This window comes from Lithobates pipiens, unplaced genomic scaffold (genome assembly GCF_037356315.1).
Source record: "Lithobates pipiens isolate NorthernLeopardFrog02 unplaced genomic scaffold, aLitPip1_a1.2 Scaffold_25, whole genome shotgun sequence".
Lineage (NCBI taxonomy): Eukaryota > Metazoa > Chordata > Amphibia > Anura > Ranidae > Lithobates > Lithobates pipiens.
In genome coordinates, this window is record NW_027507787.1 from 112,636,863 (window position 1) to 112,703,942 (window position 67,080).

The window sequence follows — 67,080 nt, forward strand, 5'->3', positions numbered from 1 at the left end:
CTTTACTCGCTCACTCTTCATTCGCTCACTCTTCTCTGGTTCTCGCTGACTCTTCTCTCGCTCGCTCTTTGCTCGCTCTTCTGTTTCTCGCTCACTCTTCACGCGCTCGCTCTTCTCGGTTTCTCGCTCGCTCTTCACTTGCTCACTCTTCTCGGTTTCTCGCTCACTCTTCTCGGTTTCTCGCTCACTCTTCACTCGCTCGCTCTTCACTCGCTCGCTCTTCTCTGTTTCTCGCTGACTCTTCTCTCGCTCGCTATTCACTCGCTCGCTCTTCTCTGTTTCTCGCTCTTCCCTGTTGCTCGCTCGTCTCTGTTTCTCGCTCTTCTCTGTTTCTCGCTCCCTCTTCTCTGTTTCTCGCTCACTCTTCGCTCTCTCTTCTGTTGCTCGCTCGCTCTTCTCTTTTTCTCACTCGTTTGCTCTTTTTTGCTCGCTCTTCAGTTTCTTGCTCACTCTTCTCTGTTTCTCGCTCACTCTTCGCTCGCTCTTCTCTGTGGCTCACTCTTCTGTTTCTCGCTCGCTCTTCAATCGCTCGCTCTTCTCTGTTGCTCGCTCTTCACTCGCTCTTCTCTGTTTCTCGCTCACTCTTCACTCTCTCGCTTTTTTCTGTTTCTCGCTGACTCTTCTCTCACTCACTCTTCGCTCACTCTTCACTGTTTCTCTCTCACTCTTCACTTGCTCACTCTTCTCTGTTTCTCGCTGACTCTTCTCTGTTTCTCGCTCGCTATTCACTCACTCGCTCTTCACTCGCTCGCTCTTCTCTGTTCCTCGCTCGCTCTTCTCTGTTTCTCGCTCACTCTTCTCTGTTTCTCGCTCACTCTTCTCTGTTTCTCGCTCACTCTTCACTCGCTCGCTCTTCACTCGCTCTCTCTTCTCTGTTTCTCGCTCACTCTTCTCTGTTTCTCGCTCACTCTTCACTCACTCACTCGCTCTTCTGTTTCTCACTCGCTCGCTCTTCTCTGTTTCTCGCTCACTCTTCACTCACTGACTCTTCACTTGCTGACTCTTCGCTCGCTGACTCTTTACTCGCTCACTCTTCATTCGCTCACTCTTCTCTGGTTCTCGCTGACTCTTCTCTCGCTCGCTCTTTGCTCGCTCTTCTGTTTCTCGCTCACTCTTCACGCGCTCGCTCTTCTCGGTTTCTCGCTCGCTCTTCACTTGCTCACTCTTCTCGGTTTCTCGCTCACTCTTCTCGGTTTCTCGCTCACTCTTCACTCGCTCGCTCTTCACTCGCTCGCTCTTCTCTGTTTCTCGCTCACTCTTCTCTTTTTCTCGCTCACTCTTCACTCGCTCGCTCTTCTGTTTCTCAGTGGCTCGCTCTTCTCTGTTTCTCACTCGCTCTTCACTTGCTCGCTCTTCTTTGTTTCTCGCTCACTCTTCACTCACTGACTCTTCACTCACTCGCCCTTCTCTGTTTCTCACTGACTCTTCTCTTGCTCGCTCGCTATTCACTCTCTCGCTCTTGTCTGTTTCTCTCTCCCTCTTCTCTGTTTCTCCCTCTTCTCTGTTGCTCGCTCTTCTCTGTTTCTCGCTCTTCTCTGTTTCTCGCTCTTCTCTGTTTTCTCGCTCTTCTCTGTTTTCTCGCTCACTCTTCACTTTATCGCTCACCCTTTGCTCTCTCTTCTGTTGCTCGCTCGCTCTTCTCTGTTTCTCACTCACTCTTCACTCGCTCGCTCTTTGTAGCTCGCTCTTCTGTTTCTCGCTCACTCTTCTCTGTTTCTCGCTCACTCTTCTCTGTTTCTCGCTCACTCTTCTCTGTTTCTCGCTCACTCTTCACTCGCTCACTCTTCTGTTTCTCAGTCGCTCGCTCTTCTCTTTTTCTCACTCGCTCTTCACTTGCTCGCCCTTCTCTGTTTCTCGCTGACTCTTCTCTTGCTCGCTCGCTATTCACTCTCTCTCTCTTCTCTGTTTCTCTCTCCCTCTTCTCTGTTTCTCCCTCTTCTCTGTTTCTCGCTCACTCTTCACTCGCTTACTCTTCTCTGTTTCTCGCTGACTCTTCACTCGCTGACTCTTCACTCGCTCACTCTTCACTCGCTCACTCTTCGCTCACTCTTCTCTGTTTCTCGCTGACTCTTCACTCGCTGACTCTTCACTCGCTGACTCTTCACTCGCTCACTCTTCACTCGCTCACTCTTCTCTGTTTCTCGCGGACTCTTCTCTCACTCGCTCTTTGCTCGCTCTTCTGTTTCTCGCTCACTCGCTCGCCTTTCTCTCTTTCTCGCTCGCTCTTCTCTGTTTCTCGCTCACTCTTCACTCGCTCGCTCTTCTGTTTCTCACTCGCTCGCTCTTCTCTGTTTCTCGCTTGCCCTTCACTCGCTCGCTCTTCTCTGTTTCTCGCTCACTCTTCACTTACTGACTCTCCACTCGCTCGCCCTTCTCTGTTTCTCGCTGACTCTTCTCTCGATCGCTATTCACTCGCTCGCTCTTCTCTGTTTCTCTCTCCCTCTTCTCTGTTTCTCGCTCTTCCCTGTTGCTCGCTCGTCTCTGTTTCTCGCTCCCTCTTCTCTGTTTCTCACTCACTCTTCGCTCTCTCTTCTGTTGCTCGCTCGCTCTTCTCTTTTTCTCACTCGCTTGCTCTTTGTTGCTCGCTCTTCAGTTTCTAGCTCACTCTTCTCTGTTTCTCGCTCACTCTTCTCTGTTTCTCGCTCGCTCTTCTCTGTGGCTCACTCTTCTGTTTCTCCCTCGCTCTTCAATTGCTCGCTCTTCAATTGCTCGCTCTTCAATCGCTCGCTCTTCACTCGCTCGCTCTTCACTCGCTCTTCTCTGTTTCTCGCTCGCTGTTCACTCGCTCTTCTCTGTTTCTCGCTCACTCTTTACTCTCTCGCTCTTCTCTGTTTCTCGCTGACTCTTCTCTCGCTCACTCTTCGCTCACTCTTCACTGTTTCTCTCTCACTCTTCACTTGCTCACTCTTCTCTGTTTCTCGCTGACTCTTCTCTGTTTCTCGCTCGCTCTTCACTCACTCGCTCTTCACTCGCTCTCTCTTCTCTGTTTCTCGCTCACTCTTCACTCGCTCGCTCTTCACTCGCTCTCTCTTCTCTGTTTCTCGCTCACTCTTCTCTGTTTCTCGCTCACTCTTCACTCACTCGCTCTTCTGTTTCTCACTCGCTCGCTCTTCTCTGTTTCTCACTCACTGACTCTTCACTCGCCCTTCTCTGTTTATCGACTCTTCTCTCGCTCGCTTTTCACTCGCTCGCTCTTCTCTGTTTCTCTCTCCCTCTTCTCTGTTTCTCGCTCACTCTTCTCTGTTTCTCGCTCACTCTTCACTCGCTCGCTCTTCACTCGCTCTCTCTTCTCTGTTTCTCGCTCACTCTTCTCTGTTTCTCGCTCACTCTTCACTCGCTCGCTCTTCACTCGCTCTCTCTTCTCTGTTTCTCGCTCACTCTTCTCTGTTTCTCGCTCACTCTTCACTCACTCGCTCTTCTGTTTCTCACTCGCTCGCTCTTCTCTGTTTCTCACTCACTGACTCTTCACTCGCCCTTCTCTGTTTATCGACTCTTCTCTCGCTATTCACTCGCTCGCTCTTCTCTGTTTCTCTCTCCCTCTTCTCTGTTTCTCGCTCTTCCCTGTTGCTCGCTCCTCTCTGTTTCTCGCTCTTCTCTGTTTCTCGCTCACTCTTCTCTGTTTCTCGCTCACTCTTCGCTCTCTCTTCTGTTGCTCGCTCGCTCTTCTCTTTTTCTCACTCACTCTTCACTCGCTCGCTCTTCTGTTTCTCACTCGCTCTTCATTCGCTCGCTATTTTGTTTCTCGCTCGCTCTTCACTGGCTTGCTCTTCTCTGTTGCTCGCTCTTCACTCGCTCTTCTCTGTTTCTCGCTCACTCTTCACTCTCTCGCTCTTCTCTGTTTCTCGCTGACTCTTCTCTCGCTCACTCTTCGCTCACTCTTCTCTTTTTCTCGCTGACTCTTCACTCGCTTACTCTTCTCTGTTTCTCGCTGACTTTTCTCTCACTCGCTCTTTGCTCACTCTTCTGTTTCTCGCTCACTCTTCACTCGCTCGCTCTTCTGTTTCTCACTCGCTCGCTCTTCTCTGTTGCTCACACTTCACTCACTCCTCTCTGTTTCTCGCTCACTCTTCACTCACTGACTCTTCACTCGCTCGCCCTTCTCTGTTTCTCGCTGACTCTTCTCTCGCTCGCTCTTCACTCGCTCGCTCTTCTCTGTTTCTCTCTCCCTCTTCTCTGTTTCTCGCTCACTCTTCAGTCGCTTGCTCTTCTCTTTTGCTCGCTCTTCACTCACTTGCTCTTTTCTGTTTCTCGCTGGCTCTTCTGTTTCTCGCTGAGTCTTCTCTGTTTCTCACTGAGTCTTCTCTGTTTCTGGCTGACTCTTCTCTTTTTCTCGCTGACTCTTCACTCGCTGACTCTTCACTCGCCGTGAGGCATGTGATGCGGGAACCCGCAGTAGATTTGCAGCGTTCTCGCATCGCAGCAGTGTGAACCCAGCACAATCACATTCTCTATCTTTCTTTTTCTTCCTCCAACTTCATCCACTATCTTTTTCCTCCTCTACTTGATTTTCCTCCACCTTCAAACTTGCTGAGTCCTCCTCCTCCATATCCTCTTTCATCCTCATCCACTATACTACTCAATCTTATTATCTATCCACCACGATTGTCATACTCCTGGTCCTTCCTCTATCCCATCTATCATTTATCCTCCACATCAATAATCCAGCACTGCCACCTTTTCTGATCTTTCATATCATCTGTCCTATTTATTATTATTATTATTCGCTCTTCCCTCTTTCTCGCTCGCTCTTCTCTCTTTCTTGCTCGCTCTTCTCTCTTTCTTGCTCGCTCTTTACCCTTTTTCGCTCGCTCTTCACTCGCTCTTCTCTGTTTCTCACTCACTCTTCTCTGTTCCTCGCTCGCTCTTCTCTGTTGCTCGCTCTCTCTTCTGTTGCTCGCTCGCTCTTCTCTGTTTCTCGCTCACTCTTCACTCGCTCCCTATTCTCTGTTTCTCGCTCACTCTTCACTCGCTTGCTCTTCTCTGTTTCTCGCTGACTCTTCACTCGCTGACTCTTCACTCGCTCACTCTTCGCTCACTCTTCTCTGTTTCTCACTGACTCTTCACTCGCTGACTCTTCACTCGCTCACTCTTCACTCGCTCACTCTTCTCTGTTTCTTGCTGAATCTTCTCTCGCTCGCTCTTTGCTCGCTCTTCTGTTTCTCTCTCACGCTTCACTCGCTCGCTCTTCTCTGTTTCTCGCTCGCTCTTCACTCGCTCACTCTTTTCTGTTTCTCACTCGCTCTTCACTCACTCGCTCTTCACTCGCTCGCTCTTCTCTGTTTCTCGCTCGCTCTTCTCTGTTTCTCGCTCACTCTTCACTTGCTCGCTCTTCACTCGCTCTCTCTTCTCTGTTTCTCGCTCACTCTTCTCTGTTTCTCGCTCAGTCTTCACTCACTGACTCTTCGCTCTCTCGCCCTTCTCTGTTTCTCGCTGACTCTTCTCTCGCTCGCTATTCACTCGCTCGCTCTTCTCTGTTTCTCTCTCCCTCTTCTCTGTTTCTCGCTCTTCCCTGTTGCTCGCTCGTCTCTGTTTCTCGCTCTTCTCTGTTTCTCGCTCCCTCTTCTCTGTTTCTCGCTCACTCTTCGCTCTCTCTTCTGTTGCTCGCTCGCTCTTCTCTTTTTCTCACTCGCTTGCTCTTTGTTGCTCGCTCTTCTGTTTCTCGCTCACTCTTCTCTGTTTCTCGCTCACTCTTCGCTCGCTCTTCTCTGTGGCTCGCTCTTCTGTTTCTCACTCGCTCGCTCTTCTCTGTTTCTCGCTCACTCTTCACTCACTGACTCTTCACTCGCTCGCCCTTCTCTGTTTCTCGCTGACTCTTCTCTCGCTCGCTATTCACTCGCTCGCTCTTCTCTGTTTCTCTCTCCCTCTTCTCTGTTTCTCGCTCACTCTTCTCTGTTTCTCGCTCACTCTTCACTCGCTCGCTCTTCACTCGCTCTCTCTTCTCTGTTTCTCGCTCACTCTTCTCTGTTTCTCGCTCACTCTTCACTCGCTCGCTCTTCACTCGCTCTCTCTTCTCTGTTTCTCGCTCACTCTTCTCTGTTTCTCGCTCACTCTTCACTCACTCGCTCTTCTGTTTCTCACTCGCTCGCTCTTCTCTGTTTCTCACTCACTGACTCTTCACTCGCCCTTCTCTGTTTATCGACTCTTCTCTCGCTCGCTATTCACTCGCTCGCTCTTCTCTGTTTCTCTCTCCCTCTTCTCTGTTTCTCGCTCTTCCCTGTTGCTCGCTCCTCTCTGTTTCTCGCTCTTCTCTGTTTCTCGCTCACTCTTCTCTGTTTCTCGCTCACTCTTCGCTCTCTCTTCTGTTGCTCGCTCGCTCTTCTCTTTTTCTCACTCACTCTTCACTCGCTCGCTCTTCTGTTTCTCACTCGCTCTTCATTCGCTCGCTATTTTGTTTCTCGCTCGCTCTTCACTGGCTTGCTCTTCTCTGTTGCTCGCTCTTCACTCGCTCTTCTCTGTTTCTCGCTCTTCTCTGTTTCTCGCTCACTCTTCACTCTCTCGCTCTTCTCTGTTTCTCGCTGACTCTTCTCTCGCTCACTCTTCGCTCACTCTTCTCTTTTTCTCGCTGACTCTTCACTCGCTTACTCTTCTCTGTTTCTCGCTGACTTTTCTCTCACTCGCTCTTTGCTCACTCTTCTGTTTCTTGCTCACTCTTCACTCGCTCGCTCTTCTGTTTCTCACTCGCTCGCTCTTCTCTGTTGCTCACACTTCACTCACTCCTCTCTGTTTCTCGCTCACTCTTCACTCACTGACTCTTCACTCGCTCGCCCTTCTCTGTTTCTCGCTGACTCTTCTCTCGCTCGCTCTTCACTCGCTCGCTCTTCTCTGTTTCTCTCTCCCTCTTCTCTGTTTCTCGCTCACTCTTCACTCGCTTGCTCTTCTCTTTTGCTCGCTCTTCACTCACTTGCTCTTTTCTGTTTCTCGCTGGCTCTTCTGTTTCTCGCTGAGTCTTCTCTGTTTCTCACTGAGTCTTCTCTGTTTCTGGCTGACTCTTCTCTGTTTCTCGCTGACTCTTCACTCGCTGACTCTTCACTCGCCGTGAGGCATGTGATGCGGGAACCCGCAGTAGATTTGCAGCGTTCTCGCATCGCAGCAGTGTGAACCCAGCACAATCACATTCTCTATCTTTCTTTTTCTTCCTCCAACTTCATCCACTATCTTTTTCCTCCTCTACTTGATTTTCCTCCACCTTCAAACTTGCTGAGTCCTCCTCCTCCATATCCTCTTTCATCCTCATCCACTATACTACTCAATCTTATTATCTATCCACCACGATTGTCATACTCCTGGTCCTTCCTCTATCCCATCTATCATTTATCCTCCACATCAATAATCCAGCACTGCCACCTTTTCTGATCTTTCATATCATCTGTCCTATTTATTATTATTATTATTCGCTCTTCCCTCTTTCTCGCTCGCTCTTCTCTCTTTCTTGCTCGCTCTTCTCTCTTTCTTGCTCGCTCTTTACCCTTTTTCGCTCGCTCTTCACTCGCTCTTCTCTGTTTCTCACTCACTCTTCTCTGTTCCTCGCTCGCTCTTCTCTGTTGTTCGCTCTCTCTTCTGTTGCTCGCTCGCTCTTCTCTGTTTCTCGCTCACTCTTCACTCGCTCCCTATTCTCTGTTTCTCGCTCACTCTTCACTCGCTTGCTCTTCTCTGTTTCTCGCTGACTCTTCACTCGCTGACTCTTCACTCGCTCACTCTTCGCTCACTCTTCTCTGTTTCTCACTGACTCTTCACTCGCTGACTCTTCACTCGCTCACTCTTCACTCGCTCACTCTTCACTCGCTCACTCTTCTCTGTTTCTTGCTGAATCTTCTCTCGCTCGCTCTTTGCTCGCTCTTCTGTTTCTCTCTCACGCTTCACTCGCTCGCTCTTCTCTGTTTCTCGCTCGCTCTTCACTCGCTCACTCTTTTCTGTTTCTCACTCGCTCTTCACTCACTCGCTCTTCACTCGCTCGCTCTTCTCTGTTTCTCGCTCGCTCTTCTCTGTTTCTCGCTCACTCTTCACTTGCTCGCTCTTCACTCGCTCTCTCTTCTCTGTTTCTCGCTCACTCTTCTCTGTTTCTCGCTCAGTCTTCACTCACTGACTCTTCGCTCTCTCGCCCTTCTCTGTTTCTCGCTGACTCTTCTCTCGCTCGCTATTCACTCGCTCGCTCTTCTCTGTTTCTCTCTCCCTCTTCTCTGTTTCTCGCTCTTCCCTGTTGCTCGCTCGTCTCTGTTTCTCGCTCTTCTCTGTTTCTCGCTCCCTCTTCTCTGTTTCTCGCTCACTCTTCGCTCTCTCTTCTGTTGCTCGCTCGCTCTTCTCTTTTTCTCACTCGCTTGCTCTTTGTTGCTCGCTCTTCTGTTTCTCGCTCACTCTTCTCTGTTTCTCGCTCACTCTTCGCTCGCTCTTCTCTGTGGCTCGCTCTTCTGTTTCTCACTCGCTCGCTCTTCTCTGTTTCTCGCTCACTCTTCACTCACTGACTCTTCACTCGCTCGCCCTTCTCTGTTTCTCGCTGACTCTTCTCTCGCTCGCTATTCACTCGCTCGCTCTTCTCTGTTTCTCTCTCCCTCTTCTCTGTTTCTCGCTCACTCTTCTCTGTTTCTCGCTGACTCTTCTCTCACTCGCTATTCACTCGCTCGCTCTTCTCTGTTTCTCGCTCTTCCCTGTTGCTCGCTCGTCTCTGTTTCTCGCTCTTCTCTGTTTCTCGCTCCCTCTTCTCTGTTTCTCGCTCACTCTTCGCTCTCTCTTCTGTTGCTCGCTCGCTCTTCTCTTTTTCTCACTCGTTTGCTCTTTGTTGCTCGCTCTTCAGTTTCTCGCTCACTCTTCTCTGTTTCTCGCTCACTCTTCGCTCGCTCTTCTCTGTGGCTCACTCTTCTGTTTCTCGCTCGCTCTTCAATCGCTCGCTCTTCTCTGTTGCTCGCTCTTCACTCGCTCTTCTCTGTTTCTCGCTCACTCTTCACTCTCTCGCTTTTTTCTGTTTCTCGCTGACTCTTCTCTCACTCACTCTTCGCTCACTCTTCACTGTTTCTCTCTCACTCTTCACTTGCTCACTCTTCTCTGTTTCTCGCTGACTCTTCTCTGTTTCTCGCTCGCTATTCACTCACTCGCTCTTCACTCGCTCGCTCTTCTCTGTTCCTCGCTCGCTCTTCTCTGTTTCTCGCTCACTCTTCTCTGTTTCTCGCTCACTCTTCACTCGCTCGCTCTTCACTCGCTCTCTCTTCTCTGTTTCTCGCTCACTCTTCTCTGTTTCTCGCTCACTCTTCACTCACTCACTCGCTCTTCTGTTTCTCACTCGCTCGCTCTTCTCTGTTTCTCGCTCACTCTTCACTCACTGACTCTTCACTTGCTGACTCTTCGCTCGCTGACTCTTTACTCGCTCACTCTTCTCTGGTTCTCGCTGACTCTTCTCTCGGTCGCTCTTTGCTCGCTCTTCTGTTTCTCGCTCACTCTTCACGCGCTCGCTCTTCTCGGTTTCTCGCTCGCTGTTCACTTGCTCACTCTTCTCTGTTTCTCGCTCTCTCTTCTCGGTTTCTCGCTCACTCTTCTCGGTTTCTCGCTCACTCTTCACTCGCTCGCTCTTCACTCGCTCGCTCTTCTCTGTTTCTCGCTCACTCTTCTCTTTTTCTCGCTCACTCTTCACTCGCTCGCTCTTCTGTTTCTCAGTGGCTCGCTCTTCTCTGTTTCTCACTCGCTCTTCACTTGCTCGCTCTTCTCTGTTTCTCGCTCACTCTTCACTCACTGACTCTTCACTCACTCGCCCTTCTCTGTTTCTCACTGACTCTTCTCTTGCTCGCTCGCTATTCACTCTCTCGCTCTTGTCTATTTCTCTCTCCCTCTTCTCTGTTTCTCCCTCTTCTCTGTTTCTCCCTCTTCTCTGTTGCTCGCTCTTCTCTGTTTCTCGCTCTTCTCTGTTTCTCGCTCTTCTCTGTTTTCTCGCTCTTCTCTGTTTTCTCGCTCACTCTTCACTTTATCGCTCACCCTTTGCTCTCTCTTCTGTTGCTCGCTCGCTCTTCTCTGTTTCTCACTCACTCTTCACTCGCTCGCTCTTTGTAGCTCGCTCTTCTGTTTCTCGCTCACTCTTCTCTGTTTCTCGCTCACTCTTCTCTGTTTCTCGCTCACTCTTCTCTGTTTCTCGCTCACTCTTCACTCGCTCACTCTTCTGTTTCTCAGTCGCTCGCTCTTCTCTTTTTCTCACTCGCTCTTCACTTGCTCGCCCTTCTCTGTTTCTCGCTGACTCTTCTCTTGCTCGCTCGCTATTCACTCTCTCTCTCTTCTCTGTTTCTCTCTCCCTCTTCTCTGTTTCTCCCTCTTCTCTGTTTCTCGCTCACTCTTCACTCGCTTGCTCTTCTCTGTTTCTCGCTGACGCTTCACTCGCTGACTCTTCACTCGCTGACTCTTCACTCGCTCACTCTTCACTCGCTCACTCTTCGCTCACTCTTCTCTGTTTCTCGCTGACTCTTCACTCGCTGACTCTTCACTCGCTGACTCTTCACTCGCTGACTCTTCACTCGCTCACTCTTCACTCGCTCACTCTTCTCTGTTTCTCGCGGACTCTTCTCTCACTCGCTCTTTGCTCGCTCTTCTGTTTCTCGCTCACTCGCTCGCCTTTCTCTCTTTCTCGCTCGCTCTTCTCTGTTTCTCGCTCACTCTTCACTCGCTCGCTCTTCTGTTTCTCACTCGCTCGCTCTTCTCTGTTTCTCGCTTGCCCTTCACTCGCTCGCTCTTCTCTGTTTCTCGCTCACTCTTCACTCACTGACTCTCCACTCGCTCGCCCTTCTCTGTTTCTCGCTGACTCTTCTCTCGCTCGCTATTCACTCGCTCGCTCTTCTCTGTTTCTCTCTCCCTCTTCTCTGTTTCTCGCTCTTCCCTGTTGCTCGCTCGTCTCTGTTTCTCGCTCCCTCTTCTCTGTTTCTCACTCACTCTTCGCTCTCTCTTCTGTTGCTCGCTCGCTCTTCTCTTTTTCTCACTCGCTTGCTCTTTGTTGCTCGCTCTTCAGTTTCTCGCTCACTCTTCTCTGTTTCTCGCTCACTCTTCTCTGTTTCTCGCTCACTCTTCGCTCGCTCTTCTCTGTGGCTCACTCTTCTGTTTCTCCCTCGCTCTTCAATTGCTCGCTCTTCAATTGCTCGCTCTTCAATCGCTCGCTCTTCACTCGCTCGCTCTTCACTCGCTCTTCTCTGTTTCTCGCTCGCTGTTCACTCGCTCTTCTCTGTTTCTCGCTCACTCTTCACTCTCTCGCTCTTCTCTGTTTCTCGCTGACTCTTCTCTCGCTCACTCTTCGCTCACTCTTCACTGTTTCTCTCTCACTCTTCACTTGCTCACTCTTCTCTGTTTCTCGCTGACTCTTCTCTGTTTCTCACTCGCTCTTCACTCACTCGCTCTTCACTCACTCGCTCTTCACTCGCTCTCTCTTCTCTGTTTCTCGCTCACTCTTCTCTGTTTCTCGCTCACTCTTCACTCGCTCGCTCTTCACTCGCTCTCTCTTCTCTGTTTCTCGCTCACTCTTCTCTGTTTCTCGCTCACTCTTCACTCACTCGCTCTTCTGTTTCTCACTCGCTCGCTCTTCTCTGTTTCTCACTCACTGACTCTTCACTCGCCCTTCTCTGTTTATCGACTCTTCTCTCGCTCGCTATTCACTCGCTCGCTCTTCTCTGTTTCTCTCTCCCTCTTCTCTGTTTCTCGCTCACTCTTCTCTGTTTCTCGCTCACTCTTCACTCGCTCGCTCTTCACTCGCTCTCTCTTCTCTGTTTCTCGCTCACTCTTCTCTGTTTCTCGCTCACTCTTCACTCGCTCGCTCTTCACTCGCTCTCTCTTCTCTGTTTCTCGCTCACTCTTCTCTGTTTCTCGCTCACTCTTCACTCACTCGCTCTTCTGTTTCTCACTCGCTCGCTCTTCTCTGTTTCTCACTCACTGACTCTTCACTCGCCCTTCTCTGTTTATCGACTCTTCTCTCGCTCGCTATTCACTCGCTCGCTCTTCTCTGTTTCTCTCTCCCTCTTCTCTGTTTCTCGCTCTTCCCTGTTGCTCGCTCCTCTCTGTTTCTCGCTCTTCTCTGTTTCTCGCTCACTCTTCTGTTTCTCGCTCACTCTTCGCTCTCTCTTCTGTTGCTCGCTCGCTCTTCTCTTTTTCTCACTCACTCTTCACTCGCTCGCTCTTTGTTGCTCGCTCTTCTGTTTCTCGCTCGCTCTTCACTCGCTCGCGCTTTTGTTTCTCGCTCGCTCTTCTCTGTTGCTCGCTATTCACTCGCTCTTCTCTGTTTCTCGCTCACTCTTCACTTGCTCGCTCTTCTCTGTTTCTCGCTCACTCTTCACTCGCTTGCTCTTCTCTGTTTCTCGCTGACTCTTCACTCGCTGACTCTTCACTCGCTGACTCTTCACTCGCTCACTGTTCACTCGCTCACTCTTCTCTGTTTCTTGCTGAATCTTCTCTCGCTCGCTCTTTGCTCGCTCTTCTGTTTCTCTCTCACGCTTCACTCGCTCGCTCTTCTCTGTTTCTCGCTCACTCTTCACTCGCTCACTCTTTTCTGTTTCTCGCTCGCTCTTCACTCACTCGCTCTTCACTCGCTCGCTCTTCTCTGTTTCTCGCTCGCTCTTCTCTGTTTCTCGCTCGCTCTTCTCTGTTTCTCGCTCACTCTTCTCTGTTTCTCGCTCAATCTTCACTTGCTCACTCTTCACTCGCTCTCTTCTCTGTTTCTCGCTCACTCTTCTCTGTTTCTCGCTCACTCTTCACTCGCTCGCTCTTCTGTTTCTCACTCGCTCGCTCTTCTCTGTTTCTCGCTCACTCTTCACTCACTGACTCTTCACTCGCTCGCCCTTCTCTGTTTCTCGCTGACTCTTCTCTCGCTCGCTATTCACTCGCTTGCTCTTCTTTTTTTCTCTCTCCCTCTTCTCTGTTTCTCGCTCTCCCCTGTTGCTCGCTCGTCTCTGTTTCTTGCTCTTCTCTGTTTCTCGCTCTTCTCTGTTTCTCGCTCGCTCTTCTCTGTTTCTCGCTCGCTCTTCTCTGTTTCTCGCTCACTCTTCTCTGTTTCTCGCTCACTCTTCACTTGCTCGCTCTTCACTCGCTCTCTTCTCTGTTTCTCGCTCGCTCTTCTCTGTTTCTCGCTCACTCTTCACTCACTGACTCTTCACTTGCTGACTCTTCGCTCGCTGACTCTTTACTCGCTCACTCTTCATTCGCTCACTCTTCTCTGGTTCTCGCTGACTCTTCTCTCGCTCGCTCTTTGCTCGCTCTTCTGTTTCTCGCTCACTCTTCACGCGCTCGCTCTTCTCGGTTTCTCGCTCGCTGTTCACTTGCTCACTCTTCTCTGTTTCTCGCTCTCTCTTCTCGGTTTCTCGCTCACTCTTCTCGGTTTCTCGCTCACTCTTCACTCGCTCGCTCTTCACTCGCTCGCTCTTCTCTGTTTCTCGCTCACTCTTCTCTTTTTCTCGCTCACTCTTCACTCGCTCGCTCTTCTGTTTCTCAGTGGCTCGCTCTTCTCTGTTTCTCACTCGCTCTTCACTTGCTCGCTCTTCTCTGTTTCTCGCTCACTCTTCACTCACTGACTCTTCACTCACTCGCCCTTCTCTGTTTCTCACTGACTCTTCTCTTGCTCGCTCGCTATTCACTCTCTCGCTCTTGTCTATTTCTCTCTCCCTCTTCTCTGTTTCTCCCTCTTCTCTGTTTCTCCCTCTTCTCTGTTGCTCGCTCTTCTCTGTTTCTCGCTCTTCTCTGTTTCTCGCTCTTCTCTGTTTTCTCGCTCTTCTCTGTTTTCTCGCTCACTCTTCACTTTATCGCTCACCCTTTGCTCTCTCTTCTGTTGCTCGCTCGCTCTTCTCTGTTTCTCACTCACTCTTCACTCGCTCGCTCTTTGTAGCTCGCTCTTCTGTTTCTCGCTCACTCTTCTCTGTTTCTCGCTCACTCTTCTCTGTTTCTCGCTCACTCTTCTCTGTTTCTCGCTCACTCTTCACTCGCTCACTCTTCTGTTTCTCAGTCGCTCGCTCTTCTCTTTTTCTCACTCGCTCTTCACTTGCTCGCCCTTCTCTGTTTCTCGCTGACTCTTCTCTTGCTCGCTCGCTATTCACTCTCTCTCTCTTCTCTGTTTCTCTCTCCCTCTTCTCTGTTTCTCCCTCTTCTCTGTTTCTCGCTCACTCTTCACTCGCTTGCTCTTCTCTGTTTCTCGCTGACGCTTCACTCGCTGACTCTTCACTCGCTCACTCTTCACTCGCTCACTCTTCGCTCACTCTTCTCTGTTTCTTGCTGACTCTTCACTCGCTGACTCTTCACTCGCTGACTCTTCACTCGCTCACTCTTCACTCGCTCACTCTTCTCTGTTTCTCGCGGACTCTTCTCTCACTCGCTCTTTGCTCGCTCTTCTGTTTCTCGCTCACTCGCTCGCCTTTCTCTCTTTCTTGCTCGCTCTTCTCTGTTTCTCGCTCACTCTTCACTCGCTCGCTCTTCTGTTTCTCACTCGCTCGCTCTTCTCTGTTTCTCGCTTGCCCTTCACTCGCTCGCTCTTCTCTGTTTCTCGCTCACTCTTCACTCACTGACTCTCCACTCGCTCGCCCTTCTCTGTTTCTCGCTGACTCTTCTCTCGCTCGCTATTCACTCGCTCGCTCTTCTCTGTTTCTCTCTCCCTCTTCTCTGTTTCTCGCTCTTCCCTGTTGCTCGCTCGTCTCTGTTTCTCGCTCCCTCTTCTCTGTTTCTCACTCACTCTTCGCTCTCTCTTCTGTTGCTCGCTCGCTCTTCTCTTTTTCTCACTCGCTTGCTCTTTGTTGCTCGCTCTTCAGTTTCTCGCTCACTCTTCTCTGTTTCTCGCTCACTCTTCTCTGTTTCTCGCTCACTCTTCGCTCGCTCTTCTCTGTGGCTCACTCTTCTGTTTCTCCCTCGCTCTTCAATTGCTCGCTCTTCAATTGCTCGCTCTTCAATCGCTCGCTCTTCACTCGCTCGCTCTTCACTCGCTCTTCTCTGTTTCTCGCTCGCTGTTCACTCGCTCTTCTCTGTTTCTCGCTCACTCTTCACTCTCTCGCTCTTCTCTGTTTCTCGCTGACTCTTCTCTCGCTCACTCTTCGCTCACTCTTCACTGTTTCTCTCTCACTCTTCACTTGCTCACTCTTCTCTGTTTCTCGCTGACTCTTCTCTGTTTCTCACTCGCTCTTCACTCACTCGCTCTTCACTCGCTCTCTCTTCTCTGTTTCTCGCTCACTCTTCTCTGTTTCTCGCTCACTCTTCACTCGCTCGCTCTTCACTCGCTCTCTCTTCTCTGTTTCTCGCTCACTCTTCTCTGTTTCTCGCTCACTCTTCACTCACTCGCTCTTCTGTTTCTCACTCGCTCGCTCTTCTCTGTTTCTCACTCACTGACTCTTCACTCGCCCTTCTCTGTTTATCGACTCTTCTCTCGCTCGCTATTCACTCGCTCGCTCTTCTCTGTTTCTCTCTCCCTCTTCTCTGTTTCTCGCTCACTCTTCTCTGTTTCTCGCTCACTCTTCACTCGCTCGCTCTTCACTCGCTCTCTCTTCTCTGTTTCTCGCTCACTCTTCTCTGTTTCTCGCTCACTCTTCACTCGCTCGCTCTTCACTCGCTCTCTCTTCTCTGTTTCTCGCTCACTCTTCTCTGTTTCTCGCTCACTCTTCACTCACTCGCTCTTCTGTTTCTCACTCGCTCGCTCTTCTCTGTTTCTCACTCACTGACTCTTCACTCGCCCTTCTCTGTTTATCGACTCTTCTCTCGCTCGCTATTCACTCGCTCGCTCTTCTCTGTTTCTCTCTCCCTCTTCTCTGTTTCTCGCTCTTCCCTGTTGCTCGCTCCTCTCTGTTTCTCGCTCTTCTCTGTTTCTCGCTCACTCTTCTGTTTCTCGCTCACTCTTCGCTCTCTCTTCTGTTGCTCGCTCGCTCTTCTCTTTTTCTCACTCACTCTTCACTCGCTCGCTCTTTGTTGCTCGCTCTTCTGTTTCTCGCTCGCTCTTCACTCGCTCGCGCTTTTGTTTCTCGCTCGCTCTTCTCTGTTGCTCGCTATTCACTCGCTCTTCTCTGTTTCTCGCTCACTCTTCACTTGCTCGCTCTTCTCTGTTTCTCGCTCACTCTTCACTCGCTTGCTCTTCTCTGTTTCTCGCTGACTCTTCACTCGCTGACTCTTCACTCGCTGACTCTTCACTCGCTCACTGTTCACTCGCTCACTCTTCTCTGTTTCTTGCTGAATCTTCTCTCGCTCGCTCTTTGCTCGCTCTTCTGTTTCTCTCTCACGCTTCACTCGCTCGCTCTTCTCTGTTTCTCGCTCACTCTTCACTCGCTCACTCTTTTCTGTTTCTCGCTCGCTCTTCACTCACTCGCTCTTCACTCGCTCGCTCTTCTCTGTTTCTCGCTCGCTCTTCTCTGTTTCTCGCTCACTCTTCTCTGTTTCTCGCTCAATCTTCACTTGCTCACTCTTCACTCGCTCTCTTCTCTGTTTCTCGCTCACTCTTCTCTGTTTCTCGCTCAGTCTTCACTCGCTCGCTCTTCTGTTTCTCACTCGCTCGCTCTTCTCTGTTTCTCGCTCACTCTTCACTCACTGACTCTTCACTCGCTCGCCCTTCTCTGTTTCTCGCTGACTCTTCTCTCGCTCGCTATTCACTCGCTTGCTCTTCTTTTTTTCTCTCTCCCTCTTCTCTGTTTCTCGCTCTCCCCTGTTGCTCGCTCGTCTCTGTTTCTTGCTCTTCTCTGTTTCTCGCTCTTCTCTGTTTCTCGCTCGCTCTTCTCTGTTTCTCGCTCGCTCTTCTCTGTTTCTCGCTCACTCTTCTCTGTTTCTCGCTCACTCTTCACTTGCTCGCTCTTCACTCGCTCTCTTCTCTGTTTCTCGCTCACTCTTCTCTGTTTCTCGCTCAGTCTTCACTCGCTCGCTCTTCTGTTTCTCACTCGCTCGCTCTTCTCTGTTTCTCGCTCACTCTTCACTCACTGACTCTTCACTCGCTCGCCCTTCTCTGTTTCTCGCTGACTCTTCTCTCGCTCGCTATTCACTCGCTTGCTCTTCTTTTTTTCTCTCTCCCTCTTCTCTGTTTCTCGCTCTTCCCTGTTGCTCGCTCGTCTCTGTTTCTTGCTCTTCTCTGTTTCTCGCTCATTCTTCTCTGTTTCTCGCTCCCTCTTCGCTCTCTCTTCTGTTGCTTGCTCGCTCTTCTCTTTTTCTCACTCACTCTTCACTCGCTCGCTCTTTGTTGCTCGCTCTTCTGTTTCTCGCTCACTCTTCTCTGTTTCTCGCTCACTCTTCTCTGTTTCTCGCTCACTCTTCTCTGTTGCTCGCTCTTCTGTTTCTCGCTCGCTCTTCACTCGCTCGCTCTTCTCTGTTGCTCGCTCTTCTCTGTTTCTCGCTGACTCTTCACTCTCTCGCTCTTCTCTGTTTCTCGCTGACTCTTCTCTCGCTCACTCTTCACTGTTTCTCGCTCACTCTTCACTTGCTCCCTCTTCTCTGTTTCTCGCTGACTCTTCTCTGTTTCTCGCTCGCTCTTCACTCGCTCACTCTTCTGTTTCTCGCTCGCTCTTCTCTCGCTCTTTCCGCTCTCACTCTTTCCTCTCTCTCTCTCTTTCCTCTCTATCGCTCTTTCCTCTTCCGCTCTCGCTCTTTCCTCTTCCGCTCTTGCTCTTTCCTCTTCCACTCTCGCTCTTTCCTCTTCCGCTCTCGCTCTTTCCTCTTCCTCTCTCGCTCTTTTCTCTCTCACTCTTTCCTCTTCCTCTCTCGCTCTTTCCTCTCTCGCTCTTTCCTCTCTCGCTCTTTCCTCTTCCGCTCTCGCTCTTTCCTCTTTCTCTCTTTCCTCTTCGGCTCTCGCTCTTTCCTCTTCCGCTCTCGCTCTTTCCTCTTTCGCTCTCGCTCTTTCCTCTTCTGCTCTCTTTTCTCTCTCTCTCGCCCTTTCACTCTTTCCTCTTCCGCTCTCTTTTCTCTCGCTCTCGCCCTCTCTCTCTTTTCTCTCGCTCTCGCCCTCTCTCTCTTTCCTCTCTCGCTCTTTCCTCACTCTCGCTCTCTCTCTCTCTCTCTCGCTCTTTCTCTCTTTCCTCTTTCTCTCTCGCTCTTTCTCTCTCTCGCTCTTTCACGCTCACACTCTCTCACGCTCTCTCGATTTCCTCTCTCTCTCTCACGCTCTTTTCTCTCTCGCTCTTACTCTCTCTTTCCTCTTTCTCTCTCGCTTTCCTCTTTCTCTCTCGCTCTCTCTCTCTCTCTTTCCTCTTTCTCTCTCTCTCTCTCTCTCTCTTTCCTCTCTCTCTCTCTCTCTCTCTCTCTCTCTCTTTCCTCTCTCGCTCTTTCCTCTCTCGCTCTTTCCTCTCTCGCTCTTTCCTCTTCCGCTCTCTTTTCTCTCTCACTCTCGCCCCCTCTCCTCTCCTCTCTCTCTTTCCACTCTCGCTCTTTCCTCTTTCTCTCTCTCTCTTTCCTTTCTTTCTCTCTCTCGCTCTATCTCACTCTTTTTGCTCCCTCTCTCTCTCTAGCTCTTTCCCTCTCTCTCTCATGCTCTTTCCCTCTCTCTCTCACGCTCTTTCCTCTCTCTCGCTCTCACGCTCTTTTCTCTTTCTCGTTCTTTCCTCTTTCTCTCTCTCGCTCTCTCGCTCTTTCCTCTTTCTCTCTCGCTCTCTCTCTCATGCTCATTCCTCTTTCTCTCGCTCTCTCTCACGCTCATTCCTCTCTCTCTCTCACACTCTTTCCTCTTTCTCTCTCTCACACTCTTTCATCTTTCTCTCTCACGCTCTTTCCTCTTTCTCTCTCTCTTTCCCGCTCTTTCCTCTTTCTCTCTCTCTCACACTCTTTCCTCATTCTCTTTCTCTCTCTCTCTCTCTCACACTCTCCTCTTTCTCTCTCTCTCGCGCTCTTTCCTCTCTCTCTCACACACGCTTGTTCCTCTTTCTCTCTCTCACACACACCCTCGTTCCTCTCTCTCACTCTTTCCTCTTTCTCTCTCGCTCTTTCCTCTTTCTCTCTCTCTTTCCTCTCTCTCTCACACACGCTCATTCCTCTTTCTCTCTCTCTCACACACACCCTCGTTCCTCTCTCTCACTCTTTCCTCTTTCTCTCACGCTCTTTCCTCTTTCTCTCTCTCGCTCACGCTCTTTCCCTCTTTCTCGCTGATGCTCTTTCCCTCTCTCTCGCTCTTTCTCTCTCTCTCACGCTCTTTCCTCTTTCTCCCTCTCTCTCGCGGTCTTTCCTCTTTCTTTCTCTCTCACGCTCTTTCCTCTTTTTCTCTCTCACGCTCTTTCCTCTTTTTCTCTCTCGCTCTTTCCTCTTTCTCTCTCGCTCTCTCTCTCATGCTCATTCCTCTCTTTCTCGCTCTCTTACGCTCATTCCTCTCTCTCTCTCACGCTCTTTCCTCTTTCTCTCTCTTTCCCGCTCTTTCCTCTTTCACTCTCTTTCCCGCTCTTTCTCTCTCTCTCACACTCTTTCCTCATTCTCTTTCTCTCTCTCTCTCACACTCTCCTCTTTCTCTCTCTCTCGCGCTCTTTCCTCTCTCTCTCACACACGCTCGTTCCTCTTTCTCTCTCTCACACACACCCTCGTTCCTCTCTCTCACTCTTTCCTCTTTCTCTCTCGCTCTTTCCTCTTTCTCTCTCTCTTTCCTCTCTCTCTCACGCTCTTTCCTCTTTCTCTCTCTCTCTCGCTCACGCTCTTTCCTCTTTCTCCCTCTCTCTCGCGGTCTTTCCTCTTTCTTTCTCTCTCACGCTCTTTCCTCTTTTTCTCTCTCACGCTCTTTCCTCTTTTTCTCTCTCGCTCTTTCCTCTTTCTCTCTCGCTCTCTCTCTCATGCTCATTCCTCTCTTTCTCGCTCTCTTACGCTCATTCCTCTCTCTCTCTCACGCTCTTTCCTCTTTCTCTCTCTTTCCCGCTCTTTCCTCTTTCACTCTCTTTCCCGCTCTTTCTCTCTCTCTCACACTCTTTCCTCATTCTCTTTCTCTCTCTCTCTCACACTCTCCTCTTTCTCTCTCTCTCGCGCTCTTTCCTCTCTCTCTCACACACGCTCGTTCCTCTTTCTCTCTCTCACACACACCCTCGTTCCTCTCTCTCACTCTTTCCTCTTTCTCTCTCGCTCTTTCCTCTTTCTCTCTCTCTTTCCTCTCTCTCTCACGCTCTTTCCTCTTTCTCTCTCTCTCTCGCTCACGCTCTTTCCCTCTTTCTCGCTGATGCTCTTTCCCTCTCTCTCGCTCTTTCTCTCTCTCTCTCACGCTCTTTCTCTCTCTCTCTCACGCTCTTTCCTCTTTCTCCCTCTCTCTCGCGGTCTTTCCTCTTTCTATCTCACGCTCTTTCCTCTTTTTCTCTCTCACGCTCTTTCCTCTTTTTCTCTCTCACGCTCTTTCCTCTTTTTCTCTCTCACGCTCTTTCCTCTTTCTCTCACGCTCTTTCCTCTTTTTCTCTCTCTCCCTCTTTCCTCTTTCTCTCTCGCTCTCTCTCTCAAGCTCTTTCCTCTTTCTCTCTCGCTCTCTCTCTCACGCTCTTTCCTCTTTCTCTCTCGATCTCTCTCACGCTCTTTCCTCTCTCTCTGTCACGCTCTTTCCTCTCTCTCTCTCATGCTCTTTCCTCTCTCTCTCTCTCACACGCTCTTTCCTCTCTCTCTCTCTTGCTCTTTCCTCTCTCTCTCGTGCTCACGCTCTTTCCTCTTTCTCTCTCTCACACGCTCTCTCTCTCTCACTCTCTCTCTCAAGCTCTTTCCTCTTTCTCTCTCTCTCTCTCAAGCTCTTTCCTCTTTCTCTCTCGCTCTCTCTCACGCTCTTTCCTTTCTCTCTCTCTCTCTCACGCTCTTTCCTCTCTCTCTCACGCTCTTTCATCTCTCTCTCTCGCTCATTCCTCTCTCGCGCGCGCTCACGCTCTTTCCTCTTTCTCTCTCTCACACGCTCTTTCTCTCTCTAACATGCTATTTCCTCTCTCTCTCTCTCTCTCTCATGCTCTTTCCTCTTTCTCTCTCTCTTTCTCTCTCACTCATTCCTCTTTCTCTCTCACGCTCTTTCCTCTCTCTCTCACACTCTTTCCTATTTCTCTCTCTCTCTCATGCGCTTTCCTCTTTCTCACACGCTCTTTCCTCTTTCTCTCTCTCCTTCTCGCTCTCTCTCACTCTTTCTTATTTCTCTCTCGCTCTCTCTCACGCTCTTTCCTCTTTCTCTCTCACTCTCTCTCACGCTCTTTCCTCGTTCTCTCTCTCTCATGCTCTTTCCTCTCTCTCTCTCACGCTCTTTCCTCTCTCTCTCTCACGCTCTTTCCTCTCTCTCTCTCACGCTCTTTCCTCTCTCTCTCTCACGCTCTTTCCTCTCTCTTGCTCTTTCCTCTCTCTCTCTCGTGCTCACGCTCTTTCCTCTTTCTCTCTCTCTCACACGCTCTCTCAAGCTCTTTCCTCTTTCTCTCTCGCTCTCTCTCTCAAGCTCTTTCCTCTTTCTCTCTCGCTCTCTCTCACGCTCTTTCCTCTTTCTCTCTCTCACGCTCTTTCCTTTCTCTCTCACGCTCTTTCCTCTCTCTCTCGCTCTTTCTCTCTCACGCTCTTTCCTCTTTCTCTCTCTCACGCTCTTTCCTCTTTCTCTCTCTCACGCTCTTTCCTCGCTCTCTCTCTCTCTCATGCTCTTTCCTCGCTCTCTCTCTCTCTCATGCTCTTTCCTCTCTCTCTCACGCTCTTTCCTCTCTCTCTCTCTCACGCTCTTTCCTCTCTCTCTCTCTCACGCTCTTTCCTCTTTCTCTCTCACGCTCTTTCCTCTCTCTCTCTCTCTCTCTCACGCTCTTTCCTCTCTCTCTCACACTCTTTCCTCTTTCTCTCTCTCTCTCTCACGCTCTTTCCTCTCTCTCTCTCTCTCACGCTCTTTCCTCTTTTTCTCTCGCGCTCTCTCTCTCACGCTCTTTCCTCTTTCTCTCATGCTCTTTATTCTCTCTCTCACACTCTTTCCTCTTTCTCTCTCTCTCTATCATGCTCTTTACTCTATCTCTCTCTCTCTCTCACACTCTTTCCTCTTTCTCTCTCTCTCACGCTCTTTCCTCTTTCTCTCTCTCACACGCTCTTTCCTCTTTCTCTCTCCCTCTTGCTCTCTCTCTCTATCACTCTTTCCTATTTCTCTCTCGCTCTCTCTCTCACGCTCTTTCCTCTTTCTCTCTTGCTCTCTCTCACGCTCTTTCCTCTCTCGCTCTCTCTCACGCTCTTTCCTCTTTCTCTCTCTCTCTCTCACGCTCTTTCCTCTCTCTCTCTCGCTCTTTCCTCTCTCTCTCTCACGCTCACACTATTTCCTCTTTCTCTCTCTCTTTCACACGCTCTTTCTCTCTCTCACACGCTATTTCCTCTTTCTCTCTCTCACGCTCTTTCCTCTTTCTCTCTCTCTCGATCTCATGCTCTTTCCTCTCTCTCACGCTCTTTCCTCTTTCTCTCTCACGCTCTTTCCTCTCTCTCTCTCACACACTTTTTCCTCTTTCTCTCTCTCTGTCCCTCTCTCACGCTCTTTCCTCTTTCTCTCTCTCTCTCTCTCACACACTCTTTCCTCTTTCTCTCTCTCTGTCCCTCTCTCACGCTCTTTCCTCTTTCTCTCTCTCTCTCACGCTCTTTCCTCTTTCTCTCTCTCACGCTCTTTCCTCTCTCTCTCACGCTCTTTCCTCTCTCTCTCACGCTCTTTGCTTATTCTCTCTCTCTCTCACACACTCTTTCCTCTTTCTCTCTCACGCTCTCTCTTTCACACGCTTTCCTCTTTCTCTCTCACGCTCTTTCCTCTTTCTCTCTCTCTCACGCTCTTTCCTCTTTCTCTCTCTCTCTCTCACGCTCTTTGCTCTTTCTCTCTCTCTCGCTCACGCTCTTTCCTCTTTCTCTCTCTCTCACGCTCCTTCTCTCTCTCTGTCATGCTTTTCCTCTTTCTCTCTCTCTCACACGCTCTTTCCTCTTTCGCTCTCTCTCTCACACGCTCTTTCCTCTTTCTCTCTCTCTCTCACATGCTCGTTCCTCTCTCTTTTTCCTCTTTCTCTCTCGCTCTCTCTCTCACTCTTTCCTATTTCTCTCTCGCTCTCTCTCTCTCACGCTCTTTCCTCTTTCTCTCTCGCTCTCTCTCTCACGCTCTTTCCTCTTTCTCTTTCTCTCTCTCTCACGCTCTTTCCTCTTTCTCTCTCTCTCACACGCTCTCTCTCTCAAGCTCTCAAGCTCTTTCCTCTTTCTCTCTCACTCTCTCTCACGCTCTTTCCTCGTTCTCTCTCTCTCACGCTCTTTCCTTTCTCTTTCTCTCTCTCTCTCACACTCTTTCCTCTTTCTCTCTCTCTCTCTCTCACACTCTTTCCTCTTTCTCTCTCTCTGTCCCTCTCTCACGCTCATTCCTCTTTCTCTCTCTCTCACGCTCTTTCCTCTCTCTCTCTCTCACGCTCTTTCCTCTCTCTCTCACGCTCTTTGCTCTTTCTTTCTCTCTCACACACTCTTTCCTCTTTCTCTCTCACGCTCTCTCTTTCACACGCTTTCCTCTTTCTCTCTCACTCTCTTTCCTCTTTTTCTTTCTCTCTCTCACGCTCTTTCCTCTTTCTCTCTCTCTCACGCTCTTTCCTCTTTCTCTCTCTCTCTCTCACGCTCTTTCCTCTTTCTCTCTCTCGCTCACGCTCTTTCCTCTTTCTCTCTCTCTCTCACGCTCCTTCTCTCTCTCTCTCACGCTCTTTCCTCTTTCTCTCTCTCGATCTCACGCTCTTTTCTCTCTCTCTCTCGCTCTTTCCTCTCTCTCTCTCACGCTCACACTATTTCCTCTTTCTCTCTCTCTTTCACACGCTCTTTCTCTCTCTCACACGCTATTTCCTCTTTCTCTCTCTCACGCTCTTTCCTCTTTCTCTCTCTCTCGATCTCATGCTCTTTCCTCTCTCTCACGCTCTTTCCTCTTTCTCTCTCACACTCTTTCCTCTCTCTCTCTCACACTCTTTCCTCTTTCTCTCTCTCTGTCCCTCTCTCACGCTCATTCCTCTTTCTCTCTCTCTCTCACGCTCTTTCCTCTTTCTCTCTCACACACTCTTTCCTCTTTCTCTCTCACTCTTTCCTCTTTCTCTCTCTCTCTCTCACGCTCTTTCCTCTTTCTCTCTCTCTCACGCTCTTTCCTCTTTCTCTCTCTCTCTCTCTCTCTCTTTCCTCTTTCTCTCTCTCGCTCACGCTCTTTCCTCTTTCTCTCTCTCTCTCTCTCTCACACACTCTTTCCTCTTTCTCTCTCTCTGTCCCTCTCTCACGCTCTTTCCTCTTTCTCTCTCTCTCTCATGCTCTTTCCTCTTTCTCTCTCTCTCTCACGCTCTTTCCTCTTTCTCTCTCTCACGCTCTTTCCTCTTTCTCTCTCTCACGCTCTTTCCTCTCTCTCTCTCACGCTCTTTCCTCTCTCTCTCTCTCTCACATTCTTAACTCTTTCTCTCTCTCTTTCCCTCTCTCACGCTCTTTCCTCTTTCTCTCTCTCTCACACACTCTTTCCTCTTTCTCTCTCTCTCACACACTCTTTCCTCTTTCTCTCTCACGCTCTTTCCTCTTTCTCTCTCACGCTCTTTCCTCTCTCTCTCTCTCTCTCACATTCTTAACTCTTTCTCTCTCTCTTTCCCTCTCTCACGCTCTTTCCTCTTTCTCTCTCTCTCACACACTCTTTCCTCTTTCTCTCTCTCTGTCCCTCTCTCACGCTCTTTCCTCTTTCTCTCTCTCTCTCACGCTCTTTCCTCTTTCTCTCTCTCACGCTCTTTCCTCTTTCTCTCTCTCACGCTCTTTCCTCTCTCTCTCACGCTCTTTGCTTATTCTCTCTCTCTCTCACACACTCTTTCCTCTTTCTCTCTTACGCTCTCTCTTTCACACGCTTTCCTCTTTCTCTCTCACGCTCTTTCCTCTTTCTCTCTCTCTCTCTCTCACGCTCTTTCCTCTTTCTCTCTCTCTCTCTCACGCTCTTTCCTCTTTCTCTCTCTCCCGCTCACGCTCTTTCCTCTTTCTCTCTCTCTCGCTCACGCTCCTTCTCTCTCTCTGTCACGCTTTTCCTCTTTCTCTCTCTCTCACACGCTCTTTCCTCTTTTGCTCTCTCTCTCACACGCTCTTTCCTCTTTCTCTCTCTCTCACATGCTCGTTCCTCTCTCTTTTTCCTCTTTCTCTCTCGCTCTCTCTCTCTCTCTCACTCTTTCCTATTTCTCTCTCGCTATCTCTCTCTCACGCTCTTTCCTCTTTCTCTCTCGCTCTCTCTCTCTCACGCTCTTTCCTCTTTCTCTTTCTCTCTCTCTCACACTCTTTCCTCTTTCTCCCTCTCTCACACGCTCTCTCTCTCAAGCTCTTTCCTTTCTCTCTCACTCTCTCTCACGCTCTTTCCTCGTTCTCTCTCTCTCACGCTCTTTCCTTTCTCTCTCTCTCTCACGCTCTTTCCTCTTTCTCTCTCTCTCTCTCTCTCTCACACTCTTTCCTCTTTCTCTCTCTCTGTCCCTCTCTCACGCTCATTCCTCTTTCTCTCTCTCTCTCACGCTCTTTCCTCTTTCTCTCTCTCACGCTCTTTCCTCTCTCTCTTACGCTCTTTGCTCTTTCTCTCTCTCTCACACACTCTTTCCTCTTTCTCTCTCACGCTCTCTCTTTCACACGCTTTCCTCTTTCTCTCTCACTCTCTTTCCTCTTTCTCTCTCTCTCTCTCTCACGCTCTTTCCTCTTTCTCTCTCTCTCACGCTCTTTCCTCTTTCTCTCTCTCTCACGCTCTTTCCTCTTTCTCTCTCTCTCACGCTCTTTCCTCTTTCTCTCTCTCGCTCACGCTCTTTCCTCTTTCTCTCTCTCTCTCTCTCTCACGCTCCTTCTCTCTCTCTGTCACGCTTTTCCTCTTTCTCTCTCTCTCACACGCTCTTTCCTCTTTCGCTCTCTTTCTCACATGCTCTTTCCTCTTTCTCTCTCTCTCTCTCACATGCTCGTTCCTTTCTCTTTTTCCTCTTTCTCTCTCGCTCTCTCTCTCACTCTTTCCTATTTCTCTCTCGCTCGCTCTCTCTCACGCTCTTTCCTCTTTCTCTCTCGCTCTCTCTCACGCTCTTTCCTCTTTCTCTTTCTCTCTCTCTCTCTCACGCTCTTTCCTCTTTCTCTCTCACACGCTCTCTCTCTCAAGCTCTCAAGCTCTTTTCTCTTTCTCTCTCACGCTCTTTCCTCGTTCTCTCTCTCTCACGCACTTTCCTTTCTCTCTCTCTCACGCTCTTTCCTCTCTCTCTCTCACGCTCTTTCCTCTCTCTCTCTCTCACGCTCTTTCCTCTCTCTCTCTCACGCTCTTTCCTCTCTCTTGCTCTTTCCTCTCTCTCTCGCGCTCACGCTCTTTCCTCTTTCTCTCTCTCTCTCACACGCTCTCTCTCTCACGCTCTTTCCTCTTTCTCTCTCTCTCTCATGCTCTTTCCTCTCACTCACGCTCTTCCTCTCTCTCTCTCTCTCACGCTCTTTCCTCTTCCTCTCTCTCTTACGCTCTTTCCTCTTTCTCTCTCGCTCTCTCTCTCACACTCTTTCCTCTCTCTCGCTCTCTCTCTTTCTCTCTCGCTCATTCCTCTTTCTCTCTCACGCTCTTTCCTCTTTCTCTCACGCTCTTTCCTCTTTCTCTCTCTCTCACGCTCTTTCCTTTCTCTTTCACGCTCTTTCCTCTTTCTCTCACACTCTTTCCTCTTTCTCTCTCTCTCTCTCTCTCTCTCACACACTCTTTCCTCTTTCTCTCTCTCTCTCTCACGCTCTTTCCTCTTTCTCTCTCTCTCTCACGCTCTTTCCTCTTTCTCTCTCTCACACGCTCTTTCCTCTTTCTCTCTCTCTCCCTCTTGCTCTCTCTCTCTATCACTCTTTCCTATTTCTCTCTCGCTCTCTCTCTCTCACGCTCTTTCCTCTTTCTCTCTCTCTCTCTCATGCTCTTTCCTCTCACTCACGCTCTTTCCCCTCTCTCTCACGCTCTTTCCTCTTCCTCTCTCTCTCTCACGCTCTTTCCTCTTCCTCTCTCTCTCACGCTCTTTCCTCTCTATCTCACGCTCTTTCCTCTCTCTCTTACACGCTATTTCCTCTCTCTCTCTCTCTCTCATGCTCTTTCCTCTTTCTCTCTCTCGATCTCATGCACTTTCCTCTCTCTCACGCTCTTTCCTCTTTCTCTCTCGCGCTCTCTCTCTCTCACGCTCTTTCCTCTTTCTCACACTCTTTCCTCTCTCTCTCACACTCTTTCTCTCTCTCTCTCTCTATCACGCTCTTTCCTCTTTCTCTCTCTCTCTCTCTCACACTCTTTCCTCTTTCTCTCTCCCTCTCACGCTCTTTCCTCTTTCTCTCTCTCACACGCTCTTTCCTCTTTCTCTCTCTCACACGCGCTTTCCTCTTTCTCTCTCTCTCCCTCTTGCTCTCTCTCTCTCACTCTTTCCTATTTCTCTCTCGCTCTCTCTCTCTCACGCTCTTTCCTCTCTCTCTCGCTCTCGCTTTCTCTCTTTCTCTCTCTCTCTCGCTCTCTCTCTCACGCTCTTTCCTCTTTCTCTCTCTCTCTCAGGCTCTTTCCTCTCTCACGCTCTTTCCTCTCTCTCTCTCGCTCTTTCCTCTCTCTCTCGCGCTCACACTATTTCCTCTTTCTCTCTCTCTTTCACACGCTCTTTCTCTCTCTCACACGCTATTTCCTCTTTCTCTCTCTCACGCTCTTTCCCTCTCTCTCGATCTCATGCTCTTTCCTCTCTCTCACGCTATTTCCTCTTTCTCTCTCACGCTCTTTCCTCTCTCTCTCTCACACTCGTTCCTCTTTTCTCTCTCTGTCCCTCTCTCACGCTCTTTCCTCTTTCTCTCTCTCTCACGCTCTTTCCTCTTTCTCTCTCTCTCACGCTCTTTCCTCTCTCTCTATCTCACGCTCTTTCCTCTTTCTCTCTCTCTCTCCCACGCTTTTTCCTCTTTCTCTCTCTCTCTCTCATGCTCTGTCCTCTCTCTCTATCTCATGCTCTTTCCTCTTTCTCTCTCTCTCCCAAGCTTTTTCCTCTTTCTCTCTCACGCTTTTTCCTCTTTCTCTCTCTCTCTCACGCTTTTTCCTCTTTCTCTCTCTCTCACGCTCTTTCCTCTTTCTCTCTCTCTCTTATGCTCTTTCCTCTCTCTCTCTCTCTCGCTCTCTCTCACGCTCTTTCCTCTTTCTCTCACTCTCACGCTCTTTCCTCTTCCTCTCTCTCTATCACGCTCTTCCCTCTTTCTCTCTCTCACGCTCTTTCCTCTTTTTCTCTCTCTCACGCTCTTTCCTCTTTCTCTCTCTCTCTCACGCTTTTTCCTCTTTCTCTCTCTCTCACGCTCTTTCCTCTTTCTCTCTCTCTCTCTTATGCTCTTTCCCCTCTCTCACGCTCTTTCCTCTCTCTCTCTCGCTCTCTCTCACGCTCTTTCCTATTTCTTTCACTCTCACGCTCTTTCCTCTTCCTCTCTCTCTCACGCTCTTTCCTCTTTCTCTCTCTCTCACGCTCTCTCTCTCTCTCACGCTCTTTCCTCTTTCTCTCACGCTCTTTCTTCTTTCTCTCTCTCTCATACGCTCTTTCCTCTTTTTCTCTCTCTCTCACGCTCTTTCCTCTTTCTCTCTCTTACGCTCTTTCCTCTCTCTCTCTCTCTCTCTCTCTCACGCTCTTTCCTCTCCCTCTCTATCTCTCACTCTCTTTCTTCTTTCTCTCTCTCTCTCACGCTCTTTCCTCTTTCTCTCTCTCTCACGCTCTTTCCTCTTTCTCTCTCTCTCACGCTCTTTCCTCTTTCTCTCTCTCTCTCTCACGCTCTTTCCTCTTTCTCTCTCTCGCTCACGCTCTTTCCTCTTTCTCTCTCTCTCTCACGCTCCTTCTCTCACTCTCTCACGCTCTTTCCTCTTTCTCTCTCTCGATCTCACGCTCTTTCCTCTCTCTCTCTCGCTCTTTCCTCTCTCTCTCTCACGCTCACACTATTTCCTCTTTCTCTCTCTCTTTCACACGCTCTTTCTCTCTCTCTCACGCTCTTTCCTCTTTCTCTCTCACACTCTTTCCTCTCTCTCTCTCTCTCTCACTCTTTCCTCTTTCTCTCTCTCTGTCCCTCTCTCACGCTCATTCCTCTTTCTCTCTCTCTCTCACGCTCTTACCTCTTTCTCTCTCACACACTCTTTCCTCTTTCTCTCTCACGCTCTCTCTTTCACACGCTTTCCTCTTTCTCTCTCACTCTTTCCTCTTTCTCTCTCTCTCTCTCTCTCTCACGCTCTTTCCTCTTTCTCTCTCTCTCACGCTCTTTCCTCTTTCTCTCTCTCTCTCTCTCTCACGCTCTTTCCTCTTTCTCTCTCTCGCTCACGCTCTTTCCTCTTTCTCTCTCTCTCTCTCTCACACACTCTTTCCTCTTTCTCTCTCTCTGTCCCTCTCTCACGCTCTTTCCTCTTTCTCTCTCTCTCTCACGCTCTTTCCTCTTTCTCTCTCTCTCTCACGCTCTTTCCTCTTTCTCTCTCTCACGCTCTTTCCTCTTTCTCTCTCACGCTCTTTCCTCTCTCTCTCTCTCTCTCTCACATTCTTAACTCTTTCTCTCTCTCTGTCCCTCTCACGCTCTTTCCTTTCTCTCTCTCTCACACACTCTTTCCTCTTTCTCTCTCTCTGTCCCTCTCTCACGCTCTTTCCTCTTTCTCTCTCTCTCTCTCACGCTCTTTCCTCTTTCTCTCTTTCACGCTCTTTCCTCTTTCTCTCTCTCACGCTCTTTGCTTATTCTCTCTCTCTCTCACACACTCTTTCCTCTTTCTCTCTTACGCTCTCTCTTTCACACGCTTTCCTCTTTCTCTCTCACGCTCTTTCCTCTTTCTCTCTCTCTCTCTCTCTCACGCTCTTTCCTCTTTCTCTCTCTCTCTCTCACGCTCTTTCCTCTTTCTCTCTCTCTCTCGCTCACGCTCTTTCCTCTTTCTCTCTCTCTCTCACGCTCCTTCTCTCTCTCTGTCACGCTTTTCCTCTTTCTCTCTCTCTCACACGCTCTTTCCTCTTTCTCTCTCTCTCTCACATGCTCGTTCCTCTCTCTTTTTCCTCTTTCTCTCTCGCTCTCTCTCTCACTCTTTCCTATTTCTCTCTCGCTATCTCTCTCTCACGCTCTTTCCTCTTTCTCTCTCGCTATCTCTCTCTCACGCTCTTTCCTCTTTCTCTTTCTCTCTCTCTCACGCTCTTTCCTCTTTCTCCCTCTCTCACACGCTCTCTCTCTCAAGCTCTCAAGCTCCTTCCTCTTTCTCTCTCACTCTCTCTCACGCTCTTTCCTCGCTCTCTCTCTCTCACGCTCTTTCCTTTCTCTCTCTCTCTCACGCTCTTTCCTCTTTCTCTCTCTCTCTCTCTCTCTCACACTCTTTCCTCTTTCTCTCTCTCTGTCCCTCTCTCACGCTCATTCCTCTTTCTCTCTCTCTCTCACGCTCTTTCCTCTTTCTCTCTCTCACGCTCTTTCCTCTCTCTCTTACGCTCTTTGCTCTTTCTCTCTCTCTCACACACTCTTTCCTCTTTCTCTCTCACGCTCTCTCTTTCACACGCTTTCCTCTTTCTCTCTCATTCTCTTTCCTCTTTCTCTCTCTCTCTCTCTCTCACGCTCTTTCCTCTCTCTCTCTCTCTCACGCTCTTTCCTCTCTTTTGCTCTTTCCTCTCTCTCTCGCGCTCACGCTCTTTCCTCTTTCTCTCTCTCTCACACGCTCTCTCTCTCACGCTCTTTCCTCTTTCTCTCTCTCTCTCATGCTCTTTCCTCTCACTCACGCTCTTCCTCTCTCTCTCTCACGCTCTTTCCTCTTCCTCTCTCTCTCTCACGCTCTTTCCTCTTCCTCTCTCTCTTACGCTCTTTCCTCTTTCTCTCTCGCTCTCTCTCTCACACTCTTTCCTCTCTCGCTCTCTCTCTCTTTCTCTCTCGCTCATTCCTCTTTCTCTCTCACGCTCTTTCCTCTCTATCTCGCTCTTTCCTCTTTCTCTCTCACGCTCTTTCCTCTTTCTCTCACGCTCTTTCCTCTTTCTCTCTCTCTCACGCTCTTTCCTTTCTCTTTCACGCTCTTTCCTCTTTCTCTCACGCTCTTTCCTCTCTCTCTCACACTCTTTCCTCTTTCTCTCTCTCTCTCTCTATCACGCTCTTTCCTCTTTCTCTCTCTCTCTCACACTCTTTCCTCTTTCTCTCTCTCTCTCACGCTCTTTCCTCTTTCTCTCTCTCTCACGCTCTTTCCTCTTTCTCTCTCTCACACGCTCTTTCCTCTTTCTCTCTCTCTCCCTCTTGCTCTCTCTCTCTATCACTCTTTCCTTTCTCTCTCTCGCTCTCTCTCTCTCACTCTCTTTCCTCTTTCTCTCTCTCTCTCTCTCTCTCTCTCTCTCTCACGCTCTTTCCTCTTTCTCTCTCTCTCACGCTCTTTCCTCTTTCTCTCTCTCTCACGCTCTTTCCTCTTTCTCTCTCTCGCTCACGCTCTTTCCTCTTTCTCTCTCTCTCTCACGCTCCTTCTCTCTCTCTGTCACGCTTTTCCTCTTTCTCTCTCTCTCACACGCTCTTTCCTCTTTCGCTCTCTCTCTCACATGCTCTTTCCTCTTTCTCTCTCTCTCTCACATGCTCGTTCCTTTCTCTTTTTCCTCTTTCTCTCTCGCTCTCTCTCTCACTCTTTCCTATTTCTCTCTCGCTCGCTCTATCTCTCTCACGCTCTTTCCTCTTTCTCTCTCGCTCTCTCTCACGCTCTTTCCTCTTTCTCTTTCTCTCTCTCTCACGCTCTTTCCTCTTTCTCTCTCTCTCACACGCTCTCTCTCTCAAGCTCTCAAGCTCTTTTCTCTTTCTCTCTCACTCTCTCTCAGGATCTCTCACGCTCTTTCCTCGTTCTCTCTCTCTCACGCACTTTCCTTTCTCTCTCACGCTCTTTCCTCTCTCTCTCTCACGCTCTTTCCTCTCTTTCTCTCTCACGCTCTTTCCTCTCTCTCTCTCTCTCTCACGGTCTTTCCTCTCTCTTGCTCTTTCCTCTCTCTCTCGCGCTCACGCTCTTTCCTCTTTCTCTCTCTCTCACACGCTCTCTCTCTCACGCTCTTTCCTCTTTCTCTCTCTCTCTCATGCTCTTTCCTCTCACTCAGGCTCTTCCTCTCTCTCTCTCACGCTCTTTCCTCTTCCTCTCTCTCTCTCACGCTCTTTCCTCTTCCTCTCTCTCTTACGCTCTTTCCTCTTTCTCTCTCGCTCTCTCTCTCACACTCTTTCCTCTCTCGCTCTCTCTCTCTTTCTCTCTCGCTCATTCCTCTTTCTCTCTCACGCTCTTTCCTCTCTATCTCGCTCTTTCCTCTTTCTCTCTCACGCTCTTTCCTCTTTCTCTCACGCTCTTTCCTCTTTCTCTCTCTCTCACGCTCTTTCCTTTCTCTTTCACGCTCTTTCCTCTTTCTCTCACGCTCTTTCCTCTCTCTCTCACACTCTTTCCTCTTTCTCTCTCTCTCTCTCACACTCTTTCCTCTTTCTCTCTCTCACGCTCTTTCCTCTTTCTCTCTCTCTCTCACGCTCTTTCCTCTTTCTCTCTCTCACACGCTCTTTCCTCTTTCTCTCTCTCTCCCTCTTGCTCTCTCTCTCTATCACTCTTTCCTATTTCTCTCTCGCTCTCTCTCTCTCACTCTCTTTCCTCTTTCTCTCTCTCTCTCTCTCTCTCTCTCTCTCACGCTCTTTCCTCTTTCTCTCTCTCTCACGCTCTTTCCTCTTTCTCTCTCTCTCACGCTCTTTCCTCTTTCTCTCTCTCTCGCTCACGCTCTTTCCTCTTTCTCTCTCTCTCTCTCACGCTCCTTCTCTCTCTCTGTCACGCTTTTCCTCTTTCTCTCTCTCTCACACGCTCTTTCCTCTTTCGCTCTCTCTCTCACATGCTCTTTCCTCTTTCTCTCTCTCTCTCACATGCTCGTTCCTTTCTCTTTTTCCTCTTTCTCTCTCGCTCTCTCTCTCACTGTTTCCTATTTCTCTCTCGCTCGCTCTCTCTCACGCTCTTTCCTCTTTCTCTCTCGCTCTCTCTCACGTTCTTTCCTCTTTCTCTTTCTCTCTCTCTCACGCTCTTTCCTCTTTCTCTCTCTCTCACACGCTCTCTCTCTCAAGCTCTCAAGCTCTTTTCTCTTTCTCTCTCACTCTCTCTCACGCTCTCTCACGCTCTTTCCTCGTTCTCTCTCTCTCACGCACTTTCCTTTCTCTCTCTCTCACGCTCTTTCCTCTCTCTCTCTCACGCTCTTTCCTCTCTCTCTCTCTCACGCTCTTTCCTCTCTCTCTCTCTCTCACGCTCTTTCCTCTCTCTTGCTCTTTCCTCTCTCTCTCGCGCTCACGCTCTTTCCTCTTTCTCTCTCTCTCACACGCTCTCTCTCTCACGCTCTTTCCTCTTTCTCTCTCTCTCTCATGCTCTTTCCTCTCACTCACGCTCTTCCTCTCTCTCTCTCACGCTCTTTCCTCTTCCTCTCTCTCTCTCACGCTCTTTCCTCTTCCTCTCTCTCTTACGCTCTTTCCTCTTTCTCTCTCGCTCTCTCTCTCACACTCTTTCCTCTCTCGCTCTCTCTCTCTTTCTCTCTCGCTCATTCCTCTTTCTCTCTCACGCTCTTTCCTCTCTATCTCGCTCTTTCCTCTTTCTCTCTCACGCTCTTTCCTCTTTCTCTCACGCTCTTTCCTCTTTCTCTCTCTCTCACGCTCTTTCCTTTCTCTTTCACGCTCTTTCCTCTTTCTCTCACGCTCTTTCCTCTCTCTCTCACACTCTTTCCTCTTTCTCTCTCTCTCTCTCTCTATTATGCTCTTTCCTCTTTCTCTCTCTCTCTCTCACACTCTTTCCTCTTTCTCTCTCTCTCTCACGCTCTTTCCTCTTTCTCTCTCTCTCTCACGCTCTTTCCTCTTTCTCTCTCTCACACGCTCTTTCCTCTTTCTCTCTCTCTCCCTCTTGCTCTCTCTCTCTATCACTCTTTCCTATTTCTCTTTCGCTCTCTCTCTCTCACGCTCTTTCCTCTTTCTCTCTCTCTCTCATGCTCTTTCCTCTCACTCACGCTCTTTCCCCTCTCTCTCACGCTCTTTCCTCTTCCTCTCTCTCTCTCACGCTCTTACCTCTTCCTCTCTCTCTCACGCTCTTTCCTCTCTATCTCACGCTCTTTCCTCTCTCTCTTACACGCTATTTCCTCTCTCTGTCTCTCTCTCTCTCTCTCTCTCATGCTCTTTCCTCTTTCTCTCTCTCGATCTCATGCACTTTCCTCTCTCTCACGCTCTTTCCTCTTTCTCTCTCGCGCTCTCTCTCTCTCACGCTCTTTCCTCTTTCTCACGCTCTTTCCTCTTTCTCACACTCTTTCCTCTTTCTCACACTCTTTCCTCTCTCTCTCACACTCTTTCTCTCTCTCTCTCTCTATCACTCCCTTTCCTCTTTCTCTCTCTCTCTCTCTCTGTCACACTCTTTCCTCTTTCTCTCTCCCTCTCACGCTCTTTCCTCTTTCTCTCTCTCACACGCTCTTTCCTCTTTCTCTCTCTCTCACACGCGCTTTCCTCTTTCTCTCTCTCCCTCTTGCTCTCTCTCTCTCACTCTTTCCTATTTCTCTCTCGCTCTCTCTCTCACGCTCTTTCCTCTTTCTCTCTCGCTCTCACGCTCTTTCCTCTCTCTCTCGCTCTCGCTTTCTCTCTCTCTCACGCTCTTTCCTCTTTCTCTCTCTCTCTCAGGCTCTTTCCTCTCTCACGCTCTTTCCTCTCTCTCTCTCGCTCTTTCCTCTCTCTCTCGCGCTCACACTATTTCCTCTTTCTCTCTCTCTTTCACACGCTCTTTCTCTCTCTCACACGCTATTTCCTCTTTCTCTCTCACGCTCTTTCCTCTTTCTCTCTCTCTCGATCTCATGCTCTTTCCTCTCTCTCACGCTATTTCCTCTTTCTCTCTCACGCTCTTTCCTCTCTCTCTCTCACACTCGTTCCTCTTTTCTCTCTCTGTCCCTCTCTCACGCTCTTTCCTCTTTCTCTCTCTCTCACGCTCTTTCCTCTTTCTCTCTCTCTCACGCTCTTTCCTCTCTCTCTATCTCACGCTCTTTCCTCTTTCTCTCTCTCTCTCACGCTTTTTCCTTTTTCTCTCTCTCTCATGCTCTTTCCTCTCTCTCTATCTCATGCTCTTTCCTCTTTCTCTCTCTCTCACTCTCTAGCTTTTTCCTCTTTCTCTCTCTCACGCTTTTTCCTCTTTCTTTCTCTCTCTCACGCTTTTTCCTCTTTCTCTCTCTCTCTCACGCTTTTTCCTCTTTCTCTCTCTCTCACGCTCTTTCCTCTTTCTCTCTCTCTCTTATGCTCTTTCCTCTCTCTCTCTCTCGCTCTCTCTCACGCTCTTTCCTCTTTCTCTCACTCTCACGCTCTTTCCTCTTCCTCTCTCTCTCTCTCACGCTCTTTCTCTCTCTCTCTCTCTCTATCACGCTCTTCCCTCTTTCTCTCTCTCACGCTCTTTCCTCTTTTTCTCTCTCTCTCATGCTCTTTCCTCTTTCTCTCTCTCTCTCACGCTTTTTCCTCTTTCTCTCTCTCTCACGCTCTTTTCTCTTTCTCTCTCGCTCTTTCTCACGCTCTTTCCTATTTCTTTCACTCTCACGCTCTTTCCTCTTCCTCTCTCTCTCTCACGCTCTTTCCTCTTTCTCTCTCTCTCTCTCACGCTCTTTCCTCTTTCTCTTTCGTCTTTCTCCCTCTCTCATACGCTCTTTCCTCTTTCTCTCTCTCTCTCACGCTCTTTCCTCTTTCTCTCTCTTACGCACTTTCCTCTCTCTCTCTCTCTCTCTCTCTCTCTCTCACGCTCTTTCCTCTCTCTATCTCTCACTCTCTTTCTTCTTTCTCTCTCTCTCATATGCTCTTTCCTCTTTGTCTCTCTCTCATACGCTCTTTCCTCTCTCTCTCTCTCTCTCACGCTCTTTCCTCTTTCTCTCTCTCTCACGCTCTTTCCTCTTTCTCTCTCTCTCACGCTCTTTCCTCTTTCTCTCTCTCTCACGCTCTTTCCTCTTTCTCTCTCTCTCTCTCACGCTCTTTCCTCTTTCTCTCTCTCGCTCACGCTCTTTCCTCTTTCTCTCTCTCTCTCACGCTCCTTCTCTCTCTCTCTCACGCTCTTTCCTCTTTCTCTCTCTCGATCTCACGCTCTTTCCTCTCTCTCTCTCGCTCTTTCCTCTCTCTCTCTCACTCACACTATTTCCTCTTTCTCTCTCTCTTTCACACGCTCTTTCTCTCTCTCACACGCTATTTCCTCTTTCTCTCTCTCACGCTCTTTCCTCTTTCTCTCTCTCTCTCGATCTCATGCTCTTTCCTCTCTCTCACGCTCTTTCCTCTTTCTCTCTCACACTCTTTCCTCTCTCTCTCTCTCTCACGCTCTTTCCTCTCTCTCTCTCGCTCTCTCTCACGCTCTTTCCTATTTCTTTCACTCTCACGCTCTTTCCTCTTCCTCTCTCTCACGCTCTTTCCTCTTTTTCTCTCTCTCTCTCTCACGCTCTCTCTCTCTTTCACGCTCTTTCCTCTTTCTCTCACGCTCTTTCTTCTTTCTCTCTCTCTCATACGCTCTTTCCTCTTTCTCTCTCTCTCTCACGCTCTTTCCTCTTTCTCTCTCTTACGCTCTTTCCTCTCTCTCTCTCTCTCTCACGCTCTTTCCTCTCTCTCTCTATCTCTCACTCTCTTTCTTCTTTCTCTCTCTCTCATACGCTCTTTCCTCTTTGTCTCTCTCTCATACGCTCTTTCCCCTCTCTCTCTCTCTCACGCTCTTTCCTCTTTCTCTCTCTCTCACGCTCTTTCCTCTTTCTCTCTCTCTCACGCTCTTTCCTCTTTCTCTCTCTTACGCTCTTTCCTCTTTCTCTCTCTCAAACGCTCTTTCCTCTTTCTCTCTCACACGCTCTCTCTCTTAAGCTCTTTCCTCTTTCTCTCTCTCGCGCTTTTTCCTTTCTCTCTCTCTCACGCTCTTTCCTCTCTCTCTCACGCTCTTTACACTCTCTCTCGCTCTTTCCTCTCTCGTGTGCGCTCACGCTCTTTCCTCTTTCTCTCGCTCTTTCTCTCTCTCTCACACGCTCTTTCTCTCTCTCACGCGCTATTTCCTCTTACCTTCTCTCTCTCTCTCTCTCTCTCTCTCTCTCTCATGCTCTTTCCTCTTTCTCTCTCTCGATCTCCTGCACTTTCCTCTCTCTCATGCTCTTTCCTCTTCCTCTCTTGCGCTCTCTCTCTCTCACGCTCTTTCCTCTTTCTCACGCTCTTTCCTCTTTCTTTCTCTCTCTCTCTCTATCACGCTCCTTCCTCTTTCTCTCTCTCTCTCTCTCTCTCACACTCCTTCCTCTTTCTCTCTCTCACGCTCTTTCCTCTTTCTCTCTCTCACACGCTCTTTCCTCTTTCTCTCTCTCACACGCTCTTTCCTCTTTCTCTCTCTCTCCCTCTTGCTCTCTCTCTCTCTCTCTCTCTTTCCTATTTCTCTCTCTCTCTCTCTCTCACGCTCTTTCCTCTCTCTCTCTCACGCTCTTTCCTCTCTTTCGCTCTCTCTCACGCTCTTTCCTCTCTCTCGCTCTCTCTCACGCTCTTTCCTCTTTCTCTCTCTCACGCTTTTTCCTCTTTCTCTCTCTCTCTCACGCTGTTTCCTCTTTCTCTCTATCACGCTCTTTCCTCTTTCTCTCTCTCACGCTTTTTCCTCTCTCTCGCTCTCTCTCACGCTCTTTCCTCTTTCTCTCTCTCACGCTTTTTCCTCTTTCTCTCTCTCTCTCACGCTGTTTCCTCTTTCTCTCTATCATGCTCTTCCCTCTTTCTCTCTCTCACGCTCTTTCCTCTTTTTCTCTCTCTCACGCTCTTTCCTCTTTCTCTCTCTCTCTCACGCTTTTTCCTCTTTCTCTCTCTCTCACGCTCTTTCCTCTTTCTCTCTCTCTCTTATGCTCTTTCCCCTCTCTCACGCTCTTTCCTCTCTCTCTCTCGCTCTCTCTCACGCTCTTTCCTATTTCTTTCACTCTCACACTCTTTTCTCTTCCTCTCTCTCACGCTCTTTCCTCTTTCTCTCTCTCTCTCTCACACTCTCTCTCACGCTCTTTCCTCTTTCTCTCTCTCTCACGCTCTTTCCTCTCTCTCTCACACGCTCTTTCCTCTTTCTCTCTCTCACACGCTCTTTCCTCTTTCTCTCTCTCTCTCTCTCACATGCTCGTTCCTCTCTCTCTCTCTTTCCTCTTTCTCTCTCTTTCTCTTTCCTCTTTCTCTCTCGCTCTCTCTCTCAAGCTCTTTCCTCTTTCTCTCTCTCTCTCACGCTCTTTCCTCTTTCTCTCTCTCTCTCTCTCACACTCTTTCCTCTTTCTCTCTCCCTCTCACGCTCTTTCCTCTTTCTCTCTCTCAAACGCTCTTTCCTCTTTCTCTCTCTCACACGCTCTTTCCTCTTTCTCTCCCTCTTGCTCTCTCTCTCTCTCACTCTCACTCTTTCCTATTTCTCTCTCGCGCTCTCTCTCTCTTTCCTCTCTCTCTCGCTCTCTCTCTTTCTCTCTCTCTCTCGCTTTCTCTCTCACGCTCTTTCCTCTTTCTCTCTCTCTCTCAAGCTCTTTCCTCTCTCACGCTCTTTCCTCTCTCTCTCTCGCTCTTTCCTCTCTCTCTCGCGCTCACACTATTTCCTCTTTCTCTCTCTCTTTCACATGCTCTTTCTCTCTCTCACACGCTATTTCCTCTTTCTCTCTCACGCTCTTTCCTCTTTCTCTCTCTCTCTCACACACTCGTTCCTCTTTTCTCTCTCTGTCCCTCTCTCACGCTCTTTCCTCTTTCTCTCTCTCTCTCACGCTCTTTCCTCTTTCTCTCTCTCTCACGCTCTTTCCTCTCTCTCTATCTCACGCTCTTTCCTCTTTCTCTCTCTCTCTCACGCTTTTTCCTCTTTCTCTCTCTCTCTATCTCATGCTCTTTCCTCTTTCTCTCTCTCTCTCTCTCAAGCTTTTTTCTCTTTCTCTCTCTCTCACGCTTTTTCCTCTTTCTCTCTCTCTCTCACGCTTTTTCCTCTTTCTCTCTCTCTCACGCTCTTTCCTCTTTCTCTCTCTTATGCTCTTTCCTCTCTCTCTCTCGCTCTCTCTCACGCTCTTTCCTCTTTCTCTCACTCTCACGCTCTTTCCTCTTCCTCTCTCTCTCTCTCACGCTCTTTCCTCTTTCTCTCTCTCTCTCTCTCTCATGGTCTCTCTCTCCCTCTCTCTCTCTCTCGCTCTTTCCTCTTTCTCTCTCACTCTCTTTCTTCTTTCTCTCTCTCTCATACGCTCTTTCCTCTTTCTCTCTCTCTCTCACGCTCTTTCCTCTTTCTCTCTCTCTCACGCTCTTTCCTCTTTCTCTCTCTCTCATGCTCTTTCCTCTTTCTCTCTCTTACGCTCTTTCCTCTTTCTCTCTCTCACACGCTCTTTCCTCTTTCTCTCACGCTCTTTCCTCTTTCTCTCTCACACGCTCTCTCTCTCTTTCAAGCTCTTTCCTCTTTATCTCTCTCTCTCTCGCGCTCTTTCCGTTCTCTCTCTCTCACGGTCTTTCCTCTCTCTCTCACGCTCTTTACTCTCTCTCTCGCTCTTTCCTCTCTCGCGCGCGCTCACGCTCTTTCCTCTTTCTCTCTCTCTCACACGCTCTTTCTCTCTCACACGCTCTTTCTCTCTCTCTCACACGCTCTTTCTCTCTCTCATGCGCTATTTCCTCTTACCTTCTCTCTCTCTCTCTCTCTCTCTCTCTCATGCTCTTTCCTCTTTCTCTCTCTCGATCTCCTGCACTTTCCCCTCTCTCATGCTCTTTCCTCTTTCTCTCTCGCGCTCTCTCTCTCTCTCACGCTCTTTCCTCTTTCTCACGCTCTTTCCTCTCTTTCTTTCTCTCTCTCTCTCTATCACGCTCCTTCCTCTTTCTCTCTCTCTCTCTCTCTCTCACACTCCTTCCTATTTCTCTCTCTCACGCTCTTTCCTCTTTCTCTCTCTCTCACACGCTCTTTCCTCTTTCTCTCTCTCACACGCTCTTTCCTCTTTCTCTCTCTCTCCCTCTTGCTCTCTCTCACTCTTTCCTATTTCTCTCTCTCTCTCTCACGCTCTTTCCTCTCTCTCTCTCTCACGCTCTTTCCTCTCTTTCGCTCTCTCTCACGCTCTTTCCTCTCTCTCGCTCTCTCTCACGCTCTTTCCTCTTTCTCTCTCTCTCTATCTCATGCTCTTTCCTCTTTCTCTCTCTATCTCTCAAGCTTTTTTCTCTTTCTCTCTCTCTCACGCTTTTTCCTCTTTCTCTCTCTCTCTCACGCTTTTTCCTCTTTCTCTCTCTCTCACGCTCTTTCCTCTTTCTCTCTCTCTCTTATGCTCTTTCCTCTCTCTCTCTCTCGCTCTCTCTCACGCTCTTTCCTCTTTCTCTCACTCTCACGCTCTTTCCTCTTCCTCTCTCTCTCTCTCACGCTCTTTCCTCTTTCTCTCTCTCTCTCTCTCTCTCTCTCTCTCTCTCATGGTCTCTCTCTCCCTCTCTCTCTCTCTCTCTCGCTCTTTCCTCTTTCTCTCTCTCTCACTCTCTTTCTTCTTTCTCTCTCTCTCATACGCTCTTTCCTCTTTCTCTCTCTCTCTCACGCTCTTTCCTCTTTCTCTCTCTCTCACGCTCTTTCCTCTTTCTCTCTCTCTCACGCTCTTTCCTCTTTTTCTCTCTTACGCTCTTTCCTCTTTCTCTCTCTCACACGCTCTTTCCTCTTTCTCTCACGCTCTTTCCTCTTTCTCTCTCACACGCTCTCTCTCTCTTTCAAGCTCTTTCCTCCTTATCTCTCTCTCTCTCGCGCTCTTTCCTTTCTCTCTCTCTCACGCTCTTTCCTCTCTCTCTCACGCTCTTTACTCTCTCTCTCGCTCTTTCCTCTCTCGCGCGCGCTCACGCTCTTTCCTCTTTCTCTCTCTCTCACACGCTCTTTCTCTCTCTCTCACACGCTCTTTCTCTCTCTCTCACACGCTCTTTCTCTCTCTCACGCGCTATTTCCTCTTACCTTCTCTCTCTCTCTCTCTCTCATGCTCTTTCCTCTTTCTCTCTCTCGATCTCCTGCACTTTCCTCTCTCTCATGCTCTTTCCTCTTTCTCTCTCGCGCTCTCTCTCTCTCACGCTCTTTCCTCTTTCTCACGCTCTTTCCTCTTTCTTTCTCTCTCTCTCTCTATCACGCTCCTTCCTCTTTCTCTCTCTCTCTCTCTCTCACACTCCTTCCTCTTTCTCTCTCTCACGCTCTTTCCTCTTTCTCTCTCTCTCACACGCTCTTTCCTCTTTCTCTCTCTCACACGCTCTTTCCTCTTTCTCTCTCTCTCCCTCTTGCTCTCTCTCTCTCACTCTTTCCTATTTCTCTCTCTCTCACGCTCTTTCCTCTCTCTCTCTCTCACGCTCTTTCCTCTCTTTCGCTCTCTCTCACGCTCTTTCCTCTCTCTCGCTCTCTCTCACGCTCTTTCCTCTTTCTCTCTCTCTCTCTCACGCTTTTTCCTCTTTCTCTCTTTCTCTCTCACGCTGTTTCCTCTTTCTCTCTATCACGCTCTTTCCTCTTTCTCTCTCTCACGCTTTTTCTTCTTTCTCTCTCTCTCTCACGCTTTTTCCTCTTTCTCTCTCTCTCACGCTTTTTCCTCTTTCTCTCTCTCTCTCTCACGCTCTTTCCTCTTTCTCTCTCTCTCTTATGCTCTTTCCCCTCTCTCACGCTCTTTCCTCTCTCTCTCGCTCTCTCTCATGCTCTTTCCTATTTCTTTCACTCTCATGCTCTTTCCTCTTCCTCTCTCTCTCTCTCTCACGCTCTTTCCTCTTTCTCTCTCTCTCTCATGCTCTCTCTCTCTCTCTCACGCTCTTTCCTCTTTCTCTCACGCTCTTTCCTCTCTCTCGCTCTCTCTCACGCTCTTTCCTCTTTCTCTCTCTCTCTCTCACGCTTTTTCCTCTTTCTCTCTCTCTCTATCTCATGCTCTTTCCTCTTTCTCTCTCTATCTCTCAAGCTTTTTTCTCTTTCTCTCTCTCTCACGCTTTTTCCTCTTTCTCTCTCTCTCTCACGCTTTTTCCTCTTTCTCTCTCTCTCTCACGCTCTTTCCTCTTTCTCTCTCTCTCTTATGCTCTTTCCTCTCTCTCTCTCTCGCTCTCTCTCACGCTCTTTCCTCTTTCTCTCACTCTCACGCTCTTTCCTCTTCCTCTCTCTCTCTCTCACGCTCTTTCCTCTTTCTCTCTCTCTCTCTCTCTCATGGTCTCTCTCTCCCTCTCTCTCTCTCTCGCTCTTTCCTCTTTCTCTCTCTCTCTCGCTCTCTTTCTTCTTTCTCTCTCTCTCATACGCTCTTTCCTCTTTCTCTCTCTCTCTCACGCTCTTTCCTCTTTCTCACGCTCTTTCCTCTTTCTTTCTCTCTCTCTCTCTATCACGCTCCTTCCTCTTTCTCTCTCTCTCTCTCTCTCACACTCCTTCCTCTTTCTCTCTCTCACGCTCTTTCCTCTTTCTCTCTCTCTCTCACACGCTCTTTCCTCTTTCTCTCTCTCACACGCTCTTTCCTCTTTCTCTCTCTCTCCCTCTTGCTCTCTCTCTCTCACTCTTTCCTATTTCTCTCTCTCTCACGCTCTTTCCTCTCTCTCTCTCTCACGCTCTTTCCTCTCTTTCGCTCTCTCTCACGCTCTTTCCTCTCTCTCGCTCTCTCTCACGCTCTTTCCTCTTTCTCTCTCTCTCTCTCACGCTTTTTCCTCTTTCTCTCTTTCTCTCTCACGCTGTTTCCTCTTTCTCTCTATCACGCTCTTTCCTCTTTCTCTCTCTCACGCTTTTTCTTCTTTCTCTCTCTCTCTCACGCTTTTTCCTCTTTCTCTCTCTCTCACGCTTTTTCCTCTTTCTCTCTCTCTCTCTCACGCTCTTTCCTCTTTCTCTCTCTCTCTCTCTTATGCTCTTTCCCCTCTCTCACGCTCTTTCCTCTCTCTCTCGCTCTCTCTCATGCTCTTTCCTATTTCTTTCACTCTCATGCTCTTTCCTCTTCCTCTCTCTCTCTCTCTCACGCTCTTTCCTCTTTCTCTCTCTCTCTCATGCTCTCTCTCTCTCTCTCTCTCTCACGCTCTTTCCTCTTTCTCTCACGCTCTTTCCTCTCTCTCGCTCTCTCTCACGCTCTTTCCTCTTTCTCTCTCTCTCTCTCACGCTTTTTCCTCTTTCTCTCTCTCTCTATCTCATGCTCTTTCCTCTTTCTCTCAAGCTTTTTTCTCTTTCTCTCTCTCTCACGCTTTTTCCTCTTTCTCTCTCTCTCTCACGCTTTTTCCTCTTTCTCTCTCTCTCTCACGCTCTTTCCTCTTTCTCTCTCTCTCTTATGCTCTTTCCTCTCTCTCTCTCTCGCTCTCTCTCATGCTCTTTCCTATTTCTTTCACTCTCATGCTCTTTCCTCTTCCTCTCTCTCTCTCTCTCACGCTCTTTCCTCTTTCTCTCTCTCTCTCATGCTCTCTCTCTCTCTCTCTCTCTCACGCTCTTTCCTCTTTCTCTCACGCTCTTTCCTCTCTCTCGCTCTCTCTCACGCTCTTTCCTCTTTCTCTCTATCATGCTCTTCCCTCTTTCTCTCTCTCACGCTCTTTCCTCTTTTTCTCTCTCTCTCACGCTCTTTCCTCTTTCTCTCTCTCTCTCACGCTTTTTCCTCTTTCTCTCTCTCTCACGCTCTTTCCTCTTTCTCTCTCTCTCTTATGCTCTTTCCCCTCTCTCACGCTCTTTCCTCTCTCTCTCTCGCTCTCTCTCACGCTCTTTCCTATTTCTTTCACTCTCACACTCTTTTCTCTTCCTCTCTCTCACGCTCTTTCCTCTTTCTCTCTCTCTCTCTCACACTCTCTCTCACGCTCTTTCCTCTTTCTCTCTCTCTCACGCTCTTTCCTCTCTCTCTCACACGCTCTTTCCTCTTTCTCTCTCTCACACGCTCTTTCCTCTTTCTCTCTCTCTCTCTCTCACATGCTCGTTCCTCTCTCTCTCTCTTTCCTCTTTCTCTCTCTTTCTCTTTCCTCTTTCTCTCTCGCTCTCTCTCTCAAGCTCTTTCCTCTTTCTCTCTCTCTCTCACGCTCTTTCCTCTTTCTCTCTCTCTCTCTCTCACACTCTTTCCTCTTTCTCTCTCCCTCTCACGCTCTTTCCTCTTTCTCTCTCTCAAACGCTCTTTCCTCTTTCTCTCTCTCACACGCTCTTTCCTCTTTCTCTCCCTCTTGCTCTCTCTCTCTCTCACTCTCACTCTTTCCTATTTCTCTCTCGCGCTCTCTCTCTCTTTCCTCTCTCTCTCGCTCTCTCTCTTTCTCTCTCTCTCTCGCTTTCTCTCTCACGCTCTTTCCTCTTTCTCTCTCTCTCTCAGGCTCTTTCCTCTCTCACGCTCTTTCCTCTCTCTCTCTCGCTCTTTCCTCTCTCTCTCGCGCTCACACTATTTCCTCTTTCTCTCTCTCTTTCACATGCTCTTTCTCTCTCTCACACGCTATTTCCTCTTTCTCTCTCACGCTCTTTCCTCTTTCTCTCTCTCTCACACACTCGTTCCTCTTTTCTCTCTCTGTCCCTCTCTCACGCTCTTTCCTCTTTCTCTCTCTCTCTCACGCTCTTTCCTCTTTCTCTCTCTCTCACGCTCTTTCCTCTCTCTCTATCTCACGCTCTTTCCTCTTTCTCTCTCTCTCTCACGCTTTTTCCTCTTTCTCTCTCTCTCTATCTCATGCTCTTTCCTCTTTCTCTCTCTCTCTCTCTCAAGCTTTTTTCTCTTTCTCTCTCTCTCACGCTTTTTCCTCTTTCTCTCTCTCTCTCACGCTTTTTCCTCTTTCTCTCTCTCTCACGCTCTTTCCTCTTTCTCTCTCTTATGCTCTTTCCTCTCTCTCTCTCGCTCTCTCTCACGCTCTTTCCTCTTTCTCTCACTCTCACGCTCTTTCCTCTTCCTCTCTCTCTCTCTCACGCTCTTTCCTCTTTCTCTCTCTCTCTCTCTCTCATGGTCTCTCTCTCCCTCTCTCTCTCTCTCGCTCTTTCCTCTTTCTCTCTCACTCTCTTTCTTCTTTCTCTCTCTCTCATACGCTCTTTCCTCTTTCTCTCTCTCTCTCACGCTCTTTCCTCTTTCTCTCTCTCTCACGCTCTTTCCTCTTTCTCTCTCTCTCATGCTCTTTCCTCTTTCTCTCTCTTACGCTCTTTCCTCTTTCTCTCTCTCACACGCTCTTTCCTCTTTCTCTCACGCTCTTTCCTCTTTCTCTCTCACACGCTCTCTCTCTCTTTCAAGCTCTTTCCTCTTTATCTCTCTCTCTCTCGCGCTCTTTCCGTTCTCTCTCTCTCACGCTCTTTCCTCTCTCTCTCACGCTCTTTACTCTCTCTCTCGCTCTTTCCTCTCTCGCGCGCGCTCACGCTCTTTCCTCTTTCTCTCTCTCTCACACGCTCTTTCTCTCTCTCTCACACGCTCTTTCTCTCTCTCTCACACGCTCTTTCTCTCTCTCATGCGCTATTTCCTCTTACCTTCTCTCTCTCTCTCTCTCTCTCTCTCTCATGCTCTTTCCTCTTTCTCTCTCTCGATCTCCTGCACTTTCCCCTCTCTCATGCTCTTTCCTCTTTCTCTCTCGCGCTCTCTCTCTCTCTCACGCTCTTTCCTCTTTCTCACGCTCTTTCCTCTCTTTCTTTCTCTCTCTCTCTCTATCACGCTCCTTCCTCTTTCTCTCTCTCTCTCTCTCTCTCACACTCCTTCCTATTTCTCTCTCTCACGCTCTTTCCTCTTTCTCTCTCTCTCACACGCTCTTTCCTCTTTCTCTCTCTCACACGCTCTTTCCTCTTTCTCTCTCTCTCCCTCTTGCTCTCTCTCACTCTTTCCTATTTCTCTCTCTCTCTCTCACGCTCTTTCCTCTCTCTCTCTCTCACGCTCTTTCCTCTCTTTCGCTCTCTCTCGCGCTCTTTCCTCTCTCTCGCTCTCTCTCACGCTCTTTCCTCTTTCTCTCTCTCTCTCTCACGCTTTTTCCTCTTTCTCTCTTTCTCTCTCACGCTGTTTCCTCTTTCTCTCTATCACGCTCTTTCCTCTTTCTCTCTCTCACGCTTTTTCTTCTTTCTCTCTCTCTCTCACGCTTTTTCCTCTTTCTCTCTCTCTCACGCTTTTTCCTCTTTCTCTCTCTCTCTCTCACGCTCTTTCCTCTTTCTCTCTCTCTCTCTTATGCTCTTTCCCCTCTCTCACGCTCTTTCCTCTCTCTCTCGCTCTCTCTCATGCTCTTTCCTATTTCTTTCACTCTCATGCTCTTTCCTCTTCCTCTCTCTCTCTCTCTCACGCTCTTTCCTCTTTCTCTCTCTCTCTCATGCTCTCTCTCTCTCTCTCTCTCTCACGCTCTTTCCTCTTTCTCTCACGCTCTTTCCTCTCTCTCGCTCTCTCTCACGCTCTTTCCTCTTTCTCTCTCTCTCTCTCACGCTTTTTCCTCTTTCTCTCTCTCTCTATCTCATGCTCTTTCCTCTTTCTCTCAAGCTTTTTTCTCTTTCTCTCTCTCTCACGCTTTTTCCTCTTTCTCTCTCTCTCTCACGCTTTTTCCTCTTTCTCTCTCTCTCTCACGCTCTTTCCTCTTTCTCTCTCTCTCTTATGCTCTTTCCTCTCTCTCTCTCTCGCTCTCTCTCATGCTCTTTCCTATTTCTTTCACTCTCATGCTCTTTCCTCTTCCTCTCTCTCTCTCTCTCACGCTCTTTCCTCTTTCTCTCTCTCTCTCATGCTCTCTCTCTCTCTCTCTCTCTCACGCTCTTTCCTCTTTCTCTCACGCTCTTTCCTCTCTCTCGCTCTCTCTCACGCTCTTTCCTCTTTCTCTCTATCATGCTCTTCCCTCTTTCTCTCTCTCACGCTCTTTCCTCTTTTTCTCTCTCTCTCACGCTCTTTCCTCTTTCTCTCTCTCTCTCACGCTTTTTCCTCTTTCTCTCTCTCTCACGCTCTTTCCTCTTTCTCTCTCTCTCTTATGCTCTTTCCCCTCTCTCACGCTCTTTCCTCTCTCTCTCTCGCTCTCTCTCACGCTCTTTCCTATTTCTTTCACTCTCACACTCTTTTCTCTTCCTCTCTCTCACGCTCTTTCCTCTTTCTCTCTCTCTCTCTCACACTCTCTCTCACGCTCTTTCCTCTTTCTCTCTCTCTCACGCTCTTTCCTCTCTCTCTCACACGCTCTTTCCTCTTTCTCTCTCTCACACGCTCTTTCCTCTTTCTCTCTCTCTCTCTCTCACATGCTCGTTCCTCTCTCTCTCTCTTTCCTCTTTCTCTCTCTTTCTCTTTCCTCTTTCTCTCTCGCTCTCTCTCTCAAGCTCTTTCCTCTTTCTCTCTCTCTCTCACGCTCTTTCCTCTTTCTCTCTCTCTCTCTCTCACACTCTTTCCTCTTTCTCTCTCCCTCTCACGCTCTTTCCTCTTTCTCTCTCTCAAACGCTCTTTCCTCTTTCTCTCTCTCACACGCTCTTTCCTCTTTCTCTCCCTCTTGCTCTCTCTCTCTCTCACTCTCACTCTTTCCTATTTCTCTCTCGCGCTCTCTCTCTCTTTCCTCTCTCTCTCGCTCTCTCTCTTTCTCTCTCTCTCTCGCTTTCTCTCTCACGCTCTTTCCTCTTTCTCTCTCTCTCTCAGGCTCTTTCCTCTCTCACGCTCTTTCCTCTCTCTCTCTCGCTCTTTCCTCTCTCTCTCGCGCTCACACTATTTCCTCTTTCTCTCTCTCTTTCACATGCTCTTTCTCTCTCTCACACGCTATTTCCTCTTTCTCTCTCACGCTCTTTCCTCTTTCTCTCTCTCTCACACACTCGTTCCTCTTTTCTCTCTCTGTCCCTCTCTCACGCTCTTTCCTCTTTCTCTCTCTCTCTCACGCTCTTTCCTCTTTCTCTCTCTCTCACGCTCTTTCCTCTCTCTCTATCTCACGCTCTTTCCTCTTTCTCTCTCTCTCTCACGCTTTTTCCTCTTTCTCTCTCTCTCTATCTCACGCTCTTTCCTCTTTCTCTCTCTCTCACGCTCTTTCCTCTCTCTCTCACACGCTCTTTCCTCTTTCTCTCTCTCACACGCTCTTTCCTCTTTCTCTCTCTCTCTCTCTCACATGCTCGTTCCTCTCTCTCTCTCTTTCCTCTTTCTCTCTCTTTCTCTTTCCTCTTTCTCTCTCGCTCTCTCTCTCAAGCTCTTTCCTCTTTCTCTCTCTCTCTCACGCTCTTTCCTCTTTCTCTCTCTCTCTCTCTCACACTCTTTCCTCTTTCTCTCTCCCTCTCACGCTCTTTCCTCTTTCTCTCTCTCAAACGCTCTTTCCTCTTTCTCTCTCTCACACGCTCTTTCCTCTTTCTCTCCCTCTTGCTCTCTCTCTCTCTCACTCTCACTCTTTCCTATTTCTCTCTCGCGCTCTCTCTCTCTTTCCTCTCTCTCTCGCTCTCTCTCTTTCTCTCTCTCTCTCGCTTTCTCTCTCACGCTCTTTCCTCTTTCTCTCTCTCTCTCAGGCTCTTTCCTCTCTCACGCTCTTTCCTCTCTCTCTCTCGCTCTTTCCTCTCTCTCTCGCGCTCACACTATTTCCTCTTTCTCTCTCTCTTTCACATGCTCTTTCTCTCTCTCACACGCTATTTCCTCTTTCTCTCTCACGCTCTTTCCTCTTTCTCTCTCTCTCACACACTCGTTCCTCTTTTCTCTCTCTGTCCCTCTCTCACGCTCTTTCCTCTTTCTCTCTCTCTCTCACGCTCTTTCCTCTTTCTCTCTCTCTCACGCTCTTTCCTCTCTCTCTATCTCACGCTCTTTCCTCTTTCTCTCTCTCTCTCACGCTTTTTCCTCTTTCTCTCTCTCTCTATCTCATGCTCTTTCCTCTTTCTCTCTCTCTCTCTCTCAAGCTTTTTTCTCTTTCTCTCTCTCTCACGCTTTTTCCTCTTTCTCTCTCTCTCTCACGCTTTTTCCTCTTTCTCTCTCTCTCACGCTCTTTCCTCTTTCTCTCTCTTATGCTCTTTCCTCTCTCTCTCTCGCTCTCTCTCACGCTCTTTCCTCTTTCTCTCACTCTCACGCTCTTTCCTCTTCCTCTCTCTCTCTCTCACGCTCTTTCCTCTTTCTCTCTCTCTCTCTCTCTCATGGTCTCTCTCTCCCTCTCTCTCTCTCTCGCTCTTTCCTCTTTCTCTCTCACTCTCTTTCTTCTTTCTCTCTCTCTCATACGCTCTTTCCTCTTTCTCTCTCTCTCTCACGCTCTTTCCTCTTTCTCTCTCTCTCACGCTCTTTCCTCTTTCTCTCTCTCTCATGCTCTTTCCTCTTTCTCTCTCTTACGCTCTTTCCTCTTTCTCTCTCTCACACGCTCTTTCCTCTTTCTCTCACGCTCTTTCCTCTTTCTCTCTCACACGCTCTCTCTCTCTTTCAAGCTCTTTCCTCTTTATCTCTCTCTCTCTCGCGCTCTTTCCGTTCTCTCTCTCTCACGCTCTTTCCTCTCTCTCTCACGCTCTTTACTCTCTCTCTCGCTCTTTCCTCTCTCGCGCGCGCTCACGCTCTTTCCTCTTTCTCTCTCTCTCACACGCTCTTTCTCTCTCTCTCACACGCTCTTTCTCTCTCTCTCACACGCTCTTTCTCTCTCTCATGCGCTATTTCCTCTTACCTTCTCTCTCTCTCATGCTCTTTCCTCTTTCTCTCTCTCGATCTCCTGCACTTTCCCCTCTCTCATGCTCTTTCCTCTTTCTCTCTCGCGCTCTCTCTCTCTCTCACGCTCTTTCCTCTTTCTCACGCTCTTTCCTCTCTTTCTTTCTCTCTCTCTCTCTATCACGCTCCTTCCTCTTTCTCTCTCTCTCTCTCTCTCTCACACTCCTTCCTATTTCTCTCTCTCACGCTCTTTCCTCTTTCTCTCTCTCTCACACGCTCTTTCCTCTTTCTCTCTCTCACACGCTCTTTCCTCTTTCTCTCTCTCTCCCTCTTGCTCTCTCTCACTCTTTCCTATTTCTCTCTCTCTCTCTCACGCTCTTTCCTCTCTCTCTCTCTCACGCTCTTTCCTCTCTTTCGCTCTCTCTCACGCTCTTTCCTCTCTCTCGCTCTCTCTCACGCTCTTTCCTCTTTCTCTCTCTCTCTATCTCATGCTCTTTCCTCTTTCTCTCTCTATCTCTCAAGCTTTTTTCTCTTTCTCTCTCTCTCACGCTTTTTCCTCTTTCTCTCTCTCTCTCACGCTTTTTCCTCTTTCTCTCTCTCTCACGCTCTTTCCTCTTTCTCTCTCTCTCTTATGCTCTTTCCTCTCTCTCTCTCTCGCTCTCTCTCACGCTCTTTCCTCTTTCTCTCACTCTCACGCTCTTTCCTCTTCCTCTCTCTCTCTCTCACGCTCTTTCCTCTTTCTCTCTCTCTCTCTCTCTCTCTCTCTCTCTCATGGTCTCTCTCTCCCTCTCTCTCTCTCTCTCTCGCTCTTTCCTCTTTCTCTCTCTCTCTCACTCTCTTTCTTCTTTCTCTCTCTCTCATACGCTCTTTCCTCTTTCTCTCTCTCTCTCACGCTCTTTCCTCTTTCTCTCTCTCTCACGCTCTTTCCTCTTTCTCTCTCTCTCACGCTCTTTCCTCTTTTTCTCTCTTACGCTCTTTCCTCTTTCTCTCTCTCACACGCTCTTTCCTCTTTCTCTCACGCTCTTTCCTCTTTCTCTCTCACACGCTCTCTCTCTCTTTCAAGCTCTTTCCTCCTTATCTCTCTCTCTCTCGCGCTCTTTCCTTTCTCTCTCTCTCACGCTCTTTCCTCTCTCTCTCACGCTCTTTACTCTCTCTCTCGCTCTTTCCTCTCTCGCGCGCGCTCACGCTCTTTCCTCTTTCTCTCTCTCTCACACGCTCTTTCTCTCTCTCTCACACGCTCTTTCTCTCTCTCTCACACGCTCTTTCTCTCTCTCACGCGCTATTTCCTCTTACCTTCTCTCTCTCTCTCTCTCTCATGCTCTTTCCTCTTTCTCTCTCTCGATCTCCTGCACTTTCCTCTCTCTCATGCTCTTTCCTCTTTCTCTCTCGCGCTCTCTCTCTCTCACGCTCTTTCCTCTTTCTCACGCTCTTTCCTCTTTCTTTCTCTCTCTCTCTCTATCACGCTCCTTCCTCTTTCTCTCTCTCTCTCTCTCTCACACTCCTTCCTCTTTCTCTCTCTCACGCTCTTTCCTCTTTCTCTCTCTCTCACACGCTCTTTCCTCTTTCTCTCTCTCACACGCTCTTTCCTCTTTCTCTCTCTCTCCCTCTTGCTCTCTCTCTCTCACTCTTTCCTATTTCTCTCTCTCTCACGCTCTTTCCTCTCTCTCTCTCTCACGCTCTTTCCTCTCTTTCGCTCTCTCTCACGCTCTTTCCTCTCTCTCGCTCTCTCTCACGCTCTTTCCTCTTTCTCTCTCTCTCTCTCACGCTTTTTCCTCTTTCTCTCTTTCTCTCTCACGCTGTTTCCTCTTTCTCTCTATCACGCTCTTTCCTCTTTCTCTCTCTCACGCTTTTTCTTCTTTCTCTCTCTCTCTCACGCTTTTTCCTCTTTCTCTCTCTCTCACGCTTTTTCCTCTTTCTCTCTCTCTCTCTCACGCTCTTTCCTCTTTCTCTCTCTCTCTTATGCTCTTTCCCCTCTCTCACGCTCTTTCCTCTCTCTCTCGCTCTCTCTCATGCTCTTTCCTATTTCTTTCACTCTCATGCTCTTTCCTCTTCCTCTCTCTCTCTCTCTCACGCTCTTTCCTCTTTCTCTCTCTCTCTCATGCTCTCTCTCTCTCTCTCACGCTCTTTCCTCTTTCTCTCACGCTCTTTCCTCTCTCTCGCTCTCTCTCACGCTCTTTCCTCTTTCTCTCTCTCTCTCTCACGCTTTTTCCTCTTTCTCTCTCTCTCTATCTCATGCTCTTTCCTCTTTCTCTCTCTATCTCTCAAGCTTTTTTCTCTTTCTCTCTCTCTCACGCTTTTTCCTCTTTCTCTCTCTCTCTCACGCTTTTTCCTCTTTCTCTCTCTCTCTCACGCTCTTTCCTCTTTCTCTCTCTCTCTCTCTTATGCTCTTTCCTCTCTCTCTCTCTCGCTCTCTCTCACGCTCTTTCCTCTTTCTCTCACTCTCACGCTCTTTCCTCTTCCTCTCTCTCTCTCTCACGCTCTTTCCTCTTTCTCTCTCTCTCTCTCTCTCATGGTCTCCCTCTCTCTCTCTCTCGCTCTTTCCTCTTTCTCTCTCTCTCTCGCTCTCTTTCTTCTTTCTCTCTCTCTCATACGCTCTTTCCTCTTTCTCTCTCTCTCTCACGCTCTTTCCTCTTTCTCACGCTCTTTCCTCTTTCTTTCTCTCTCTCTCTCTATCACGCTCCTTCCTCTTTCTCTCTCTCTCTCTCTCTCACACTCCTTCCTCTTTCTCTCTCTCACGCTCTTTCCTCTTTCTCTCTCTCTCTCACACGCTCTTTCCTCTTTCTCTCTCTCACACGCTCTTTCCTCTTTCTCTCTCTCTCCCTCTTGCTCTCTCTCTCTCACTCTTTCCTATTTCTCTCTCTCTCACGCTCTTTCCTCTCTCTCTCTCTCACGCTCTTTCCTCTCTTTCGCTCTCTCTCACGCTCTTTCCTCTCTCTCGCTCTCTCTCACGCTCTTTCCTCTTTCTCTCTCTCTCTCTCACGCTTTTTCCTCTTTCTCTCTTTCTCTCTCACGCTGTTTCCTCTTTCTCTCTATCACGCTCTTTCCTCTTTCTCTCTCTCACGCTTTTTCTTCTTTCTCTCTCTCTCTCACGCTTTTTCCTCTTTCTCTCTCTCTCACGCTTTTTCCTCTTTCTCTCTCTCTCTCTCACGCTCTTTCCTCTTTCTCTCTCTCTCTCTTATGCTCTTTCCCCTCTCTCACGCTCTTTCCTCTCTCTCTCGCTCTCTCTCATGCTCTTTCCTATTTCTTTCACTCTCATGCTCTTTCCTCTTCCTCTCTCTCTCTCTCTCACGCTCTTTCCTCTTTCTCTCTCTCTCTCATGCTCTCTCTCTCTCTCTCTCTCTCTCACGCTCTTTCCTCTTTCTCTCACGCTCTTTCCTCTCTCTCGCTCTCTCTCACGCTCTTTCCTCTTTCTCTCTCTCTCTCTCACGCTTTTTCCTCTTTCTCTCTCTCTCTATCTCATGCTCTTTCCTCTTTCTCTCAAGCTTTTTTCTCTTTCTCTCTCTCTCACGCTTTTTCCTCTTTCTCTCTCTCTCTCACGCTTTTTCCTCTTTCTCTCTCTCTCTCACGCTCTTTCCTCTTTCTCTCTCTCTCTTATGCTCTTTCCTCTCTCTCTCTCTCGCTCTCTCTCATGCTCTTTCCTATTTCTTTCACTCTCATGCTCTTTCCTCTTCCTCTCTCTCTCTCTCTCACGCTCTTTCCTCTTTCTCTCTCTCTCTCATGCTCTCTCTCTCTCTCTCACGCTCTTTCCTCTTTCTCTCACGCTCTTTCCTCTCTCTCGCTCTCTCTCACGCTCTTTCCTCTTTCTCTCTCTCTCTCTCACGCTTTTTCCTCTTTCTCTCTCTCTCTATCTCATGCTCTTTCCTCTTTCTCTCTCTATCTCTCAAGCTTTTTTCTCTTTCTCTCTCTCTCACGCTTTTTCCTCTTTCTCTCTCTCTCTCACGCTTTTTCCTCTTTCTCTCTCTCTCTCACGCTCTTTCCTCTTTCTCTCTCTCTCTTATGCTCTTTCCTCTCTCTCTCTCTCGCTCTCTCTCACGCTCTTTCCTCTTCCTCTCTCTCTCTCTCACGCTCTTTCCTCTTTCTCTCTCTCTCTCTCTCTCTCTCTCTCATGGTCTCTCTCTCCCTCTCTCTCTCTCTCGCTCTTTCCTCTTTCTCTCTCTCTCTCGCTCTCTTTCTTCTTTCTCTCTCTCTCATACGCTCTTTCCTCTTTCTCTCTCTCTCTCACGCTCTTTTCTCTTTCTCTCTCTCTCACGCTCTTTCCTCTTTCTCTCTCTCTCACGCTCTTTCCTCTTTCTCTCTCTTACGCTCTTTCCTCTTTCTCTCTCTCTCACACGCTCTTTCCTCTTTCTCTCACGCTCTTTCCTCTTTCTCTCTCTCTCTCTCACGCTTTTTCCTCTTTCTCTCTCTCTCTATCTCATGCTCTTTCCTCTTTCTCTCTCTATCTCTCAAGCTTTTTTCTCTTTCTCTCTCTCTCACGCTTTTTCCTCTTTCTCTCTCTCTCTCACGCTTTTTCCTCTTTCTCTCTCTCTCTCACGCTCTTTCCTCTTTCTCTCTCTCTCTTATGCTCTTTCCTCTCTCTCTCTCTCGCTCTCTCTCACGCTCTTTCCTCTTCCTCTCTCTCTCTCTCACGCTCTTTCCTCTTTCTCTCTCTCTCTCTCTCTCTCTCTCATGGTCTCTCTCTCCCTCTCTCTCTCTCTCGCTCTTTCCTCTTTCTCTCTCTCTCTCGCTCTCTTTCTTCTTTCTCTCTCTCTCATACGCTCTTTCCTCTTTCTCTCTCTCTCTCACGCTCTTTTCTCTTTCTCTCTCTCTCACGCTCTTTCCTCTTTCTCTCTCTCTCACGCTCTTTCCTCTTTCTCTCTCTTACGCTCTTTCCTCTTTCTCTCTCTCTCACACGCTCTTTCCTCTTTCTCTCACGCTCTTTCCTCTTTCTCTCTCACACGCTCTCTCTCTTTTTCAAGCTCTTTCCTCTTTCTCTCTCTCACGCTCTTTCTTCTTTCTCTCTCTCTCACGCTTTTTCTTCTTTCTCTCTCTCTCTCACGCTTTTTCCTCTTTCTCTCTCTCTCACGCTTTTTCCTCTTTCTCTCTCTCTCACGCTCTTTCCTCTTTCTCTCTCTCTCTTATGCTCTTTCCCCTCTCTCACGCTCTTTCCTCTCTCTCACGCTCTTTCCTATTTCTTTCACTCTCATGCTCTTTCCTCTTCCTCTCTCTCTCTCTCACGCTCTTTCCTCTTTCTCTCTCTCTCTCTCTCATGCTCTCTCTCTCTCTCTCTCTCACGCTCTTTCCTCTTTCTCTCACGCTCTTTCTTCTTTCTCTCTCTCTCATACGCTCTTTCCTTTTTCTCTCTCTCTCATACGCTCTTTCCTCTTTCTCTCTCTTACGCTCTTTCCTCTTTCTCTCTCTCACGCTCTTTCCTCTCTCTCACACGCTCTTTCCTCTTTCTCTCTCTCACTCGCTCTTTCCTCTTTCTCTCTCTCTCTCTCTCTCTCTCTCACATGCTCGTTCCTCTCTCTCTCTCTCTTTCCTCTTTCTCTCTCTCTCTCTTTCCTCTTTCTCTCTCGCTCTCTCTCTCAAGCTCTTTCCTCTCTCTCTCACGCTCATGCTCTTTCCTCTTTCTCTCTCTCTCACACGCTCTTTCTCCCACACGCTATTTCCTCTTTCTCTCTCTCTCACGCTCTTTCCTCTTTCTCTCTCTCGATCTCATGCACTTTCCTCTCTCTCTCGCTCTTTCCTCTTTCTCTCTCACGCTCTTTCCTCTCTCTCTCTCACTCTTTCCCTCTCTCTCTCTCACACACGCTCTTTCCTCTTTCTCTCTCTCGCTCTTTCCTCTTTCTCTCTCGCTCTCTCTCCCTCTCACTCTTTCCTCTTTCTCTCTCGCTCTCTCTCTCACTCTTTCCTATTTCTCTCTCGCTCTCTCTCTCGCGCTCTTTCCTCTTTCTCTCTCGCTCTCTCTCTCACGCTCTTTCCTCTTTCTCTCTCGCTCGCTCTCTCTCACGCTCTTTCCTCTTTCTCTCTCACGCTCTCTCACACACTCTCCTCTTTCTCTTTCTCTCGCGCTCTTTCCTCTCTCTCTCACACACGCTCGTTCCTCTTTCTCTCTCTCACACACACCCTCGTTCCTCTCTCTCACTCTTTCCTCTTTCTCTCTCACGCTCTTTCCTCTCTCTCTCTCACTCTTTCCCTCTCTCTCTCTCACACACGCTCTTTCCTCTTTCTCTCTCTCGCTCTTTCCTCTTTCTCTCTCGCTCTCTCTCCCTCTCACTCTTTCCTCTTTCTCTCTCGCTCTCTCTCTCACTCTTTCCTATTTCTCTCTCGCTCTCTCTCTCGCGCTCTTTCCTCTTTCTCTCTCGCTCTCTCTCTCACGCTCTTTCCTCTTTCTCTCTCGCTCGCTCTCTCTCACGCTCTTTCCTCTTTCTCTCTCACGCTCTTTCCTATCTCTCTCTCTCACGCTCTTTCCTAGCTCTGTCTCTCACGCTCTTTCCTAGCTCTCTCTTTCCTCTTTCTCTCTCGCTCTCTCTCTCATGCTCATTCCTCTTTCTCTCGCTCTCTCTCACGCTCATTCCTCTCTCTCTCTCACACTCTTTCCTCTTTCTCTCTCTCACACTCTTTCATCTTTCTCTCTCACGCTCTTTCCTCTTTCTCTCTCTCTTTCCCGCTCTTTCCTCTTTCTCTCTCTCTCACACTCTTTCCTCATTCTCTTTCTCTCTCTCTCACACACTCTCCTCTTTCTCTTTCTCTCGCGCTCTTTCCTCTCTCTCTCACACACGCTCGTTCCTCTTTCTCTCTCTCACACACACCCTCGTTCCTCTCTCTCACTCTTTCCTCTTTCCCTCTCGCTCTTTCCTCTTTCTCTCTCTCTTTCCTCTCTCTCTCACACACGCTCGTTCCTCTTTCTCTCTCTCACACACACCCTCGTTCCTCTCTCACGCTCTTTCCTCTTTCTCTCTCTCTCTCGCTCACGCTCTTTCCCTCTTTCTCGCTGATGCTCTTTCCCTCTCTCTCGCTCTTTCTCTCTCTCACACGCTCTTTCCTCTTTCTCCCTCTCTCTCGCGGTCTTTCCTCTTTCTTTCTCTCTCACGCTCTTTCCTCTTTTTCTCTCTCACGCTCTTTCCTCTTTTTCTCTCTCTCGCTCTTTCCTCTTTCTCTCTCGCTCTCTCTCTCATGCTCATTCCTCTCTCTCTCGCTCTCTTACTCTCATTCCTCTCTCTCTCACGCTCTTTCCTCTTTCTATCTCTTTCCCGCTCTTTCCTCTTTCTCTCTCTTTCCCGCTCTTTCCTCTTTCTCTCTCTCTCACACTCTTTCCTCATTCTCTTTCTCTCTCTCTCTCACACTCTCCTCTTTCTCTCTCTCTCTCGCGCTCTTTCCTCTCTCTCTCTCACACGCTCGTTCCTCTTTCTCTCTCTCACACACACCCTCGTTCCTCTCTCTCACTCTTTCCTCTTTCTCTCTCGCTCTTTCCTCTTTCTCTCTCTCTTTCTTCTCTCTCTCACGCTCTTTCCTCTTTCTCTCTCTCGCTCACGCTCTTTCCCTCTTTCTCGCTGATGCTCTTTCCCTCTCTCTCGCTCTTTCTCTCTCTCTCTCATGCTCTTTCTCTCTCTCTCAGGCTCTTTCCTCTTTCTCCCTCTCTCTCGCGGTCTTTCCTCTTTCTTTCTCTCTCACGCTCTTTCCTCTTTTTCTCTCTCACGCTCTTTCCTCTTTTTCTCTCTCACGCTCTTTCCTCTTTTTCTCTCTCACGCTCTTTCCTCTTTCTCTCACGCTCTTTCCTCTTTTTCTCTCTCTCTCTCTTTCCTCTTTCTCTCTCGCTCTCTCTCTCAAGCTCTTTCCTCTTTCTCTCTCGCTCTCTCTCTCACGCTCTTTCCTCTTTCTCTCTCGATCTCTCTCACGCTCTTTCCTCTCTCTCTGTCACGCTCTTTCCTCTCTCTCTCTCATGCTCTTTCCTCTCTCTCTCTCACGCTCTTTCCTCTCTCTCTCTCTTGCTCTTTCCTCTCTCTCTCGTGCTCACGCTCTTTCCTCTTTCTCTCTCTCTCACACGCTCTCTCTCTCTCAAGCTCTTTCCTCTTTCTCTCTCTCTCTCTCAAGCTCTTTCCTCTTTCTCTCTCGCTCTCTCTCACGTTCTTTCCTTTCTCTCTCTCTCTCTCACGCTCTTTCCTCTCTCTCTCACGCTCTTTCATCTCTCTCTCTCGCTCATTCCTCTCTCTCGCGCGCTCACGCTCTTTCCTCTTTCTCTCTCTCACACGCTCTTTCTCTCTCTAACATGCTATTTCCTCTCTCTCTCTCTCTCTCTCATGCTCTTTCCTCTTTCTCTCTCTCTTTCTCTCTCACTCATTCCTCTTTCTCTCTCACGCTCTTTCCTCTCTCTCTCACACTCTTTCCTATTTCTCTCTCTCTTTCATGCGCTTTCCTCTTTCTCACACGCTCTTTCCTCTTTCTCTCTCTCCCTCTCGCTCTCTCTCACTCTTTCCTATTTCTCTCTCGCTCTCTCTCACGCTCTTTCCTCTTTCTCTCTCACTCTCTCTCACGCTCTTTCCTCGTTCTCTCTCACGCTCTTTCCTCTCTCTCTCTCACTCTCTTTCCTCTCTCTCTCTCACGCTCTTTCCTCTCTCTCTCTCTCACGCTCTTTCCTCTCTCTCTCTCACGCTCTTTCCTCTCTCTCACTCTCATGCTCTTTCCTCTCTCTCTCACTCTCTTTCCTCTCTCTCTCTCTCTCACGCTCTTTCCTCTCTCTCTCTCTCACGCTCTTTCCTCTCTCTTGCTCTTTCCTCTCTCTCTCTCGCGCTCACGCTCTTTCCTCTTTCTCTCTCTCTCACACGCTCTCTCTCTCAAGCTCTTTCCTCTTTCTCTCTCGCTCTCTCTCTCAAGCTCTTTCCTCTTTCTCTCTCGCTCTCTCTCACGCTCTTTCCTCTTCCTTTCTCTCTCTCACGCTCTTTCCTTTCTCTCTCACGCTCTTTCCTCTCTCTCTCGCTCTTTCCTCTTTCTCTCTCACGCTCTCTCTTTCACACGCTTTCCTCTTTCTCTCTCACTCTCTTTCCTCTTTCTCTTTCTCTCTCTCACGCTCTTTCCTCTTTCTCTCTCTCTCTCACTCTCTTTCCTCTTTCTCTCTCTCGCTCACGCTCTTTCCTCTTTCTCTCTCTCTCTCACGCTCCTTCTCTCTCTCTCTCACGCTCTTTCCTCTTTCTCTCTCTCGATCTCACGCTCTTTCCTCTCTCTCTCTCGCTCTTTCCTCTCTCTCTCTCACGCTCACACTATTTCCTCTTTCTCTCTCTCTCACACGCTATTTCCTCTTTCTCTCTCTCACGCTCTTTCCTCTTTCTCTCTCTCGATCTCATGCTCTTTCCTCTCTCTCACGCTCTTTCCTCTTTCTCTCTCACACTCTTTCCTCTCTCTCTCTCACACTCTTTCCTCTTTCTCTCTCTCTGTCCCTCTCTCACGCTCATTCCTCTTTCTCTCTCTCTCTCACGCTCTTTCCTCTTTCTCTCTCACACACTCTTTCCTCTTTCTCTCTCACGCTCTCTCTTTCACACGCTTTCCTCTTTCTCTCTCTCTCTCTCTCGCACGCTCACGCTCTTTGCTCTTTCTCTTACACGCTATTTCCCCTCTCTCTCTCTCTCTCTCTCTCTCTCTCTCTCATGCTCTTTCCTCTTTCTCTCTCTCGATCTCATGCACTTTCCTCTCTCTCACGCTCTTTCCTCTTTCTCTCTCGCGCTCTCTCTCTCTCACGCTCTTTCCTCTTTCTCACGCTCTTTCCTCTTTCTCACGCTCTTTCCTCTCTCTCTCACACTCTTTCTCTCTCTCTCTCTCTATCACGCTCTTTCCTCTTTCTCTCTCTCTCTCTCTCTCACACTCTTTCCTCTTTCTCTCTCCCTCTCACGCTCTTTCCTCTTTCTCTCTCTCACACGCTCTTTCCTCTTTCTCTCTCTCACATGCTCTTTCCTCTTTCTCTCTCTCTCCCTCTTGCTCTCTCTCTCTCTCACTCTCACTCTTTCCTATTTCTCTCTCGCTCTCTCTCTCACGCTCTTTCCTCTTTCTCTCTCGCTCTCTCTCTCACGCTCTTTCCTCTCTCTCTCTCGCTCTCGCTTTCTCTCTTTCTCTCTCTCTCTCTCTCTCTCACGCTCTTTCCTCTTTCTCTCTCTCTCAGGCTCTTTCCTCTCTCACGCTCTTCCCTCTCTCTCTCTCGCTCTTTCCTCTCTCTCTCTCGCTCACACTATTTCCTCTTTCTCTCTCTCTTTCACACGCTCTTTCTCTCTCTCACACGCTATTTCCTCTTTCTCTCTCTCACGCTCTTTCCTCTTTCTCTCTCTCTCGATCTCATGCTCTTTCCTCTCTCTCACGCTATTTCCTCTTTCTCTCTGACGCTCTTTCCTCTTTCTCTCTCTCACGCTCTTTCCTCTTTCTCTCTCTCTCACGCTCTTTCCTCTTTCTCTCTCTCTCACGCTCTTTCCTCTCTCTCTATCTCACGCTCTTTCCTCTTTCTCTCTCTCTCTCACACTTTTTCCTCTTTCTCTCTCTCTCATGCTCTTTCCTCTCTCTCTATCTCATGCTCTTTCCTCTTTCTCTCTCTCTCTCAAGCTTTTTCCTCTTTCTCTCTCTCACGCTTTTTCCTCTTTCACTCTCTCTCTCACGCTTTTCCCTCTTTCTCTCTCTCTCACGCTCTTTCCTCTTTCTCTCTCTCTCTCTCTTATGCTCTTTCCTCTCTCTCTCTCTCGCTCTCTCTCACGCTCTTTCCTCTTTCTTTCACTCTCACGCTCTTTCCTCTTCCTCTCTCTCTCTCACGCTCTTTCCTCTTTCTCTCTCTCTCTCATGCTCTCTCTCTCTCTCTCTCTCTCTCATGCTCTCTCTCTCTCTCTCGCGCTCTTTCCTCTCTCTCTCTATCTCTCACTCTCTTTCTTCTTTCTCTCTCTCTCATACGCTCTTTCCTCTTTCTCTCTCTCTCATACGCTCTTTCCTCTCTCTCTCTCACGCTCTTTCCTTTTTCTCTCTCTCTCACGCTCTTTCCTCTTTCTCTCTCTTACGCTCTTTCCTCTTTCTCTCTCTTACGCTCTTTCCTCTTTCTCTCTCTCACACGCTCTTTCCTCTTTCTCTCACGCTCTTTCCTCTTTCACTCTCACACGCTCTCTCTCTCAAGCTCTTTCCTCTTTCTCTCTCTCGCGCTCTTTCCTTTCTCTCTCTCTCACGCTCTTTCCGCTCTCTCTCACACTCTTTACTCTCTCTCCCGCTCTTTCCTCTCTCGTGTGCGCTCACGCTCTTTCCTCTTTCTCTCTCTCTCTCTCTCTCAAGCTCTTTCCTCTTTCTCTCTCGCTCTCTCTCACGCTCTTTCCTCTTCCTTTCTCTCTCTCACGCTCTTTCCTTTCTCTCTCACGCTCTTTCCTCTCTCTCTCGCTCTTTCCTCTTTCTCTCTCACGCTCTCTCTTTCACACGCTTTCCTCTTTCTCTCTCACTCTCTTTCCTCTTTCTCTTTCTCTCTCTCACGCTCTTTCCTCTTTCTCTCTCTCTCACGCTCTTTCCTCTTTCTCTCTCTCTCTCACGCTCTTTCCTCTTTCTCTCTCTCGCTCACGCTCTTTCCTCTTTCTCTCTCTCTCTCACGCTCCTTCTCTCTCTCTCTCACGCTCTTTCCTCTTTCTCTCTCTCGATCTCACGCTCTTTCCTCTCTCTCTCTCGCTCTTTCCTCTCTCTCTCTCACGCTCACACTATTTCCTCTTTCTCTCTCTCTCACACGCTATTTCCTCTTTCTCTCTCTCACGCTCTTTCCTCTTTCTCTCTCTCGATCTCATGCTCTTTCCTCTCTCTCACGCTCTTTCCTCTTTCTCTCTCACACTCTTTCCTCTCTCTCTCTCACACTCTTTCCTCTTTCTCTCTCTCTGTCCCTCTCTCACGCTCATTCCTCTTTCTCTCTCTCTCTCACGCTCTTTCCTCTTTCTCTCTCACACACTCTTTCCTCTTTCTCTCTCACGCTCTCTCTTTCACACGCTTTCCTCTTTCTCTCTCTCTCTCTCTCGCTCTTTCCTCTCTCTCGCACGCTCACGCTCTTTGCTCTTTCTCTTACACGCTATTTCCCCTCTCTCTCTCTCTCTCTCTCTCTCTCTCTCTCTCATGCTCTTTCCTCTTTCTCTCTCTCGATCTCATGCACTTTCCTCTCTCTCACGCTCTTTCCTCTTTCTCTCTCGCGCTCTCTCTCTCTCACGCTCTTTCCTCTTTCTCACGCTCTTTCCTCTTTCTCACGCTCTTTCCTCTCTCTCTCACACTCTTTCTCTCTCTCTCTCTCTCTATCACGCTCTTTCCTCTTTCTCTCTCTCTCTCTCTCTCACACTCTTTCCTCTTTCTCACGCTCTTTCCTCTCTCTCTCACACTCTTTCTCTCTCTCTCTCTCTCTATCACGCTCTTTCCTCTTTCTCTCTCTCTCTCTCTCTCACACTCTTTCCTCTTTCTCTCTCCCTCTCACGCTCTTTCCTCTTTCTCTCTCTCACACGCTCTTTCCTCTTTCTCTCTCTCACATGCTCTTTCCTCTTTCTCTCTCTCTCCCTCTTGCTCTCTCTCTCTCTCACTCTCACTCTTTCCTATTTCTCTCTCGCTCTCTCTCTCACGCTCTTTCCTCTTTCTCTCTCGCTCTCTCTCTCACGCTCTTTCCTCTCTCTCTCTCGCTCTCGCTTTCTCTCTTTCTCTCTCTCTCTCTCTCTCTCACGCTCTTTCCTCTTTCTCTCTCTCTCTCTCAGGCTCTTTCCTCTCTCACGCTCTTCCCTCTCTCTCTCTCGCTCTTTCCTCTCTCTCTCTCGCTCACACTATTTCCTCTTTCTCTCTCTCTTTCACACGCTCTTTCTCTCTCTCACACGCTATTTCCTCTTTCTCTCTCTCACGCTCTTTCCTCTTTCTCTCTCTCTCGATCTCATGCTCTTTCCTCTCTCTCACGCTATTTCCTCTTTCTCTCTGACGCTCTTTCCTCTTTCTCTCTCTCACGCTCTTTCCTCTTTCTCTCTCTCTCACGCTCTTTCCTCTTTCTCTCTCTCTCACGCTCTTTCCTCTCTCTCTATCTCACGCTCTTTCCTCTTTCTCTCTCTCTCTCACGCTCTTTCCTCTTTCTCTCTCACACACTCTTTCCTCTTTCTCTCTCACGCTCTCTCTTTCACACGCTTTCCTCTTTCTCTCTCTCTCTCTCTCGCTCTTTCCTCTCTCTCGCACGCTCACGCTCTTTGCTCTTTCTCTTACACGCTATTTCCCCTCTCTCTCTCTCTCTCTCTCTCTCTCTCTCTCTCTCTCTCTCTCTCTCATGCTCTTTCCTCTTTCTCTCTCTCGATCTCATGCACTTTCCTCTCTCTCACGCTCTTTCCTCTTTCTCTCTCGCGCTCTCTCTCTCTCACGCTCTTTCCTCTTTCTCACGCTCTTTCCTCTTTCTCACGCTCTTTCCTCTCTCTCTCACACTCTTTCTCTCTCTCTCTCTCTCTATCACGCTCTTTCCTCTTTCTCTCTCTCTCTCTCTCTCACACTCTTTCCTCTTTCTCTCTCCCTCTCACGCTCTTTCCTCTTTCTCTCTCTCACACGCTCTTTCCTCTTTCTCTCTCTCACATGCTCTTTCCTCTTTCTCTCTCTCTCCCTCTTGCTCTCTCTCTCTCTCACTCTCACTCTTTCCTATTTCTCTCTCGCTCTCTCTCTCACGCTCTTTCTCTCTCGCTCTCTCTCTCACGCTCTTTCCTCTCTCTCTCTCGCTCTCGCTTTCTCTCTTTCTCTCTCTCTCTCTCTCTCTCACGCTCTTTCCTCTTTCTCTCTCTCTCAGGCTCTTTCCTCTCTCACGCTCTTCCCTCTCTCTCTCTCGCTCTTTCCTCTCTCTCTCTCGCTCACACTATTTCCTCTTTCTCTCTCTCTTTCACACGCTCTTTCTCTCTCTCACACGCTATTTCCTCTTTCTCTCTCTCACGCTCTTTCCTCTTTCTCTCTCTCTCGATCTCATGCTCTTTCCTCTCTCTCACGCTATTTCCTCTTTCTCTCTGACGCTCTTTCCTCTTTCTCTCTCTCACGCTCTTTCCTCTTTCTCTCTCTCTCACGCTCTTTCCTCTTTCTCTCTCTCTCACGCTCTTTCCTCTCTCTCTATCTCACGCTCTTTCCTCTTTCTCTCTCTCTCTCACACTTTTTCCTCTTTCTCTCTCTCTCATGCTCTTTCCTCTCTCTCTATCTCATGCTCTTTCCTCTTTCTCTCTCTCTCTCTCAAGCTTTTTCCTCTTTCTCTCTCTCACGCTTTTTCCTCTTTCTCTCTCTCTCTCTCACGCTTTTCCCTCTTTCTCTCTCTCTCACGCTCTTTCCTCTTTCTCTCTCTCTCTCTCTTATGCTCTTTCCTCTCTCTCTCTATCGCTCTCTCTCACGCTCTTTCCTCTTTCTTTCACTCTCACGCTCTTTCCTCTTCCTCTCTCTCTCTCACGCTCTTTCCTCTTTCTCTCTCTCTCTCATGCTCTCTCTCTCTCTCTCTCTCTCTCTCATGCTCTCTCTCTCTCTCGCGCTCTTTCCTCTCTCTCTCTATCTCTCACTCTCTTTCTTCTTTCTCTCTCTCTCATACGCTCTTTCCTCTTTCTCTCTCTCTCATACGCTCTTTCCTCTCTCTCTCTCACGCTCTTTCCTTTTTCTCTCTCTCTCACGCTCTTTCCTCTTTCTCTCTCTTACGCTCTTTCCTCTTTCTCTCTCTCACACGCTCTTTCCTCTTTCTCTCACGCTCTTTCCTCTTTCTCTCTCACACGCTCTCTCTCTCTCTCAAGCTCTTTCCTCTTTCTCTCTCTCGCGCTCTTTCCTTTCTCTCTCTCTCACGCTCTTTCCGCTCTCTCTCACACTCTTTACTCTCTCTCCCGCTCTTTCCTCTCTCGTGTGCGCTCACGCTCTTTCCTCTTTCTCTCTCTCTCTCACACGCTCTTTCTCTTTCTCTCACACGCTCTTTCTCTCTCTCTCACACGCTCTTTCTCTTACCTTCTCTCTCTCTCTTTCTCTCTCTCGATCTCCTGCACTTTCCTCTCTCTCATGCTCTTTCCTCTTTCTCTCTCGCGCTCTCTCTCTCTCACGCTCTTTCCTCTTTCTCACGCTCTTTCCTCTTTCTCACGCTCTTTCCTCTCTCTCTCACACTCTTTCTCTCTCTCTCTATCACGCTATTTCCTCTTTCTCTCTCACGCTCTTTCCTCTCTCTCTCTCTCACTCGTTCCTCTTTTCTCTCTCTGTCCCTCTCTCACGCTCTTTCCTCTCTCTCTCTCTCTCACGCTCTTTCCTCTTTCTCTCTCTCTCACGCTCTTTCCTCTCTCTCTATCTCACGCTCTTTCCTCTTTCTCTCTCTCTCTCACTCTTTTTCCTCTTTCTCTCTCTCTCTCATGCTCTTTCCTCTCTCTCTATCTCATGATCTTTCCTCTTTCTCTCTCTCTCAAGCTTTTTCCTCTTTCTCTCTCTCTCACGCTTTTTCCTCTTTCTCTCTCTTTCTCACGCTTTTTCCTCTTTCTCTCTCTCTCACGCTCTTTCCTCTTTCTCTCTCTCTCTCTTATGCTCTTTCCTCTCTCTCTCTCTCGCTCTCTCTCACGCTCTTTCCTTTTTCTCTCACTCTCACGCTCTTTCCTCTTCCTCTCTCTCTCTCACGCTCTTTCCTCTCTTTCACTCTCTCTCACGCTCTTTCCTCTCTCTCGCTCTCTCTCACGCTCTTTCCTCTTTCTCTCTCTCACGCTTTTTCCTCTTTCTCTCTCTCTCTCACGCTGTTTCCTCTTTCTCTCTATCACGCTCTTGCCTCTTTCTCTCTCTCACGCTCTTTCCTCTTTTTCTCTCTCTCTCTCATGCTCTTTCCTCTTTCTCTCTCTCTCTCACGCTTTTTCCTCTTTCTCTCTCTCTCACGCTCTTTCCTCTCTCTCTCTCGCTCTCTCTCGCTCTCTCTCACGCTCTTTCCTATTTCTTTCACTCTCACGCTCTCTCTCTCTCTCACGCTCTTTCCTCTTTCTCTCTCTCACGCTCTCTCTCTCTCTCTCACGCTCTTTCCTCTTTCTCTCACGCTCTTTCTTCTTTCTCTCTCTCTCATACGCTCTTTCCTCTTTCTCTCTCTCTCTCACGCTCTTTCCTCTTTCTCTCTCTTACCCTCTTTCATCTTTCTCTCTCTCTCTCTCACGCTCTTTCCTCTCTCTCTCACACGCTCTTTCCTCTTTCTCTCTCTCACACGCTCTTTCCTCTTTCTCTCTCTCTCTTTCTCTCTCTCATGCTCGTTCCTCTCTCTCTCTCTTTCCTTTTTCTCTCTCTCTCTCTTTCCTCTTTCTCTCTCGCTCTCTCTCTCTCAAGCTCTTTCCTCTTTCTCTCTCTCTCTCTCTCAAGCTCTTTCCTCTTTCTCTCTCTCTCTCACGCTCTTTCCTCTTTCTCTCTCTCTCTCTCATGCTCTTTCCTCTTTCTCTCTCTCTCTTGCGCTCTTTCTCTCTCTCTCTCACGCTCTTTCCTCTCTCTCTCACGCTCTTTCCTCTCTCTCTCACACGCTCTTTTCTCTCTCTCACACGCTCTTTCCTCTTTTTCTCTCTCTCTCACATGCTCGTTCCTCTCTCTCTCTCTCTTTCCTCTTTCTCTCTCTCTCTCTTTCCTCTTTCTCTCTCGCTCTCTCTCTCAAGCTCTTTCCTCTTTCTCTCTCTCTCTCAAGCTCTTTCCTCTTTCTCTCTCTCTCTCTCACGCTCTTTCCTCTTTCTCTCTCTCTTTCCTCTTTCTCTCTCGCTCTCTCTCTCAAGCTCTTTCCTCTTTCTCTCTCGCTCTCTCTTTCCCTTTTCTCTCTCGCTCTCTCTCACGCTCTTTCCTCTTTCTCTCTCTCTCTCTCTCACGCTCTTTCCTCTCTCTCTCACGCTCTTTCCTCTCTCTCTCTCTCACGCTCTTTCCTCTCTATCTCTCTCTCACGCTCTTTCCGCTCTCTCTCACACTCTTTACTCTCTCTCCCGCTCTTTCCTCTCTCGTGTGCGCTCACGCTCTTTCCTCTTTCTCTCTCTCTCTCACACGCTCTTTCTCTCTCTCTCACACGCTCTTTCTCTTTCTCTCACACGCTCTTTCTCTCTCTCTCACACGCTCTTTCTCTTACCTTCTCTCTCTCTCTTTCTCTCTCTCGATCTCCTGCACTTTCCTCTCTCTCATGCTCTTTCCTCTTTCTCTCTCGCGCTCTCTCTCTCTCACGCTCTTTCCTCTTTCTCACGCTCTTTCCTCTTTCTCACGCTCTTTCCTCTCTCTCTCACACTCTTTCTCTCTCTCTCTATCACGCTATTTCCTCTTTCTCTCTCACGCTCTTTCCTCTCTCTCTCTCTCACTCGTTCCTCTTTTCTCTCTCTGTCCCTCTCTCACGCTCTTTCCTCTCTCTCTCTCTCTCACGCTCTTTCCTCTTTCTCTCTCTCTCACGCTCTTTCCTCTCTCTCTATCTCACGCTCTTTCCTCTTTCTCTCTCTCTCTCACTCTTTTTCCTCTTTCTCTCTCTCTCTCATGCTCTTTCCTCTCTCTCTATCTCATGATCTTTCCTCTTTCTCTCTCTCTCTCAAGCTTTTTCCTCTTTCTCTCTCTCTCACGCTTTTTCCTCTTTCTCTCTCTTTCTCACGCTTTTTCCTCTTTCTCTCTCTCTCACGCTCTTTCCTCTTTCTCTCTCTCTCTTATGCTCTTTCCTCTCTCTCTCTATCGCTCTCTCTCACGCTCTTTCCTTTTTATCTCACTCTCACGCTCTTTCCTCTTCCTCTCTCTCTCTCACGCTCTTTCCTCTCTTTCACTCTCTCTCACGCTCTTTCCTCTCTCTCGCTCTCTCTCACGCTCTTTCCTCTTTCTCTCTCTCACGCTTTTTCCTCTTTCTCTCTCTCTCTCACGCTGTTTCCTCTTTCTCTCTATCACGCTCTTGCCTCTTTCTCTCTCTCACGCTCTTTCCTCTTTTTCTCTCTCTCTCTCATGCTCT

General features: G+C 48.7%; 1 protein-coding gene and 2 pseudogenes across 1 annotated transcript; all 3 read right to left on the bottom strand.

The window, feature by feature from the left end:
- Window positions 1–6,487: 6,487 nt before the first annotated feature.
- Window positions 6,488–24,037, bottom strand: LOC143929776 (uncharacterized; the record flags this gene model as incomplete). Its single annotated transcript, XM_077453754.1, has 4 exons — window positions 6,488–6,550; window positions 10,822–10,902; window positions 17,459–17,815; window positions 23,897–24,037. Coding segments are annotated over 4 exons (642 nt in total), but the record flags the coding sequence as incomplete, so codon positions are not given.
- A 4,120-nt stretch (window positions 24,038–28,157) lies between these two features.
- LOC143929777 (uncharacterized) lies at window positions 28,158–40,698 on the bottom strand (annotated as a pseudogene).
- Window positions 40,699–62,551: 21,853 nt separating this feature from the next.
- LOC143929778 (uncharacterized) lies at window positions 62,552–65,271 on the bottom strand (annotated as a pseudogene).
- Window positions 65,272–67,080: the final 1,809 nt, after the last annotated feature.